Raw genomic sequence first — 72089 nt, 5'->3', positions numbered from 1 at the left:
ACCCGGATGCAGAGAGGAGAGGGAGAGCAGTTTGTGAACAAATGTTTATTGTAGATTGGAAGCAAAGAAAAAGGGGCTCTGAGAACTCGATCCGGGATAGGCAGGGTTCCAAGGAGGACCAGTCTGGCAGGGTAGAAGTCTGGGTTGTCGGTGGGTCGCGGGAGGCGAGCCCTGGCAGACGGCAGACAAAGAGCAAGAATGGGTTAGAGATCAATTTACGAGGTCTTCGGGAAGCAAAAGGTGGAGAAGGTGGCTAGGCTACAAACTCGACGTAGAGTGTTAATAGTCTGGTGACGAGTTGGAGTCCCACAGGGTCTTAAGAGTAGTCAGGCGTAATTAGAATGATAAGATGCAGCTGCTAGACGCCAACATGTCAACCCTGCAAAGCACTCATGACACACACACGCACACGCACACACACACACACACACACACACACACACACACACACACACACTAAAGGACTGGACTCAGGCTGCTGAAGTTTTAAGTTCAATGCATTAAAATGTAATGTTTAAGATCTGTTTGTTTTCCAGCATTTATTTTGGTACAATTTTTATGTAACTGTTATGTGCAACACATGAAAGAATAAATTATGATTGGGATGGGTCAAATAATTCTGTTCTTAGCAGATCGAATAAACGAAAAAATCACTAATCACTTCAATTGCTAACAGCATCCCTATACTGCCTCTAGTGGGGCGTTTTTGCATTTTACCTGGGAATTGCTGATATTCTGTGTACGTATTAAGCAGCGTTGTAGTCTTTAACAATGTATTTCTTTCTTTGACTGATCATTTGCACTTTGTTGCTATGTAAAAGTAAATTTTTTGTATCTATTTAAAATTTCCTTGCCATAAAATGGTGGTTGGTTTATTTTGGTCTAGATTTAATACTAAGAAATTACAATGTTAATGTCTCCAAATAGGGCCCACAATCTCTATAATCCATTGTTTATTTCACATCATCCTCAAATTATGGGGTTAATCCCCTCTCACACCCTCCACACCACACACACAGACTCATATCATCCCCAGGGACCCAGCTCTCAGACAGGAGTCACAAGGTTGAGTTGATCATTATGGAGGTCCTTGACGAAGGCTTTACACAAACTCCCGATCCCTAACATGGCCTCCTACATTCCCCAGTGAGCAAAACATGGAAACAAAACGTGTGTGTGTGTGTGTGTGTGTGTGTTAGAGAGTAATTACCTCAACCAAGTATCACCAGCACGTTATTCCTCTAACTATGGCCCGATGTAACTTTAATAACTGCATCATGCTGTAATCTTGGACTGTCTCTATCACTTCTTGACTTACTGATTTGTGCTGCCTGCATATCAGGGCAGGAACAGCTTTGGAAGATGGAGCTCCAGTGCATTTTCGAGCCATTTTAAATCTTTGCCCCTTTCTTCCTGTGCAAGAACGAAATATATTCCTCCATTCTGCCGAGCGCCTGAATTATTATGGGCATTGGTATCTGTAGCGTATTGCCAAGGGCTTCCAGACCGTATCTGCTTTCATTATTAGTGTCGGCTCAATTATAGCTCACACCCAACTGTTTCTCAACATTTAATAGCGCCAATCGACAGGGATGCTTGATGAGCCAGGTCCCGCACATGAACATTTGCTCGCACACACCGCCCATAATTTAACCCGTGTGCATTCATACCTCCCGCCCATGCTGTTGCATTCCGTCATCTTGCTAATGCACACGGCTGGGAGGAAGCGCGAGGCTCATAATGGAGGCCATGTTCTTAGTGGCGATGAGCAGCTGATGCAGCCTGGCCCATTTTCATCAAATATTAATAGCATGGTAAAATACACGCAGACTGAGCCTGCGTCCACAGCTGAACTGAAGAGGTTGGGGGAAAGAGCAATAGGGAGAAAGTGCAGAGAGTGTGTTTAGAAGTACTGTCTGATGGCCATAATTAGGGCTCCCCAATTAAAAATTCAAAAGCCCCAGTTTATTTGAGCGCATGAATCTTCCACTGGCTTCAGCATTTATTTCCCTTTTACAAAGTATTTTATCTTACAACATCAATTGCGCTGAGCTGTGCTCTCCTTCCTCTGTCTCTTATTTTCACCCACTGCCGCTCAGCCATTAAAAGAAAATAGCACAAATTTAAACTTATCGCATAATGGAGATGCAAACAATGAAGATGCATGCGGGACAAATGCAGTTGGGTTTTGAAACAAATGAAAATAAAACTAAATTATGATGTACAGGAAAGCATTCACAGGAGCAGTTATTTTCCATGCAGATTATGTAGGACAACACAGCCCTTGTTTTTCCTCTCCTCAGCTTCAGTATGAAGCAATTAGTACAACACACAGTGCAACCATTGGCATGGAAGAAAGCAGGAAATTTCTTCCCTGTGCTTTGTCGCATTATTCAAACAATTGCTGCATCATTGGTGCCGACACCATTAAGGAGAAGAGATAAAGAGAATGTGCCGACCCTGACTTCCTTCATTCTTTGCTCACCATAAACACCTTTTACCCGCCCTTTCACTATCATCTACTGTACTTTCACCCATTTCCCCTCTCTTTTCTGTCTCCTTTCTCCTCTGTCTCTTAGACGCACACACAAACCGGTGTGAACACGACACACAACGGAGTCGTCTATTCTTCTTTTGAATAACACCTCTTTTATTAGGCTGGGTCTTTTCTCTCTTGCCTGCTTTAAACAGAAAGGGGAGATGGGATTCTAAAGAGCTGCCAGGGGCTCAGTTTGCACAGCGCTTTGATGTCACCGAGATGCTGTGAGTGCAAACATAACACGCACGAGTCGGGAAGACACGTCCACATGCAGTGTGTAGGCATTAGGACACCAATCGTGCACACATATTCATTCGACCACCACCCAATGTAAAGGTTTCGGCCACAACTGCCCTTCATTATCAGCTTTGGCAATGTAATGTTGTCTGTAATGCTTAATACACAAGTATGCAGAAGCTTTTTAACCTAAATGATGCCATCCATCCATTTTCTATACCGCTGACACCCTGAACTGGTACCCACCCCAAAATGATATTAAAAATGCTAAATTATAATTAATAATGTTATTCATTAATTTTCTAATTCACTGTTTTACAAAACGACGAAACACTAAAACACACCTGACTAATACTGATTTGTGTCAAATGCAATTTTTACTTCCTGAGTAGAAAGAAAATGTTTTAGTGGTTGAAAGTTATGCTTGATTAATTTCTGAAGCCCAATTAGTTGGGTCAGATTTGGGTATCAAAACATGAGTTCAGATTGTGCAAAATAACATTGATCAATCAAATTGAAACATTCCACATTAAATAACTTCATGATGCTGGGTGGCCTCTTCTTGTTTTTTTATGACAGGTGGCCAAATAAACATTAAGCAGTATATGTATTTATAAACAACCCTGTATTCCATTTCGATTTGCTGTGGCTGCAGCATGACACAGAGACATTAGCACGTTAATTTCCATTCCAACTTTTATATTTGCTTTTGCATTAAGAAGCTTAGCAGCTTTGGTCAAAAGGCTGTCAACATGCTGTGGTATTTGAATAAGCTAAACACGGCTCTTTTTATGATTTTTTTTTTAAAGACACACATTCATTCTCCTCTGTTATCTTGATTTAGGTTATGCTGATTATATTTATCTCTTCAAAGATAGGTCAAGAACCCTGGCAAACGGAGAGAATAATCAGAAGTGGGTCCATGTCTTCATTATGTCCAAATGAGGTTGGGTGAGATTGGACAAATATGACACAAGCACATTCCGTGATTCATATTCATGACCCCATTAAATCAGTCTGGACTCATTTGTAGAGTAAATTTGATCAGCTACAGCCAAGCCGAAGGTGCTGATAAGTGTTATTTGTGACCAGCCGAAAAGGGAAGACTGCTCAGAAATATCTGAGGAGAGTCGGAGAGCGTTCAACCAACCTTGACTAACAAGCATATGTTAATTACAGAGGAGATCACAGGCAGGTCACCCAGCACTCTGCCACCAAAAATGAGTAAGATGCAACGCTGGAGGGCATTTCATAGGAACAACACCACCAAACTCCATATGCATCCTCCTCCTCTCTCACTCCCTTCCTCTCTCTCTCTTTCCGGCCTCCTCCTGTTCAGCATTGCCCCTTAGCAGCCCCCTTTTATCAAGTGCTTCTGCTTTTATATTTTCCTGGCATTAAAGATGTCTGCCTTCTCTATAAACCTAGTATCAAATGACACCAAAGGGAGTGGTTTTCAGACATTTTACTGCTATTTTTCTTGCCTTACATTTTTGGTTGCACCTCTTTTCTCATCTGACAAATCGGTTTAGTCTTGTAAAATGGCAAAAAGGACCAATACAACTATTGTAATCAAAGTCAGATATGATTTCAATTCAATGAGGCTCTTCCTTGTGAAGGGGAAAATAATCCTGATGTTTTTAAAATGGTAAATGCTGTAACTGTAAAGTGATACCAAAAAAACAGAAATGACACAAATATTAAATAGTAAACTGACAAAATATTGTGTTAACTTGCCACTTAATCAAGTCATTAATTATTTAGAGGTTTGGAAAAGACTCCTTAGTTACCCTCAAGACATTTTGGCCATTTCTAGGCCAATAACTTTGGCCCTCCTTCCATTCCAGAACGGCTGTACCCAAGTGCTCAAAATATATGAGGGCACGTGTCGTGTGGTAATGTGTGGAAGAACTCGAGGGACCCTGACCTCAACCCGCTCAAACACCTATGGGATGAACTAGAACATGGTGAGATAGTCCTTTTCTTGGGTGCAACATTGGTGGCCTCTGACCTCACAAATGTTCCTTTGAATAAATGAACTAAAATGTTGTGGGAAGTCTTCTGGGAAAAATGGAAACTGTTATACACGCAATCGGAGGGCGTTTTTTAAGCAGCCCACAATTGCAATGAGTATCAGCCCTCTATCATTCACCTTTTTTTTACATCACAGTGGTCATTATGTGATCTGACAAAAATGGAGAACCAAGGCCTCTACCCTCAGGGCTAGCCTCAGATTACATTGATTCTGCTCCGCACCTAATTATCACATATAATCTATTCATTTTCTCAGCACCGAAGAGGGCAGCAGCTGTCACACAACACTCCACTTGGGCACTGGGACGTGCGGGTGACTTCAGGGTTGGGGAGGGTGGGACCTGTGCTCTAACAGTGGGGAAGCTAAGCATTAAAACCTGGAAGCAAGATTGATGATTAATGGCTGAACTCGGCAATGGACAACATGTCGCAAGCACAAATGGTGAAGCCCTGGCCAGAGTTAGTTTGATGCAGGCATCCAAAATGATGATTGAGATTTATGTAAAAAAAAAAAAAAAAAAAAAAAGCTCAGATAAAATCCATACTCGTTTCTTTTCAGTTGCTAAGTAAAGCGGAGCAATAGCAATAACCCAACAAATGTTGAATACTATCTGTTCACATGTCTGACAATCAATACAGAGTGAGTGTTAAGCCACAAGTCAGCGTAAAAAATACCCAGAGAAATGCACCTCTCAAACCACCCAGGGCTAATCAGCAGTTGTTTGTTTAATCTTCTTAATCTGTTGGTGAGCACCACTGGGCGTGCCTAATTAGCAAAATTAATTTGTTAAGACATTAGCGTCATTAGACATGGCCAAGTGAAGCTCCACTGTCTCATGCAAATGGGGCAGACTGTGTTACCTCAATTAGACCATTCTTTGATATGTGCCTCGTTTTTGTTCCTCCTGTGTCCCTTCTCTCTCCTTTCATCTTTCTTTTCTCCTCATTATCAAGCTCACATTCCGCTAATTGTGACATACTGCTTTTGTGTGATGGCAAATATGGTCATGGGGGGGTAACTCTGAAACTGATAATAACCACCAAAAATTAGGGTTAGGGCTTTCAATTAGGGGCTACACTGCGGACTATCCACTACCTTTATGGCTGCTCTCGTCAGTACTCTGTGTCTGTGTGTGTGTGTGTGGTGTGTGTGTTTGTGTGCTGGCTAGGTCACATGTCTCATCGTGTGTTGCTTGGGTAATTAGTTTCATGGATGTTGCACCCCTCTCAAGCCTGTTTAAGGGTTAATGAGGACCCAGCAGCTTCTCAGCATGGGCTGGGGGCGGGTGGGGGGTGTTACTGCATGTGGGTCGGGCTTCGCACGGGCCTAGCTTCAATAAGAACCCACCCATAGGACTTCACTTTGAAGTGTCAGAGGTCCCCCCCTTGTTCCGGGTGGCTCCTCTTTCATTTGTCTGAGTGGCAGCATAAAATATAGATGAGCTGCCAGACAACACAATCCAAGCAACCTTCTCTCCTAAAAGCCCCTCCCTCACACATCAAGCCGCCACCGTCCCTGCCATTATTCATAGATTAACCCACGCCTCCCCCATCACCCGATAATGACCTCTCTTCCTCCTAGTGTACGTTTTCAGGCTGACAGTAAAATTAGACACACTGCGCTTAATTGGCGATTACTTCGCCTCCTAGTAACAATTAATGAGCCCGACACCACCAGAAGGTGTGAGTTCATTCAAGTTATTACATAAGATAATGCAGCCGTGACGTTTACGGTGTATCTGCTAGTTTCGCCCCAAGGAGAGCTTTTGTAATGAGCGCTAATGCAATAGAGGTGTGAGTGATCTGAACTGCAGCCTTGAAGATTTGTAGTTGCACGCTCCATTGTGGCCCCACAGTATTTCATCCTGCTGGGTCCCAGTGGGATGTCCGGTGGTCCATTTAAAGACCATCTCTTGTGAGGAGTTCAGCTGTGCCCGCAAAGTACAAAAGACATATTGCTATGTCGTAAGTTTTAAGTGTGACAGCTGGCAGAAGAAATGACTGGCATTATGCCGAGATTAAAAATCAAGCATTATTTTTGTTGAACCTCCTGAGACCCAGACTTTGTTTTGATGTGCTTTTGTCAATTAGTCTTTGCTTTTCAAATATTTGTTGGGATTTTACCCTTCTACAGGATGTAGTTCTCTGAAAAATAATGGCATCATATGATGACAATAGGTCCTATTGTAAATCCTGTATATTACCGTAAGACAAAATAAATATCCCATTACATGAGTATTGAGCTCATCGTCATTCGAATTGACCATTTGCTCCACTTTCCTGGTCGTGTGAAGTAATTTTGTGTGTGTGTGTGTGTGTGTGTGTGTTGGATCATCATTGGCATGTCTTCTGACAGTTCAGCATGAATGGCGGAAAGCATCACAAACGGCTCGTGATCCTACCACTTCCCTACACATAGTGTTGCAGAGGCACCTCTTCCTTTCCATTTTGTCCTAGTTCACCCTCATTATGTTCAGAATTCCCACCACATTAGTGTTTACGCCCACTTTTCTGCACACATGGACATTATGGCTCACTATTATAATCTCTTGCACCATCTTTACTAATGACTTGCAACTTCTGATGCATCAGGTGGTGCAGTAGTTTCATCCAAACTTCTTGTGAATCAGGTATTAAATAATTACATTCCCAATTACTAGTTTTTCTTTCACAGGTCTGAGGTCAGAACATATTCCCCCACAGCCGCAACACCATCTGAAAAATCCTCAATCTCAGAGTTATTTTCATTTGCAGTAAGCAAAAGTTCCGCTTTTGACAGAGAAGATGTCCCTGTATTGATTAATTAAGAACAGTCACTGATGTAATATCGTCCCAATGTCCTCAAACGAGTACTTCATCTTTTCAGATGGTGAAGTTTCCTATTATTGCTATAATTTGTCATATGCTCACTACATAAAGTTACGGACATTTTTGTGCATAACTGTACTTGTTTCAATTGTGAAATTGGATGAGAATTTCTACCTTGCTGATTTTTCTGCCTGCACAGGCTTTATATGTTTTAGGCTGGGATCCCCGCCATCTTCTTTCCCGTTAACTTAGTATAATGTGGTTTTATTACTATTTGTCTCACTTTTTTTTTAACACTTATCCTGTTCATGGTTCAAGGGAACAGCAAGGTGTCCGATTGGTTAGCACGTCCACCTAACAGCTCAGAGGTCGTATGTTTGAATCTGGGCTCCGGCTTTCCTTTGTGAAGTTTGCATCTTCTGCCTGTTTTCTCCGGGGGCTCTGGTTTCCTCCCACCTTCCAAAAACATGCATGTTAGTGCCAGTGGTGCATGATGAATTTTGGACCTAGGCCTTGATTTGGGATTTATGTAAATGACTTAATCCACCCCTTAAAGGTGCCATATTTTACCAAACCGACTTTTTCTAATATTTGGGATGTAATATTGTCTCTATGGTGCATCATTAAACGTGTGAAATGTGAATTAAAATTGTCCACGCATTCCTGAGTTCCAGACGTTTTTCTGCTGAGAGGCCTGAAATCAGGTCATTCAAATTTTTCTAGTTTATCTACGTCACTAGCGAAGATCTCCGCCTTCCTTTTCAGCTCCCGAGCCAGCGCTGTCAATATAACAAACACTTATGCCCTCACAAGTGGGTCTTCTACACGGAGGCAACCAATCAGAGGAAAGGGGGTGGTCTTAGCTAAATATGGTGTGTGCGTGTGTGTGTGTGTATATATATACTACATGGGTTTTCTCTGGGTACTCCGGTTTCCTCCCACATTCCAAAAACATGCAAGGTAAGTTAATTCATCAATCATTGCCAACTGTGGGTCCATGAAGCCCTTTGAGACTCCTTTGTGATTAAGGGCTATACAAATAAACTTGACTTGACTTGACTAATTGACGATGCTGAATTGCCCATAGGTGTGAATGTGAGTGTCAATGGTTGTTTGTCTATATGTGCCCTGCGATTGGCTGGCGACCAGTTCAGGGTGTACCCCACCTCTCGCCCAAAGTCAGCTGGGATACGCGCCACGGAAAATGGATTTATGGATAATTTCACATGTGACAAACATACACATATTTACAATCACATGATACTTTGACTTTCTGGGAAGCTGCTGACAAGCAAATTACAAATCTTTTAAGTCATAACATTCTCAAGTTCAAAATAAAAATGATGTGATATCAAGTCCCTTTTAGCTATAACCTAATAAGCAAACATCAAGTGCATTAAGTAAATCTTCAAAATGCCGTTGTAGCTGTAGCGTCATATTTCATCTCTTAATCTTAAACTGAATTGAGCCCACGCAGTCCCCTGATGTTAATGTTTGTGCTTGTCTCTATTTCCCAGGCGCCCATCAATCAATAGAAAGTTGGAGAAGAGCATTAATATGGCCTCATGATGACAAAATGCATTAGAGTTGGAAGATGCCACGTTTCATTACACACTACAGGGACCTCTAATTTCATTCCAGTCCACTTTGTGGGAAACGACAAAATGTTATTACGTTCAGCGGGTGTATCAAACATTACATAGCCACTATTTATTTTATCTTTATTTGCTTCAGCCGCACAGGCGCATCTGCAGGTAATTCTTTTAACGTTGGGAGAGTCTCTGTGTGTCATAAATCATCGTTTTCTCTTCCTATCTCCTGGGAATGCTGAAATCAGCCAACTTTAAATGGTTTCTCTTGCACCACCTCAACTTTACTCCACTAACTCAGCTAAACTTTCTCATCACAAATGTTTATTTAGTTTGTTTTGTTTGTTTTATTTTTCAACTGTCAGAGAGATTACTTTGAACTTTTATGGAACACGTTTGCTTCAAAAGTGGAAACAGATGACTGATTGTACAGGCTGTCGACAAGGTCAAGTCTAATTATTGGACGTCTTTTTCATATTATCCTTATTAAAATCAGGCTACAGATATTGCCGTTTTAAAAACCTATTATGTGAAAATGCTTTAGTCTTTGTTTTCCTGTGTCAAACAGCGGTTTAAAGACAGCAAAAGGTTATTTGAAAGTGAGCCATGATGGTCATAGCAGAAATGTTTTGAGTTCTGTCTTATCCAGGAAATACGAAAGAAATCGTTGCTTTATATGACTTTTTTGATAAATACCCAGGAAATGCAGCCATCAATTGTGCTGCAATTAAAAACAAGATAACAATTTTATGCCCTTTGGTGAACTTGAATGAGCATATAAAAGCTGACAGGAGGGTTGAGGAGGAGAATTATAAAGCAGTGGCAGTGGGGAAGTGGAAATTTTAATCTGAAATGTATTATATCTGGGTCTAGAGCCTCCTCAAGGTATATCAGATTGCTTTCCTAATCATTGCGCAGCGCATATGTTTGATCTCCATGATGAACAGATGATTAGTTTTTCATGAAACCATTCAAGCAAAACGCAGTGGCGAGACACTGTTGATTTAGTTGTTTGAGAGGCAGCCGGCCCCCCGTCTGCTACATGCAAGCATGAGCAGGCGCCCACATGGGAGTAGGGATGGGTCATGAGGGGTCAAGTCTATGGGTAATGGTATATCACCTGCCATATATTTAAGGTTTTGCTAATTCTCCTGTCAATTATGACCGCTGCTTTGCCCTGAGGCCTGGAAGCAATGAGGCGACACAGTCAATTTGAAAAGGTCCGCATTTTTAGCAGGGAAATGACACCTTGCACATGTCACACAAGCAAGACGCAGGTATGCCAGGTGATAAACCAAAAAATATGACAATTCCATCTTCTGCCATCAAAGTAAGAAACATGTCTTCAAGTAAGATCAAATATATTTGAGTACAATACAGCGTACTGCATATCTATAATATATGTCACTTGAGCTGACTTGACTGAAATATTTCAGGTCTTTTGATAGTTTGAGTGACTTATTTCCAACAAATTGTCCACACATTTTCTGTGCTCGATATTTAACTTTAACCAACGCATGAGAAGACTTTGTCACTGTAATATCATTCATGAATAACAAGTTGAGACTGCAATGATCTGAACCCATATGACCTGGCAGTCACGCTGTATCTTATGTCAGAAAGAGAAAATATGCTGAGCGGCGCTGCAAATTGCTAAATCAGCTAAGACTGCTTAAACTATTCAGTTGTTCACTATGACAGAAAGCTCGATATGCCGCCATAATGGGACGACAGCTCCTGTGAGCACAGCCATAAAAAGAAGGTGAAACGCTTTGTTTCATCAGAGCGTGAAGAACCACAGGGGGCTCTGCTCTTCAACATTAACTTTGTTCTGCTTGGTTAAAGTGAAGAGGAGGGGGGGGATGGTACTATGTTGATGTGTGAGCTCCATGTGAAACAAATTGCAAAATACATTTACAAGTACTTACTGATCTATACTGTTATATTGCTCCATTTAAGGCTACTTTGTCATCCTCAACCACTACGATTTTGACTAAGAAATATCACAGCAACACCCTAAGCTTCACTTATAAGTGAAGTTAGTGGTAAATGACATTTTTGATTTCAGAATGTTTTTGTTTTTCGTTTCATTTTTGAACATTATCCATTCTCTTTATGTGGTACAGAGACATTAATATGAGCAGTCATACAGCATGGTTTTACCCTGTGTTACCTCTTCCACCATATGAGTGGAGTAGAAAACAAACTTCAGAAAAGACAATTTAATAATAATAATAATAATAGGGACGGCACGGTGGCCGACTGGTTAGCACCTCTGCCTCAAATCCCGGCCCCACCTGTGTGGAGTTTGCATGCTCCCCCTGTGTCTTCGTGGGTTTTCTCCAGATACTCCAATTTCCTCCCACATCCCAAAAACATGCACGGTAGGCTAATTGAAGACCTTAAATTGTACGTAGGTGTGAATGTGAGTGCGAATGCTTGTTTGTTTATATGGGCCCTGCGAATGGCTGGCAACCAGTTCATGTACCTCGCCTCCGGCCTGCAGTTTGCTGGGATAGGCTCCAGCATACCCGTGACCTAGTGAGGATAGGCGGTGTAGATAATGGATGGATGGATAATAATAGGCAAGGAAAATTAGTTTATACATTGCATTTCATACACAAGGTAACCCTGTGCTTTACATGAATACAAGCATTTAAAAACAAAGTACAGAAAAATAAAAGACATCTTAAAAGCATATAAAACAAAGAGACTAAAAACGTAGAGTGCAAGAAATCCGTCCATCTATCCATTTTCTATACCACTTCTCCTCACTAGGGTCGCGGGCGTGCTGGAACCTATCCCAGCTAACTGCGGGCGGGAAGCGGGGTAAACCCTGAACTGGTCTCCAGCCAATTGCAGGGCACATATAAACAAACAACCATTCACACCTATGGGCAATTTAGAGTCTTTAACCTACCATGCATGTTTTTGGGATGTGGGAGGAAATCGGAGTACCCGGAGAAACCCCACGCAGGAAAGGGGAGAACATGCAAACTCCACACAGGCGAGGCCTTGATTTGAACCCCGGTCCTCAGAACTGTGAAGCAGATGTGCTAACCTGTCGGTCAGGGTGCAAGAAATATCATTTAAAAATGGAACTGCTCTAAAATGAGTCCACTTTTTAACCTGGACTCAAAAACTTTGACACTCAGAGCTAACTTCACTTCTGTTGACATTTGCTAAACACTGCTTCACCATGTTTGCTTTATAATAATAATAATAATAATCATCCTCATCATCCTCATCAACATCATTATCACCACCATCACCATCATCATCATTTAAGAATAAAATAGAAAATCAACAAAACAAGTGCAAGGATATCTTAAAAAGGGAAAGCAGAATTGTTAGAGATGAGCCTATTCATCTATTACTGTAAAGAATTGGCATCAAATACATCTTGGTAGTATTTTAAGGTCTGACAAATTTTTCAGGCGAGTTATGAACTGAGCTACGAATCTCTTCAAGCTGGAGATGTGACATAAAGTCACGCAGTGGGTGTGTGAGAATTAAGTGGCAAGCCAAAAATGATGTAAATGCAATGAATTGTGAATGACTTCTTGAAAGACCACCATTAGCTTGCCACTCCAAAAATTGCAAGGTAAGGGTTCAGCTCATTATCTTTTTTTACAGACATAAGAGAACGTGTTGGAAATTTCTGACCAGATCAAAGTTAGGCTCAGACATAGATAGCCTGAACATAGGCGCCAAAGAGGGAGGGGCTTGATGACAGCGCGTGCAAGTTGGATCTATAGTGTGAAATATTGAGGCCAATTTAGTTCTGGATAGATGCAGCCGGTAGGATACTTTAAATTGTAACAATCTGTGTCTGACGCACAGAGATGATGTAAATATTCTGCAAATTGCCCTTTTCCAAGTTTCTTCAGTTAATTCTATATCTAAATCCTCCTCCCACTGACTCTGAAGTGATAGCAGAGAAGGACATTTTATGGACCGAATGGCTGTATAGAGCTGGGACACACCACCTAATATATGAAGCTTAATCATTAAACAGTCATCAATAGGACAAATAGCCAATTTGGAGGGTTACAATGGAAATATGCTGCAAACAAATGCGAGGACCTGAATATAGCTGAAAAATTTAGAATTTGGTAATTGGCGCTCTTTGACTAGGTAATCAAATGAAACAAATGTACCGTCTACAAAGAGATACCCCACGCTTCTTAAATCGTTTTTGGCCCAGATATGAAAAACCTTGTCCATTAAGGAGGGATAAAAGAGAAAATTAGAAGCTAAAAGCATTGACACCAAAGCTTGAGTGTGTCCAAAATGTTTGAGAAATTGGGTCCATAAATGCATGCCTTGGTAAATGACACATTAGACTTCGTTTGGCCGGCATGCTTTAGCACATCTGCCTCACAGTTCTGGGGACTGGGGTTCAAATCCTGGCCCTGCCTGTCTGGAGTTCTCCCCATGCCTGCGTGGGTTTTCTCCGGGCACTCCGGTTTCCTCCCACGTCCCGAAAACATGCGTGGCAGGTTGATTGAAGACTCTAAATTGCCCGTGGGTGTGAATGTGAGTGCGAATGGTTGTTTGTTTCTGTGTGCACTGCGATTGGCTGGCGACCAGTTCAGGGTGTACCCTGCCTCCTGCCCGAAGATAGCTGGGATAGGCTCTAGCAATCCTTGTCCTGAGTGAGGATAAGTGGTAAAGAAAATGGATGGATGGACTTAATTTGTCTGTGATCATCAGGGTGTGTTGAAGGACACTTCCCCACCTCTTCAATAATAACATGTTTACATTACGAATTCAAACTATTTTCTATTAATACACCCATGTAAGTACTGTAGTACAAAAAATGGTAAGCCAAATGGTACACATTTTGCTACAAAATATATTATATCATGAAATGCCGGGAGGTTAGTTTGGCTATGTTTCTCACGTACACTTAGCTGAAGATGTATAGTTCTTCACAATAAGATGTGAAACATAACACTTTTTTGCCCAAAAGCTGAGCACCTGTAGAGTTATCATTTATTGCATAATTCCAATTTCTCAGAGCACAGTCGGTTTTCCTTAAGCTTTCTTGTACTGTTGAAACTTGTGGGGGGGGGGACTGCATCATGTCTCTTGCTCTCTTAACCTACTGACATATAAATATTCTACATACATCTCCAATAGAACACATTTATAAACATACTTCTTTATTGTTTTATTTGCTGTTTTATTGTCATCTTCAAAGAAAACAATATCTGAATGTATATACAGTATAAATAGTTTCGAGTTGTGATGTTTTATCTTTTTATTGACACCAGCTGGTGGTTTTCATTGCAACTCGTGCCAAGATGAGTAAGAAAACTAACAAGCGCCTGTCAGTTCTCAGCCATCAGCCTCTTGACAGGCCACTGTTGTGGACTTTTCCTCTCATCTTTCCTCTCTCTCACCTCGCAGTCATCTGAAAGAGCGTTTCTGAATGTGTGTGCATTGTGTGTATGTGTGCATGTGCATGTGTCAGAAACTCAACATGAACTTGTCTCAGGTGAAGGCCTTGGATCACCCCGGCCTGCTCAGTCCAGACCTGACAGCGTAGCTGAACTAATCAATATCTCCTCGCAGTCAAAGGTGGGTTCTGCCAGGAGGCCGCAGGGGTGCACTAATTGATGGAAACTCACTGCCGGCTAGCTTCATGCCCCGCGGCGTTGGAAGACAGCAAGCTTGGGCCTTCCTCTGCAGTGGAAGGGGAAATAAAGGACAGTGAGGGCCGACGAATATGAGGATTTTAATGTTTGACACTCTGCTTTGTTTACGTTAATGCCACTATAGAGATTTACATATTTGGGACATGCAGTGAGCTGTGTGACACATGTTTGCCTGTATTCGTTTTTGGAATTTGGCATTTTGACATACATTTCCAATAGTATTTTGGTTGACAGGTGTTGTGTGGTAAACAATCCTGTCAATCCAAATAGCTCCAAAACCATCACAATTTGAAAAAAATATATATTGTGAGTCATCATATTGATTTTTATTGCGCTAGACAGATTACAATTCAAGCAAAAACTTTACATCATCATGTCATCCATGGACTGCTTGCAGCCCATCAAGGAGTGCAAGGTATCTGGGGATTGTTCTGATATGCTGTGATACAGTACATTGTCCAATCTCTCCCTTTGATATTTTAGCTTGGTGAAAATTCAAAATTCACAAGACAATTACAGTTTCTTATTTAGCAATACTATGGATTACAAATATTATGGTTTAGCACACAACATATGAATAAAGCTTAATTTGGTTAGGTAGTTTAAACTCAAGAGATGCACTACACACACTCAGAGTGAAATACGATTTTTTTTTCAATATATATATATATATATATATATGTGTGTGTGTGTGTGTGTGTCTGTGTGTGTGTGTGGGTGTGTGTGCGCGTGTGTGTTAATGATTATAGTTTACAGCAAAAGAAAAACCCAGAATTCACCATCTCTAGAAACTAGAATATTAAATAAAAAACAATCAAGAAACAATTATAGTAATTTTTATTGTAGAAATTTGGCAGGAATTTGCCCTCTGCAAAGTATTTTCCCAAGTGTTTAATGAATCTGTATAAGTACTGAAATAAATTGACTTTTCTGTCATATTCTAATTTTACTGTCACAAAAGAGATATTTCAAAGCCAAATTTCAAACTATGAGTTTCCCCCTTCAGTGTGGGCCAGTCAATCAAGCAGCACGTCTACAAAGACATCCCGCTGCGTTTGCTTTGTTCAGTGCATGAGAAGAGGTGAGAGTTGTGGCAGGTCAACCCGTGCCTTCTAACAATGCCATCCGACAGTTCCTGCCTGAGAAGAACATCGCCATCCCTACTCACCTCACCGAGCTCCATGTGATTTTTTTTTCTCATTACCAAGTTCAAGGGGGTCAACAAGGGGAACCGTTTTGAAGATCTGGTCGACATCAAGATGGCCGTGACAACAGAGCTGCAGAATTTCCCTGAAGAATCCTTCCAAGGTTGCATGAAGGTGTGACAGAGAGGGCTTAGAAAGTGCGTTACACTGCAGGTGTACTTTAAAGGGGAACGTTTGTAGTTTGCATTTGAAATATATCTCCCTGGAAGTTGTCTGACACACCTCTTATGTGAAACCCAGCAGAGTATGTCTACAAAAAAAACTGTATCTTACCAGTGAAACAGTAATATTGTTTTTGGACCATACAGAAAATTCATTGCTTTTATATAACAAACAAATATCTTTCTTGATGCTGTACTTGAGTCCATTTCATTTGGGATATTTTTTAAAGTTACAATGCACATGTTTAAGTACATAGGCAATCATATTATAGTTGCCTGTTTTAGTTGTTACAGCTGTCTCTAGATTGTGATAGTGACCTTGTAGCCATGCCAGTCATGTGATATGTGATTCATATGATTGTTCTTATTGTCTTCGGTATGATAATTCAAGGAAGGCTGGCATAAAGCATGTGGCACGTAAAATAAAATTTGATTGGACACAAAGCCAAGTGACTTGCTTCTTGTTAAGAATATATTGTTATCATGGAGTCTAAGTGTGCCATGATAATTGCCATCAATAATTGAGTATGGGGAAATGGCAGAGAGAGCTGCATTCAGGGTTTGCAAAATGTTCCTGAGAGAGGCTCAGATGGACAGTCTGGCCAGCTCGCTAATTCGCCTCTGTTTTAATGTGGCACTGAAGATTAGCTTTACGATTCCACTCGCCTTGGACGGTAGCGCAAACGAACACAGAATATATGCCACTTTTTTAGATGTTTTGAAGTACATTGCATTGTTTGCACAATGCCTTAAAACTGTGAAACTATGGTTACTGATTATATTGTTGAAAAATACAATGAGCATATTCCCAGCTATTTCTCAATCAAGATTATTGTTATGCTGTCCCTTCAACAACAAAAAAACATTGCAACATCTTGTCAAGCAAGAGTTGCATGTTTTTTTCCCTCTGGCTTTTGCTCTTTATACAGTCTGTATTATGCTGACAGTCATCTTTTGAGAAATCTTGACTCTGAGGTAACATTGATGCAGAAATAGCTGGAGGGCTTGAGTTTTTAGAAGAGTGAGCTTGTCTCCAAAATAGGCCACGGATCTGTTGAAATCCAATCAAACAATCAGCGAAAGGTATGCTGTATTCAGTATTGGAGCAGTATTTTTTTAAGAGAAGGTGAGTATGAGACCATAGGGCCATTGGTAGTGTAGTGGTTCACACAGCTGATTTTCCAGCAGTTGCCATGGGACTGATTGCAACATCCTTGGGTCACTGTTTGATGCTGGATGATGTAACAAATGGATGGTCCGACTCGTACCAAAATGAGTTCTTCAGTGGTGTGAGGGGTGCCGCTACAAAGTTTTGGGGGAAATGACTGTGATGTATGCAACTGTGCAGTTTCAAGTCGTCATGATATTATGACAGCATACACTGACCTGAGATCTGTTATTTATTTATTCACTGTACCAAGGCAGAGATAGTTTGTCTTAACCCCAGATGTATTTGGCCACTGGTGTCAAGAATGTCACTCTATAGACAGAGAAAACTCATGTATGTTTGCGTCAATCTTTAATCGGCCCTGTTCCCTTGTCGTGTTGCGCGTGAGGCCCTTCTTCATCCCACAAAGATCCAGGTGTAAATATTTCATCAACCATGTGTCTGTTTCTTGTTCATGAGCCGTCTCAATTCACCATGGCTTATTCTTACCACAGGGGGGCTCGGCCTATTCATTGGACATTAGAAGAGAGCAAGCCGAGTAGTGGCGCTTGGCACAAGGAGGAAGGGGAAGTGATTGCCCTCCTTCATTAAAGGAGGCAGATACTATATAAATCAAACTAATTATTGAGCCACTCAAGTATTGAACCCTTGGTGAGGAAATGAAATGATCAGAGGCAGGTCACAGCTCAACGAAGAGCAAGTTAATGAAAATATTAATTACATGATGATATACCGAGTATCTGGTGCTACCTGCTACCTCCCTCTCAGACCCATCTACCACCGCAGAGAGCATTTGTTTTAATTGAGTAATAATAAGATGGTTAGATCAGGCTGAGTCTCTTGATTTGAGTGGGTAATTGACCAATAAAGGTCTATGACAGCCAATTATAATTACTTAACATCTGCTTAACTAACATGACTCTTACTCTTCTCGTTATAACATTGGAAGCCCTAACTTAAAAGTCAAATCAGTTAATGAAGTGACTTTAATTCACATGACAGATTCAAGAAATAAATTCCCTTGCTGCCTCATAGACACATCCATAGTGTTGCATTACAATGCAAGTTGGTATTAATGTCAATTTTTTACCTCTTTGATCAATACAATCTATTTTCAGTCTTAATTATTCAGTACTTTTATCACCTCACGGTCCCCTCTCTCCCTTCATCGCCTCTTCCATCTTCGTCTTATTGGTCAATATAGGATGACCATATTTGGATGACTTGCTGAGTGGAGGACTCGAACAGATAAAATTGGCAATAGTATGTACAACATGCACAGTTGTCTCGTCAGCTAAGATTTGAGAAGAGGAATTTGTAGAACTTAATTATTTGCTTTTTGTTGTTCTTAAACTCCAACAGAGTACTTTTTTTAGTGTTGGTTGACATGTTCATTTAAATATATCCCAATTACATTATAAACTATAATAGCACTCAACAGAATGCCGACCTCCAGTCGTCTGAATAAAGGTACTACTACTGCTGCTACTACTGCTAATATTATTACAAAATAATTATTATTAATAGTAGTAGTAGTAGTAGTAGTGGTAGTACAAACCCAATTCCAATGAAGTTGGGACGTTGTGTTAAACATAAATAAAAACAGAATACAATGATTTGCAAATCATGTTCAACCGATATTTAATTGAATACACTACAAAGACAAGATATTTAATGTTCAAACTGATAAACTTTATTGTTTTTAGCAAATAATCATTAACTTATAATTTTATGGCTGCAACACGTTCCAAAAAAGCTGGGGCAGGGTCATGTTTACCACTTTGTTACATCACCTTTTCTTTTAACAACATTCAATAAACGTTTGGGAACTGAGGACACTAATTGTTAAAGCTTTGTAGGTGGAATTCTTTTCCATTCTTGCTTGATGTACAGGTTCAGCTGTTCATAATGCGCCACACATTTTCAATGGGAGACAGATCTGGACTGCAGGCAGGCCAGTCTAGTATCCACACTCTTTTACTAAAAAGCCACACTGTTGTAACATGTGCAGAATGTGGTTTGGCATTGTCTCGCTGAAATAAGCAGGGGGGTCCATGAAAAAGATGTTGCTTGGATGGCAGCATATGTTTCTCCAAAACCTGTATGTAACTTTCAGCATTAATGGTGCCTTCACAGATGTGTAAGTTACCCATGCCATTGGCACTAACACAGCCCCATACCACCACAGATGCTGGCTTTTGAACTTTGCGTCCATAACAGTCCGGATGGTTCTTTTCCTCTTTGGCCCGGAAGACACGACGTCCACAATTTCCCCAAAAAATTTGAAATGTGGACTCGTCGGACCACAGAACACTTTTCCACTTTGCATCAGTCCATCTTAGATGAGCTCGGGCCCAGAGAAGCCGGCGGCATTTCTGGGTGTTGTTGATCAATGGCTTTTGTTTTGCATAGTAGAGTTTCAAGTTGCACTTACGGATGTAGCGCCGAACTGTATTTACTGACATTGGTTTTCTGAGCTTTTTTTTTTTTTTTTTTGAGGAAAAAGTGTTCCTGAGCCCATGTGGTGATATCCTTTACACATTGATGTCGATTTTTGATGAGAGCCTCCTAAGTGATCGAAGGTCACGGGCATTCAATGTTGGTTTTCGGCCTTGCCACTTACATTTCTCCAGATTCTCTGAACCTTTTGATGATATTATGGAGCGTAGATGATGAAATCCCTAAATTCCTTGCAATTGTACGTTGAGCAACATTGTCCTTAAACTGTTCGACTATTTTCTCACGCACTTGTTCACAAAGAGGTGAACCTCACCCCATCTTTGCTTGTTTATGACTGAGCAATTCAGGGAGGCTGCTTTTATACCCAATCATGGCACCCACATGTTCCCAATTAACCTGTTCACCTGTGAGCTGTTCCAAACAGGTGTTTGATGACCATTCCTCAACTTTCTCAGTCCTTTTTGTCACCTGTCCTAGCTTTTTTGGAAGGTGTTGCAGCCGTAAAATTCAAAGTTAATGATTATTTGCTAAAAACAATCAAGTGTATCAGTTTGAACATTAAATATCTATGTATTCAATTAAATATAGGTTGAACATGTTTTGCAAATCATTGTATTCTGTTTTCATTTATATTTAACGCAACGTCCCAACATCATTGGAATTGGGTTTGTATATTCCGGCTGGTGTTGGCTGGGACACCACAGGTTGTAGTTTCCTCTGCTTTTTAGGGCCAATTCCGTTAGCCGTTTTTACTTTCCGGAACAAAGAACAAAGCAACAACAATGGCGACCGTGGAACAGTGTCTGCTCAAACAAATGGACCTAGATGACCCGATGATGTGTTCAATTATATTGCAAAATCGATCAAGAAGGCATAGGTGCAGATGAGTAGCTGAGTACGTCATAACAGCATGTGACTAAAATGGAACAATCAAGAGAGATGATCTCCGCGGCATTCTGCACGTGGCGACAATTTGTGCCGTGTGCACGTCAAGTGTCGCATGGGGCCACATGATGCAATGCGAGCGCGGGAGTATAAAGAGGCCTTTAATTTTGCGTGTCGCTGACGTGCTGCAGCGAATCATTGGCCACTAAAAGTACGAGTCCTGTCTTGGTGCTAGCCATTCAGAGGCAGAGGAGGGCAGGTTATCGTTGCAAAAATGCAACAGATACAAACTAAATACATTTTCATTGTTTTCGTAACACCCCACGCGTCGCTCACGATGTAGCGAGCCGCTGGCGAAACGACTTTGGATCTGTAGATTCGCACAACTGGGAAATTTCAGGGAAAATTAACTATTTATTACGTTCGCTAGACCGGGAACAAATATATATATATATATATATATATTAGTATAAAAGAGAGTAACATCTGCAATAAAAATCCGCACTATAGCGGTAACACGAAGCAAGAACCGTCGTATAGCGGAGGATTACTGTATCTGTATTCCGTGATGATACGTTGGAGGGACTCATTGTTCCAGGGCTGGGACTCATTGTTTCCATGACATGTGCATCCCAGGACTCATATCGTCTCAAGTGTAAAATTATCTATGGCAATGCATATTAAACACGGACAGAATTTTTTTCATTTAAACTCAACAAATCAAATGCAAAGAAGCACTCTTCTTTATGATCTGGTTAAAAAAAAAAAAAAAAAAAAAAACTTTCATCAACACAACTGCAACTAAGGTCATGTTGAAGTAGTAAGTTGCCAATGTGAAGGGAAGGTTTGAGAACAATCTGATAGTAATGTTGTTAATTGACCGGGTAAATGTATAAACTATAATATTAAAGACATGCATTAGTGTCTAATTGTAGTTGAAGCATAATTAGTGATTTCAGCTTATGTAGCCTGACAACATGACATGCATGCATTTGCTGCTTCGCTCCATTCAGAGTGACGGGTTAATCAGTAGCATGTCGGCGTCAGCTCCAGCTCTGCCTGTCATAGCTGTCAGTCTTTTGAGGGGCTGATGGAATCCCCTGAGTAATAAACGGGAGAGCTGATATCTCACCGTACAACCTGCATTCTGAGAAGTCAGGACACCGAGGAACATAACAATCAATGTCAGAACACGTGGTATTGATGGAAGATGTCAGAAATGGCTAGAACTTACATGAGATCCCGCAGGCACACAGTGGGTGTCTCTTGGGTGCGAACATTATTAGCAACAGAACAAGATATCGTATAACAACGAAATATTAGAGAGTTGGAGAAGAGATTGTCTTCATGTCTGAGGAACCTCACTGTTTTTCATCATTTAAACTAATTCACGTGTTCTTGCGTCATACACTTTGAAAAGAAAAGTATTGGGACGCCTTGGTAGCACACATACTGGAGGTCAAAATATAACAGATTTATGGAGCTGCTATTTCACTCTTTTGGGGAGATTTTGTACAAGATTTGGAATTGTTTGTGGGAATTAGTGTCCGTTCATCCAGAACAACACGAGGTGCTTGACTCAATGGCCTTGCTCTGTGCACTGAAGCAATATAACAGAAAAGAGCTTTCCTCAAATTGTTCATACAAAGTTGGTAGTATACAATTAGAAATAAGTATTTGATTCCTTGATTTATTAATTGATTAAAAGTTTGTTTATACAATGCATTTCATAATGATGAGGCTCTATTTTTGGGCACTCAATGGAGCAGGTGTTGTCATTTGCTGGCTGACACGCAGTTTAAGAGACAGCTGTGTCATGTGTCGAATATTCCAGTAACGGGATCCAGAGGATGATATTCCAGTCTGAGTAACAAGAAGCCGATAGGATCAGAGAGACGCGATCGATGACCGGTAAGGTGAGCTCTCGCTTTGCATGTGACTCACTGAGACATTTGTTTTCCGATGACTGTTTCGCAGTGTTCCTAAATGTCTGCATAGGAAGCAACAATGTAATATACAGCCGCACGTGCAGATGTGTGTGTGTGTGTGTGTGTGTGTGTGTGTGTGTGTGTGTGTGTGTGTGTGTGTTCCTCTGCAATGCTCCTCAACTATAGTTCAAGAAATGAGTTGAACCAACCTTGCTGGGCATTCTTTCCTCTCTCATGAAATATTTAATGTGCCTCACTAACCTCTCTCCTCTCTCTCTCTCTCTCTCTCTTGCATACATTTATATGAATATCCAGGCTGAGGAATGGAAACGTCAATGTAGAGAAGGTGTTAAAGTGCAAGTGGTGCCCTACACTCCACCCGCGAGTATGCACATACACACACATGTACAGGTTGGACTTCGTGGCTATATCATCTCAAGTGTTATTCCAGTCCCATTTGATGTATTCCACCTAGCTGAGGTAGTGGGATACAAATTTGACACCCGGCCGATTGGCAGCTGGCGGCTGTTTAATCAACAGTGATGAATATTTGATGGCGTGGTAGCCGACAACCAGTGGCCGACACTCTCCTCATTATTGAAGTCCATGTGTACCAAGGAACATATTGAATATCAACGGATAGAGAGCTGCTCTCTGCCAGACATAGAATGCAAGACTGCACTGGTACAAATGTTGTAGCCAATGTGGAGGTATGCATAGAATTCTTGGAATAAACAGTAGGGGGCAATAATATTTGACAGACTAGACAGATACAGACTTGACATTTTGATTAACTTCATGATGAAGATCAAGATCAAGGCAAGAAAAATTACACCCACTGGCAATAAAGTTCCAAAAGAGCAAAAATGTATTTTTTTTTTTTCTAAATTAGATACGCAAAAAAAAATCTACGTAAAATGAGGCTTCAAAATCATGAAAAATCAAGACATTGTCTCTGCTCTCCCCCTTGTTATTGCATTAAATCGAGGTTCCACTGTTAGTCTGAGCCAGTTCATAGCTGGTAAACAGCCTCTATATACATACCTGTAGCAATGGACATTCATTTAGACACATTTTATATTATATCATACCTTGCATTCTGTACATACATGTAAGCATCAATAGACACTTATTTTATAATCCCATGAAGAAATGTTCATGTTATTTATTTCGAATTTATGGCAAAAGGGGAGGACCGTGGTTGTGCCAGCTCACACTGCCATTAGCAATGATGATGACGACGAAGATGATGCGGGGGAGGGGGGGCCGTGGCCAACAAAGGGTCTCGCTAGCACCGCCACTGACTGATGGAAATAATAATGCGTGGTGCCTCTTGCTTCCGGTGGCGTGCCCTTCTATTTGCACCACGAGTAAGTGCGATGACGACATCGAAGTGGGTTCAATACTTGGGTTCAAAGAGCACTTCGCCCAGGGCTCTGACGTCACTTGAGAGGCAGGGGCTTCCAAAGAAATGGCATTTAGGTAGCGTGGGACATTTTGCAAATATATATCCTAATCCACCGCGTGTGTGCCCATAGTGCACATTATGATGGGAGGATTTTACATCTAATGGCACATTAAAACAACTTGATTGGCAACCCAGAGTTGGACTATTTTCATTTCATTTCAATGAAATACTGTAGGTTACTGTAATGACTTTTGGCTGCCAGAAGACTGTACTCAAATTAAACTGCTTGCACTGTGCATCGCTTTTATTGTTTCCAAACTCAAAGTGACAAAACGGAAACGTTTATTGTAAATGACCTCGGTCTTGTTGGCCCATAAACCACACAAACAAAATGCGAAAATAAATTATCACAAAATGACACTAACAAGTGAAATAATGTGACAAATTCCAAATATTTTAATCTGGGGAGAACAAGCCGAAGAGACACTTCGTTAGGAAAACCAATCTAACAAAATACTTTACAAGACAAAAGGGATGCCCATGGCAGTCACTGTCGGAGATGTATTCATTGGACAAAATAATTATGGTTTCCGATGAGCACTGGTGGTCAACATTTGTTATTTTGGTGAAAGTATTTTTATTTCAATGCGGCTCTTAATTGTAACGGATGTCAGATGTACCCAATGTGCACTACATTGAAATATTGCAAGGTCAAACTCATTTTTACAAGCAACTTGTGTGCCCCCCAACTCAAGTTTTGCCTCCGACCGCTAAAATACATTTATATGTGTGCACTCACTCTTCCCCGAACGTGAATCCAACTGACAATATTTTGCTATGCAGGCAAGATGCATATCCTTGAAGCATCAGTGGCTACACGGCAAGAGGTCAGCCCCCCCAACATCAAATATTTTTCTTACTAAATGGCGGATTTATTAGACAAATAAGTTGTTCGTCTGACTTTGAACCCTCTGTGATTGAAATATACCCGTGTGTCAACAGCATCGCTTCTCAAACCGGTCCCGGGCGATGCATGGCTGCCACCGCGGATTACTGAGCAAATATAATGGGAAATGAGTGGAGATCTGTGGGATCTCCCCCCCCCGCCTACCCCTCGACGCCCCCCGGTTTGACATTTCCGTCCAAAGGCCAGCCTCCCTCCGCATTGCTGGATCAACTGGGCCCTCGACGGGCGTTCTTATTATTTTCTTCTCAGACCGCATTGAAGTTGAACAATGTCAGGGAAAGAAAAAAAAAAAAAACAAGGACACGTCGAAACAACGTGTGTGAGCGCTCCCATTTCTTTTCCTTTTTAGCACCGTTCTAATGATGTCATCCATCTTAAAACGCCTAACAGCTGCGATTAGCTCACGTAGGCCCGCTGCCTTCCACTTGCTGCCTCCAAAAAGTCACGTGCTCGTAAATCTGAGCTGCGCTCAAAATCATTATTCAGCGACGTGGTGTCAGAGAAGCTCACGTTTCATCTAGCACGAATCCAATTTCCTCTTATTTACATCCATGCTATAGATTAATTACTGCCCTGACTAACGGCCTGAAGGTGTTCAATTTGGTTATGATGGTTTCGTGGGCACCAATGAGGAGAGGAGGAGCTGCAATAATGAGGATGATAGCGCTGTTATTATTATTATTACTATTATTATATATAATTTGATGCTTAATTATCTGTTACATATACAACTCTGGAGGGGGGGGGGAAATGAAGAGACCACTGCGAAATTACCAGTTTCTTTTATTTCGCTAGTAAAAGGAACATTTTTGTTTTTATTTTGAAAACTAATGACAAGATAACGTCTAAATTTCAAATGAAAATACTGTCATGTAGAGCATTCATTTGCAGAAAATGGTCAGAATATGCCCCCCAAAAAGATCCAGTATGTGTGCTTTTTTTTTTTTGTCTCCTAATTTTTTTCCCAACGCTGTTGTCATTTACTGGAAAAAAAATCTTTAAAAAAAAACGCTGCCTTATGCTAATGTAAAAACATATATATAAATAAATAAGTTCTCTGAGCTTCATCTTTATCCAGATGGGCACCAAAATTCTGCGCTTTATCTCTTAGCTCTTGCTTTAAATTGGTTTACTAGCTGCTATTCGCTCATGACTATAAATGGGGATGAAAACATGACCTCCTTGGCAGACGTAATTCTAATAACATTAGATCATGGGTGATCAGGTGGCGTCATGTAAGTCATGTCACCTAAACGTTCCAGTAGGAATGCAGGCCTGTCACGGGCCCATGCAGTAACGACACCTTGGCCATTTATTAATGGTGCGTTAAGGGTTATGATATCGGTGAAGTTACTGATGAAATATGCCTCTGATTAATAGAGGCCTCTGTCGTAACAGGCTGACATATGGTAGGCGAGCCAGCTGGGGACGGAACCTCAGGCATCCCCTACGGCCATTAACATATTAGAGGCTATTGTGCGGGCAGACCGTCCGACTTCATCCAGAGCCCCTGTGCAGAGAGACAGCAGCCCAGAGCTGTTTGATATAGGTTTTCAATAATGCATCACTCCTCAGTCCGCCAGCGGAGCTGTTCATGGTGCTGAAATTATTGCCGTGTAGTGCAGCGTTCCAAACAACATGCAAATGACGGATGGATTTGCAGAATGTATGGGGGAGAATGAAAACTAATTCAGTGGAACGTGATCCGCACTTGGCTCTCATTTGAAACGTTATTTATAAGCCTATGTGTGCTTTATACAACTAATTGTAAAACATAATAATAAATGGAAAACAAAAAGGCAAAAATAAAAGCTCGTATTTACTCACGTTTTCGTATAGGCAAAGGTTGATTTCTCTACCGCTCAGGGATTTCGTTCCTGCCACCACTGAATGAATGCAAATACTCCATCTCCATCGCCACATTGCCTTATGAAATTGCATTATAGGATTTTCACCCAAAAAGTGAGTCAAATGAAATACATAAACTCAATACAGTAAGAGGCAGAGAGAGGAAACAAAAAATATTTTGGAGGCTGGCAATCATTTGTTCCCTTTAAAATGTTCTCTCTAGTACACACTTGAGTTGTTCAGTCTGCATTCAAATGAATTTGTCTCCATCTTCAAAATGATTTTGAATTCAAGAACTGGAGTAATATATTGACTTATTTGCCCCTGTAAGACAACCAGCTCTGTCCATCTTTAATCGCAATGCATATGCTACTTGTTCTTCGCTCCGTGCAATATCTTGGTTGGCTTTCATCATCATAACTGGTTGACTTTGTGAACATGTACTACTTATTTTATTAAGAATAATAAGTTAGAAGCCTAACGAAGGTATTGACAATCGTTATTAAAGGCCTAGTGCCTGATGTTCGACTGATTTGAATTGTGAAAATTGAAAGCAGAAATTAAAGAAAATATCTCCAGCATTTGATATCATAACACTTGACATTAAACCCCACAAGGGACATAAATGTGTGGCCATTCACAATCAAAAAGGCAACCTTTAATTTTCGATTTATTAGAAGATTGCTGGAACACACCTCCCTGTTGAATTTGGCGTACAGGATGAAAAATACAATTGAAAGTAAGAATAAAAGAAAGGGACAACAAATGCGTGTGGACAAGTTGTGAGGAGAGCGGAGTTCAAGACACATTTCCATGACGCACACGTCGCCGCAGCTTTGTAAACATACTTGTGCACAAAGTAAAAAACAGTACTTACAACGTTTTCCTTCACATTTAACACGACAAACAACGTGGTGATCTTCATGTGAAAACAGGCAGTTAACAGTGACTTACACCATCACAAGGCAAGTTCTATCGCAGTAGAAAGCTCTACTGTCACCAAAGAATATTAATCATTCCTCTTCCAATGCATAGAGTGCTTGCACTGCAAACTAAAACAGAAAACACAGTTCAGGTTTCTTTTCATCAGCAGACAAGGCTTTTAGTGCTCTCTGTTCGATCTTGTTTGTACCTTTATTTGTAACGTCAAAGGTGTCCACGGAGCCCACCATTTTAATTCTAACACAACTCGAATCTGGTGATAAAGTGATGCTTGTATTTACAAAAACCATGTGGACATTTCTTATAAATAGAGGGTCTTTTGTGCAAATTTCAATAAATATTGTCTACAGACGTGAGCTCTAAAATGCTGCCTGTGAATTAGGGTCCCATGCAGGCCCACATTTTCGTTTAGCCAGAAGATTTTGCAACGTTTTAATTCATAGCAGCCCAATAAACAAATACATAAATAAATAAATAAATAAATAATTTATGAATAAATAAAGAGTCATGTGGATTATTCCCTAACAACAACGACAGAAGCCAAACCAAAGACAGTATACGACAATCAATGAGGTAATTTGTGAATGGCTATTAGTTGAAATGATAGGCCTGTTAGGAGAATTTAACTGGCTATATAGTATCATTTTTCCCTTTCTCATGTGTTAAAGGCAACGTTGACGTCGCTCAACTTTGTCCTTGTTACAGGAACGGCGCAAGGTGGGTGTAATCTGATATTTGCATACTTGACATTCACCGATAACGTGAAAAAATAATGAATATATATGAAGCCTCTTATTGAATGACTGAAGCCCATTGCGCACCGGCATATAAACTCGCCGGAGACAAAAGACTGAAAATGGTGTTCTTTTAGTGTCCATTGGTCCCCAAATTCAGAAACAACTTCCCCCCCCCCCCCCCCCCCCATTGCCCCTAGCATCAGTGGGCGGCGGAAAATTTCAACCTTTTCTGCTTTTGTCTCTGGTTGCAAAACCACACTCGCACCACGTTCTTTTTCAAATCCAATTTCTCCGCTATGGCTGCTATTTTCTCCGAGGAGGGCCGCGGCTGCACGGCGAAGTACGCCTCCAAGGACCTTTTCTCCGGGGCAGCTATCGAGGTCCTCTTGCGTTTCTTTTCCCCTCCGTTGAAAATGTCCGGCTTGCTCATTTTCTCCCTTTGGGCCCCCTCGGCCTCCTCCAGCCACGCCTGGAGGATGGGTTTGAGCGCGATCATGTTGTTGTGGGACAGAGTCAACGACTCGAATCGACAAATTGTACTTTGGCTCAGTGATCCCACGCCGGGGATTTTCAGATTAGCGAGCGCGCCGCCCACGTCCGCCTGGGTCACCCCCAGTTTGATCCTCCGCTGCTTGAAGCGCTCCGCGAAGGCCTCCAGCTCCCTGGGGTCCGTGTCCGAGTCATTGATGCACGGCAGCCCGCTGCCCGTGAGCCCGTGGCCGACTTGACTCCCCCCGTGATGACCCGGTAAGAGGCCGTGGTGGCTGAGAGGCGAGTTCATGCTCATGGCCGCCTGGTGCGAGAGGTGGCTCAAGCCGTGCATGTGGGAGTGTGCGTGTGCGTGTGCGTGTGCGGGTGCGGAGGAGCTGGAGATGAGCCCTCCGCCGCCGCCTCCGCCGCCGCCGCCGCCGCCGCCGCCACCGGGCCCGTCGTGAGCGCTGGACATCAGGGCGAGAGACGGCGAGCCGATGTGGTCCATTAGGTCCGGGGGTTCCATGTTCTGGTGGTGATGATGGTGATGATGGTGGTGGTGGTGGGCCAGCGGCACCGTGGACGTGGAGGAGCACGGCACGGTGCTCATGGTGTGGTAGGTGGCGTCGGGCTTGAACGGGTGCGTCTTGCCCTGAGACACGGCGATGTCCACTGCCGCCAGAGCTTCGGCCCGGGCCAGGAGCGTCTCGTCCAAACTGGCGAATATGTTGCTTTGCAGCTGCGGGGGCAAACAAAAAAAAAAAAAAAAAAAAGAGAGAGAGAGAATAGAATTATCAGGCGTTCATTTGGTAAGAGCATGCAGAGACTGGGCAGGAAAAGGGTAAACATTAATAAATGCATCGCTCAGTTGGGACTTTTGGCGACGATCCACAAGCTGAGGGGGAAGCTTCCTTTACACACAGCAAGTCATAAAAAGTCATGAAAACAGAAGTCGGTTTTAGCGTGCTTTCGAAAAGATCAGAGATTGCATGAAGAAGGAAAAAAAAAAGGATTAAAAAACCCATTAAGCGCGCGCAAATGCGCCTTGGAATTACGCACAGTCGCCGTTCAGCACCGCGTGCAGCCAAAGCCCAAATACTTGGAGCCCGTGCAAGTTTGAAGGACAATTTTTACCTGTGGAGTTTGTAGGCAGGCTCTCCGTATCGCCTCCGAGCTGGAATGCAGGGTGGTGTACTTATGCTCCGGTAGCGAGGGATGCATGGCGAAGTGCGCCTGTTTGCTGTTCATAGACATCATCTTGGCGAGCTTCTCCAATTCCAATGCACGCAGAGAAGAGGGCTGAAACGGCCAAAAGAGCCCGAAAATGCAGCCCCTGACACCGCCAGCGATCCTTTTGTCTATCCGCTTGTGATGCCGCCGAGTGCGCAGTGTTGTGTGCGCCGAGTGGAGCCTTGAGCTCGGAGATCACAGAGATGCCTGCAGTCTCTCGCGCGCACTTATCTGTCTACTGTTTCCCACTGCTGGGATGAGAGAGCCTCTTACACCTGAGCGCCTCAGATCTCGTCAAGCCCAGCCCGGCTGCTCTCGCGAGACGTAAAAGTGCCAGAGCGGTGAACGGGCTGACAGATAAAAACCGCTCTCGGGGCAGAGGCACAAACGTCAGGAGACGAGACGTCTGTGCTTTTTCAGGACTTATGCCACTCCATCTAGCCACGAAACCGGCCCCGCTGGCTCCTTGTGAAGCATAGTTGGAGTTTATTTCGGAGGCCGACCGATTGCAGCCACGTTTTCATCCTCGAGGAATTTGCTCCCTATGGGAAATCCTAGTAGTCCAATAATAGCGCAAATATTAATACAAATTGAGATCAAAGACAGGTCCACTTAAGGATAGTTCAGTGTAAATTGTCATTGTGTCCAAAAGTCAAGTGTCCAGTCTGTGTTTCAATTGGGCAAAGGACAATCCATGAACGATACCATACATATTTTATTTTTCAAGCTAATTACTAAAAAAAAAAAAAAAAGACCCCGCCGACCAAACAAAAACTGCATTGTGCATCACATCATTGACTTCATATTAACTACACCTGCATATCTGAATGAGAACGATGCTGTCTTAACAATGACAATACTGATCTTAAATCTGAGGTAATCATGCAGCTGATTTCATATACAGTACTTATGTGCTATCTGACGTGCTTAAGCTTAATTGTACAGCAGTCATTTTCGCTAAGACAACCAGGCTAGTGATCAGCTCTTAAATTAAACCCTGATGAGCTATTTTTTTTGTCATCACATTTGTCCAAACAAATGTACATTAATGTACCAGGCATTAAAAAGGACCAAGAAACTTTTAAAACAAGGGTGGCCCAATATCCCCCCCCCCTCTCCCAATGACTGTATAGTTCATAGCATTCTCACTACAGTAAACTACAAACAAAAATACACTCAAATTTGATCAAATTTTGTGGCTGGCAAGCTGATACAATTGACAAAAACAATTTAACTTCTTGAAACATCTTTATGCAGTATATACAAACTATATTGTTTACAATGTCAGAAGAGAAACCACCTTAATCCTCAAAGCTCATCTCCAGTTGAGCACTAAACAAATTGATTTAATACTCCAGTGTAACCCTGTACAGTCTTTACCTAAATTAATGAATCTCAATGAATTCACTTCATTTAATCAAACCACAACGGTTGTCCAATTAAAATTTCATGTGAGCGATTAGCAGTATGTGAAATACACGATAACGTTCAATTTGCATAGTAAAGTGCTTTCTGCTACAATTGAATTCCTGTGTGTTTGTGAGTGCGTGCATGTCAAAGGTGTGGTACAATAATGCACATCAAGCTCTGAACAGACAAAGAGGCCACTTTGTTTGCTATAAATGACAGAAAATAAGTTACAAGGGGGATTATTGTAATGCATATAATCAGGAGGAAGTGCCACAGAATGAAATTAACACTTTCTTAGTCCAAAGTTGGTCAATAGTCACTACATCTACAGAACAAAATTTCAGCATTTCCCAAGCTGAGGTGTTAAGAAAATAATATTTTTTTTTTTTTTTTTTTGGTCATTTGAATTTATTATTTTTTTCAGTAGGTTGTCATCCTGTGTAATTAACAGCTTCTAGGACAAAAACAGTCAGAGAGCAAAACATGTGAACAGTAGACAGGCAGTGCTACGCAAAACAGCTGAAATTTGTCTTACAACTTTAACAGACTTTATTTTTAACCCAAGTCTTTAAAAATCTATTGAACGTCTACTTTTCCCACATACATACAAGGGCCTTCACACACACAAAGCACTGTGATTTTCCTGTTTTTGGAATGTCACAGACAGCCAAGATGCAACTTTTAATTAGTACAATGAGCGGAACATGTTTCAGTGCAGAGGACACGAAAACGTGTTTGAGAAGTTCACATGAGCTTTGAAAGTTTGGTAGGACTGCTAGCGTTAAAGGGGCTGTGGGACTTTCTCTTTGTTGGCTGGCCGGTGTTGAGTGTGTGTCTGTCTCTTGATGTGTTCACAGGTTTTCCACAAGGGGGGGAGGCGACATGATCCTGGCGTCGACCCGCTGGACTGACAGAGCCAGAGGGACCGGCCTTAGTCTCTTCCAGAGCATCAAAGAGCAAATCAAAAGAGAGTTCTTCGACGTGAGCAGTCTCTCCGTGATGCACACAGCCAGGCACGCCGCTCTCCTCCACATCTGACACCTGCAGGGATGGAGGACATCCTTCTCCAGCACAGCCTCCGTAAGCCTCGGTGTTACTCTCCGAGCCGCATTGTGCTACGACGCCAGAGCACGTTTGCGGTTCAGTGACAAGAGTGCCGTCTAAGTCGGCGGGAAGGGAGGACTCCAGGGAGAGCTGAGACCCACGGCTACTGGAGCTCTCTACATCCAGCATCATGGAGTCCAACTCAGAGATTTTGTTGAGATAAGCCACATCCATGGAGGCCTCACTGCACTTCTGGAAACTATCGGGCTCGTCAGCAACAAAATTGGCAGCTGTGGAATCGGTAGCCAAGCTTTCTTTACTTGGACTAGGAGATGATTGGTCATTGGCTTTTGAGAGCTTCCAAGTTCCCCAAAAAACAGGCTTTAGTGGCTCCACGTCATCAGGATTTGTAGGCAAACATTTGGGAAACACGTCCCCGCTGCTCAACTGGTTTTCTGTGGTGGTCTTCCCAGGACTGGGAGTGTCATCAAAATCAAGCCTCCTGAAATGAGTCACAGGTTTCTTCTCGCGTACACGTGGGCTCCTCAGCGTCAGGGAGCGGAAGGCAGAGGAGGGGGTGGAGGGAAAGAAGTCTGAGGAGGTGCCATCTAAGTCCTCGCCGTTTTTGGGGAGTTCACAAGGATTTTTGGGAGAGTCCTTGTGATCTGCACACGATAAGAACATCAAACACTGAGTCTTAGAAAATGTCTGAGCGTCTGCCTCAGGATTGCTGCAGATGGAGCCCCTCTCGTTATCACTCAAGCTTCTCATCATCATGTGGATCCTTTGCTGCTGGCTGAGAGATTCCAGCCCGGGCGTGCTGCTTTTGCTTGACTCCTGCATTTCTGCACATCGGTTTTCAGACGTCCTGAGCCGATTCTCCAAGTCGTCAATGTACTGGTCACTGCGCTCCAGAGCCCTCTTCAAGTGGTCTACGTCTCTCTGGTACTGCTGGATTTTTGCTTCCAAGGCGGCAACCGTGTAACGACCAAACCTGAGGATAGAGCATGTCTTTGAGTTTATACTGTACAACACAGATACTTTTTTGCAGGATGACATTTAAAATCATCAACTTAACCATATTTTTGCACTCCGAACGAAGGAATTAATTCAAGCCACCAAATTGACTATAAGCACAAAATGGAGACATCATTTTGCTTCTGTATAAGACGTATAACACCGAGTCAAATTTGGTAAGATACATTTGCAAGAACCTTAAATACATCAAAAACGCTTGTGAAATAATTCCTTTCAAATCTTATGGTTGTACTCATCAAATTATACTGAAATCTCTCACAATAAATCCACAAAGTCAAAACCATCAGTGTCTACGTTTGGGGATTTACAATGTGATGTATTCTTCTTGGCCTTACTTTGTTAAACTGCTAAAATGTAATGTTCTCAATGTGATTGAACCATGTTTGGGCAGGTTGGTAAACGCTTGACCATTCCCAAAAACTTATGGGCTATGGGTCGCCACAGCGTGTCATCCTTTTCCATGTAAGCCTATGTCCTCCATCCTCCTCTCTAACACCAACTGCCCTCATGACATCCATCAACCTTCTCTTTAGTCTTCTTCTCGCGCTCTTGCCTGCCAGCGCCATCCTTATCACCCTTCTACCAATATATTCACTCTCTCTCCTCTGAATGTGTCCAAACCATCAAGGTCTGCTCTCTCTAACTTTGTCTCCAAAACATCGAACCTTGGCTGACCCTCTGATGAGCTCATTTCTAATTTTATCCAACCTGGTCACTCCTAGAGCGAACCTCAACATCTTTATTTCCGCCACCTCCAGCTCTGCTTCCTGTTGTCTCTTCAGTGGCACTGTCTCTTATCTGTACATCATGGCTGTCCTCACCACTGTTTTATAAAAATTGCCCTTCATCCTAGCAGAGACTCTTCTGTCAATTAACACACCTGACACCTTCCTCTACCCGTTCCAACCTCCTTGGACCCGTTTCTTCACTTCTTTACCACACTCACCATTGCTCTGGACTGTTGACCCCAAGTATTTAAAGTCCTCCACCCTCGCTATCTCTTCTCCCTGTAGCCTCACTCTTCCCCCATCACCCCTCTCATTCTCATTCTAACATACTTCTCTGCCACTCCAGACTTCCGCATGCAGTACCACAGTTATTCTCTTGTTACTCTCTTGATTTTGAGCTCTCACTAGATCCACAAAGACACAATGTAGCTCCTTCTGACCTTCTCTGTACTTTTCCATCAACACACTCAAGGCAAATAATGCATCTGTGGTACTCTTTCTAGGCATGAAACCATACTGTTGCTCGTAAATACTAACTTCTTTCCTGAGTCTAGCCTCCACTACTCTTTCCCATAACTTCATTGTGTGGCTCATCAACTTTTTTCCTCTATAGTTCCCACAGCTCTGCACATCACCCTTGTTCTTAAAAATAGGCACCAGCACACTTTTCCTCCATTCCTCAGGCATCTTCTCACCCGCTAGAATTCTGTTGAACAAGCTGGTCAAAAACTCCACAGCCACCTCTCCCAGATGCTTCCATACCTCCACAGGAATGTCACCAGGACCAACTGGCTTTCCATTTTTCATCCTCTTCAATGCCTTTCTAACTCCCCCCCTACTAATAATTGCCACTTCCTGGTCCACCACACTTGCCTCTTCCTTCTCTCTCATTTTCCTCATTCATCAACTCCTCAAAGTATTGTTTCCATCTGTCCGGCACACCAATCGCACCAGTCAACACGTTTCCATCTCTATCCTTAATCACCCTAACCTGCTGCACATCCTTCCCATCTCTATCCCTCTGTCTGGCCAACCTGTATAGATCTTTTTCTTCTCCTTTAGTGTCCAAGCTGGCATACATGTCATCATATGCCTCTTGTTTGGCCTTTGCCACATCAACCTTAGCTCTATGCATCATCTCAATGTATTCCTTTCACCTCCCCTCTGTCCTCTCAGTGTCGCACTTCTTCTAAGCCAACCTCTTTCCTTGTATGATTTCAAGTCTCTTTCTCTCCTTTCCTGCCAGAAGATACACCAAGTACTCTCCTGCTTGTCTCATTCATCACCTTGGCTGTAGTGGTCCAGTCTTCTGCAAGCTCCTCCTGTCCACCGAGAGCCTGTCTCAGCTCTTGGAATGATGTAATCTACCTGCGTGCTTCTACCTCCGCTCTTGTAGGTCACCCTAGGTTCCTGCCTCTTCTGGAAGAAAGTGTTCACTACGGCCATTTCCATCCTATTTGCAAAGTCTACCACCATCTGTCCCTCCAAGTTCCTTTCCTGGATGCCGTATTCACCCGTTTCCTTCACCAACATGTCCATTACAATCTGCACCAATCACGACTCTCTCTCTCTATGTCTGGGATGTCCAGAATTTCTCTTTCACCTCTCGGTCACATCCTACCTGTAGGGCACAGCTGTTAATCACATTATACATAACACCCTCAACTTCAAGCTTCAGCCTCATCACTCGATCTGATACTCTTTTCTCCTCCAAGACATTCTTAGCTAACTCTTCCTTTAAAATAAACCCTACCCCACTTCTCTTCACATCTACACCATGGTAAACTAATTTAAAGCCTGCCCCTAAACTTCTAGCCTTAATGCCTTTCCACCTGGTCTCCTGGACACACAATAGATCAACCTTTCTCCTAATCATCATGTCAACCAACTCCCGAGATTTTCCTGTCATAGTCCCAACATTCAAAGTGCCCACATTCAATTCTAGGCTCTCTGCTTTCCACTTCTCTTTCTGCCTAAGAGCCCGCCTTCCACCCACAGTAGCTGAATTTCCACCGGCGGTGGGGTCAGATTTTGTTAACCCGGGCAAGGACCGATCTGGTATGGAATTCTTTAGATGAACGCTCATATTTATTTGGCAAGGTTTTAAGCCGGATGCCATTCCTGACGCAACCCTCTGCATTTATCCGGGCTTGGGACCGGACTATAGTTTGGACTGGCTTGTGCCCACCATAGGGCTTCATTGACCATTCCCAAAAACAATGACAAAAAATATGCACTGTATATACAGCACACCATCTGTCTCCAATATTCACTGCACCATAGGATGGACCGTTACCATGACAACTTACCAGACCAGTACTTACTAAAACAGGAAGAAAATAAATACAATTTGACAAAAGTTTCTGAACTAGGTATACTGTATGTGTGGCAAAGCAGTTTTGTAGGAATCTTTGATGGCTACTTGCCATCTAAAGTATCCAGAGCATGCTTGGAGAATGTGTTAATTAGTTCTCACTCTTCAAAATGCAGCTTTCCATTTGTTGGCAGTAGTTTTACGTTTTCCCATTTTTAAAAGAGCAAAACCTATTTTGGATAGGGTTAGTTGGTTAACTCAATTCATGAGTTCAAACCTTACAAAGAGAAACATTTCGACCATGTACTTATTCAAAAGTACAAATACTCAAGATTGATTGTAAAACTGAAGCAGACTCAATATATTTTTTCTCTCTCTGTGTAGCAATAGTTCAGATATTGGGTACGGTACCAAGCCAGAGATTTAAACCATGCAGACCAAACTAGGGACAAACTATGGAGTTGCTCCCACCGGCTTTTGGTTAGACTTTCTACAAGATTTGAGGGTGTATTTTTTGGTGATTTACAATATATCCATTTATCAAGAAACACATTTGAAGTCAGAGGCCACTGATGTTAGAAGACAGGGCCTGCCTACGTTCCAATTCATCCTAAGTGTTTGTTGGGGTCGACGTTAGGGCTCACAAGTTAATTCATACCAAACTCATACAACCAGGCAATTCTACCGCAAACGCTCCTCGCTTCACTTTCTCATCCACGTCTACATATGAAAATTATAAATATAGTTCGGTATTATTGTAAAACGATATGTATACTGTGGTACGGTTTGTCAATGCCCAGCTGAATCTCTCGTATAAACGGAAATTTATATTTTGGTTGTGAAAGCTCACATGATACGACATGGCATTTTTGATTGGCCTTTAAAACTCTCAGCAAAACTACTGGCCAACGGTCTGCCACTCATGAAAACTAGTTGCCGAACCCCACACGACAGTTCAGTCTGTTTCGGCCGCTTTCCTTAGTGTGTGGCGGGTTGTTTACACAGGATGATAAATTAAGGGGTTGGGGCTTGGACAAGAGGTGGGTCTCTGTACTTTAATTCATAAAATCTGTGCCCCAGCAGAAAAAAAAATACCCCCAAAATATCTGTAATATTCAATATATTACGGGCTTAGTTTGGAGAAAATTAAGTTGGAACTTTGAAGACATTTTTCTGGTGTTACTCAATTAACTTAACTAACCCCAGCCTCAAAAGCTTAAATATGATAAACTGTCATTGATTTAATTTAGTACTGCCGCTTTGAAATATTATTTTAATCTATTACTCATTCTATAACTAGATAACACAGCAGACCCCTGCATACTCGTTGGTTCAGCACCTGCAGATTTACCTATTCGCAGCTTTTTTTTTTTTTTTTAATTCCTTGAAATGTTTTCCCATTTTTATTATTTGTGTGTGTGTGTGTGAGGGGGGTATCAATCCAAACCACACATTGGGTTTATCCCCGCTTATTGTTGTTGTTGTTTTTTTTAAAAATTTAAAATAAATAAATAAATAAATCACTGCAATTCTAATGGCTGTCATTTATACGTGAATTTTCACTGTTTGCGGGCCGGCCTTCTCCCTGTTCCCCGCGAATAGCGGGGGTCCACGGTAAATATTGTATCACAAATTATGACTCTCGTGCCATAACAGTAATTGCCCTATAATATAAATACTTACTTCTGTGGGGATCTACTAACCACCTCAGCTTTCAGTCTCATATTTTCTTGTACCATGTCAACATTTTGAGATCGCAGTGCTTTATTAGCCTGAGGATGACAAGAATAATGTTAGGTCTAGTCTTTGGGTCTCTCTTCATAAAATAGATGAGAGGTGAGGAAAAAAAAGGGAGTTATACTATGAAGACTATAAAAGCACAATACTAAAGATTGCATGCCTCCTTAAGCTTGTCCAAGTCCTGCTTGACTTTATCACAAACATCTTTGGCTGTTTGTAGCCTGTTTGCCCATTCCTCCAGGATGTATGGATCCACTCTTTTGTCATCTGCTTGCACAGAGTTATTACTGCAGGGATCCAAATTTGTCCTCAGTTGCAACTCCAGACTTTGATTTTTGGTTTTCAGCTCTTCATTTTCTCTGATGAGACCTTCAATTTCTTCCTATCAAAGACAAATTGCATAAAATTTACATTCTCACACAAGTACATCATTATTTACCGAAAACCCAATTTAGAACACTGTCAATCAAATAAAAAATCAACAAGGAAAATGCAATTTTTGCACGGAAATTACAGAAATTTGGCCAATTTGATTCCCAAGTCTAGCAAATGTGCTAGACTTAACAACAACCAACTGCTCAGGTATGACTGACCCTTACACTGTGTTTATTCTTTTCTTATATTTAATCTCGCAGTAGTACAAATGAAGGGTTGTCGGTGTTTAAAAAAATAAAATAAATACCTCATACTCGCGCAGAAGGAGCTCTCCCCTAGTTTTCCTGAGACATTTTCTCACAGAGGGGCTCTCAGTGTGATCACTCTCATTTGTACCCCCTGGAACAGAACACACAAGGACAACAACACAGATTAATGGGTAAATTTGCACATTAGTCAGATAATTATTTAAAAACTAGAGAGTATTTTACCATTAAGGAAAAGGTTAACTTCTAAAAAAAAACTGGAGTGTAATTTAGTTATGCATTTTATTAACACCTTGCAATTGATATAGTTCTCCCATATTTCATAATTAGGAAAACCATTAACAGATTAGTTTAGAGAATTTCACATACAAAGCAAAAATTGATTGAGCTACTAAAAGCCATTTAAACAGAATTGATTTGATTTGAGATATTAACTTGAGTTTATTATTGTAGCCCTAGTTTCAATTGGCCGGAAGTGCAGAAGAGCAAACTAAGGTGTTTTGCTATATAGTAGATACCTTATAAACAGGGGTGGAAAAAGTACTCAAACTCTGTACAGGTACTTTAAAGTACAGATACTATAATAAATATAAGTATAGAAAATGAAAAGACTAAAGTTGAAGTACTGATTCATTCAACTCCTGTACTTAAGTATTGTGCAATGACAACGATTTTAATTCTAATTCTACAAGGACAAAAGTACAGACTGAAATGTGAAGTAAAAATGTTAATTACTCTGTATACAATACCATTTTGATAACTGAACTTTTATGTCAAAACTGCCTATGTTAAAAGATGGTCAATTTAATATTTTTTCCACAAATCAATACAATTGGTAATTTCCCACGTGGGTCTGCCATTATTAAAAAATTATTGACTAATCTAAAGTGTCAAAAATGACTTGCTCTCTTTGGTGATGCAATGTTAACGGCTCAACAAACATGCTGTTTTTTGTTTGTTTGTTTGTTTCCTGAAAAGTCATAGTTTGGGAGATTCAAGGATGTTACTATGACAACTACATGCTACGTTGTGAATTGAGTAACATGGAGAGGGGAAAAAACGAAACATCTAATGATAACGACTGAAAAAGAAACTTTTTTTAAAAGATTAGACAGAGAATTCTTGTGATTTTTAAGCTGCCACAAGACAACACAATGGCCACAAATCGATCTTGTAGTCGACAACATTAGACGAGTCTCGTAATAATAAGCACGAGCACAGTAAAACAGTTGTATTGGATCTCAATAGGTCTACTGCTGAGTGTCCATTGCCTGTCATGTGAGCTGCAACTCCGTACTTACCTATAATTTCTCTGCAAGGGTTCTCGGTCGTAATGGGAACTCTGCACGAGGGACACTGGCTTGCTTTTTTTAACCACATTTCCATGCAGCACGAACAGAACACGTGGTGGTTGCCACATATGACCGGCTGTCTGACCTACAATCCAACACAAGAGAGTGTCTCTTTGAAGTGGCTTGCATTATGATGATTCAAGATTGCGTTGGTGGAAGTTGTAGCCGACGTTTCCGAGCACTAGCACAAACGCTCCCGGCTTGTTTTCATGGTGAATACGTTTCACTCCGGGGACATTCAACATAAGCTGTTGGAGTAACTCATTGAAGGAGAGCGATGCTTACCTTTCCGAGGCATATCTGGCATGATATCGGCAGAGTCAAACATAGTGTTGAAGTTTGAAAGTTGAGAGCCATGTTTCCAAACGAAGGGGACGGTTGACGGTGAGTGACGGAGGTTCAAATGAGCCAACAGGAAGCGAGGAGACGCGCGCCAAATCGTACGCGGAAATACAAAATCGGGCTACGGAAAGTCGGAGAGGCCGAAAGGCTGTGTGGCGCGTTCAAACGCTTCTAAATTGTTGCTTGTTTGACCATTATAACGTACGTAATTATAGACGAAGATTGATGTAGGTTCCCTGGTCTTTTCTGAAGTGATCTTTGGCTCTGACTGCAAGGTACCACAATGACACAGCAATAACGGTTTTTATCAGATAAGAAGCTAATAAAATAGCTCGGACTGTTAAATTGTTGTTGCTTAACGTTGCTTTCCGATGAATAAATGACTGAGAAAACGAGCATATTTATCCAACCTGGTCACTCCTAGAGCGAACCTCAACATCTTCATTTCCACCACCTCCACCTCTGCTTCCTGTTGTCTCTTCAGTGCGACTGTCTCTAATCCATACATCATGGCTGGCCTCACCACTGTCTTATAAATTTTGCCCTTCATCCTAGCAGAGACTCTTCTGTCACATAACACACCTGACACCTTCCTCCACCCGTTCCAACCTGCTTGGACCCGTTTCTTCACTTCCATACCACAGTCACCGTTGCTCTGGACTGTTGAAAGTCTTTAAAGTAAGCCACCCTTGCTATCTCTTCTCCCTGTAGCCTCACTCTTCCCCTCTACCACCTCTCTCATTCATGCACATATATTCTGACTTACTTCAGCTAATCTTCATTCCTCTCCTTTCCAGTGCATGGCTCCACCTTTCTAACTGTTCCTCCACCTGCTCCCTGCTTTCACTGCAGATCAGAATGCCATCTGCGAAGATCATGGTCCACGGGGATTCCAGTCTAACCTCATCTTTCAGCCTATCCATCACCACTGCAAACAGGAAGGGGCTCAGGGCTGATCCCATAAACTCCTCTGTCACACCTAAAGCACACCTCACCTCTGTTCTGCTGCCCTCATTCATCTTCTCTATTATTCTAACATAGTTCTCTGCCACTCCAGACATCTGCATTCAGTACCACAGTTCCTCTCTGGGTACTCTGTCAAAGGTGTTCTCTAGATTAAGAAGAATAATCATCTTTTATTGTCATGAACATGCATGCATGCACACGAAATTTGTTCTCTGCATTTAACCCATCACAGTGAACACATACACATGTTAGTGGAACACACTGGAGCAGGGGGCAGCTGAAGCGCCCGGGGAATAACTTCCTTCGAGCCGGATCTACAGAGACACAATGTAGCTCCTTCTGACCTTCTCTGTACTTCTGCATCAACACCATCAAGGCAAACAATGCATCTGTGGTACTCTTTCTAGGCATGAAACCATAATGGGACAAGCATAATACTGCACATCAACTGAGGACATGGCTCATGTAATTTCTATATATTTATATATTCTATATTTGCAACTTCCAAGGTCATAGCTCCTCTGGTTACCTGTTAGATCCTCCCACCATTGAGGAGCCAGGATATGGACGCAGGAGTTAGGCGGGATGAAATGGGAAGATTTGGGGGGAAATCGTTCCTCGATGATAAAATTTCATGGACTAAAGATGACAAAACGTCATTGACACGTGTCACAAATTAACCGTCTGCATTCGTGATTTTAGCCCACTTTTCCTTGCAGAATTGTTTTTTATTCAGCAGCAGTGGAGGTTTTTCGAGCATGAACAACATATTTAAGGTAATGTAACAGCATTTCAATCGGATTCAAGTCTGGACATGTACTAGGCCACTCCAAAACCTTTGTTTTGTTTTTATTAAGCCATTCAGAAGTTGACTTGCAGTTGTGTTTTGGATCATTGTCCTGGTGCAGAACCCAAGTGCGCTTCATCTTGAGATCACAAACTGATGGCCAAAAACTCCCCTTCAGGGTTTTTTGTTGCAGAATTCATGGTTCCATCTATTACAGCAAGTCATTCAGGACCTGAAGTAGCAAAGCAGCCACAGATCATCACACTACCACCACCATGTTTGACTGTTGATATGATGTGCTTTTTCTGAAATGCTGTGTAACATATACGCCAGATGTAACGAAACACTCATTCCGTAAAGTTCAACTTTCATCTTGTCAGTCGATAGAATATTAAAAGTCTTGGGAATTATTCACATCTTTTTTTGTTTTTGTTTTTTCCGCAAAAGTAAGATGAGCATTTATGTTCTTTTTGGTCAGTAGTGATCTTCGCCTTGGTATTCTGCAATTGATGCAATTTTTGCCCAGTATCTTCCTGTTGTTGGGTCATGAATGCTGACCTTAACTGAGGCAAGGGATGTCTGCAGTTCTTTAGATGTTGTCCCGGGGTCTTCTGTGACCCCCTGGATGAGTCGTCGCTGTGCTCTGGGTGTAATTTTTGTCGGCCGGCCACTCCTTGGAAGGTTCACCAATGTTCCATGTTTTCTCCATTTGTGGATAATGGCTCTCACCGTGGTTCGCTGGAGTCCTAAAGCTTTAGAAATGGCCTTGTAACCCTTTCCAGACTGATGGATGTCAATTACATTATTTCTCATCCGTCTTTGAATTTCTTTGGATCGTAACATTTTCTCAGACAGGTTCTATTTAAGTGATTTATTGATTGAACAGGTGTAGCGGTAATCAGGTTCAGGTGTGGTCAGTGAAAATGAACTCAGCTTTCCTAAAAATGTTTTTCGCGGTAGCTACAGTTAATTCATGATTTAAGAAGGGGGCAATTACTTTTTTACACAAGGCAAGGTAGCTTTGAACTTTTGTTTGACGATCTCAAACATTAGAGTGGGCAAACTGTAAAAAACTAAGAATTTGAGAAGGGGGCAAATATTTTTCCACAACACTGTACAGTATACAGTATGTATTTTCAATAAGGTGCAGGGTGTCTGTATGCATTGCAATCTTAAATGAACTGGTGGTGTTTTTCTGTCTACAGTTCAAGACTGGAGTTGTGAGTAGCCACAAGTAGAATGTTAATTGGGAATCCTTATAAGGAAACCATAAAAAATTATAGTACGTTTTCCCAAGGACAGTGGATTCAATGTAAAAGTGACTCATTTTGTTCTGTCCTTTGCACTTTTGTCAATGTGTACTTCACCTTAACTTCCGTTTATTCATGTGTCACAGACATACAGTCTAATTTCATATCATTTCATAAAATTTGGGAAAATATATATCTGCATCCCAGCAGCCTACTGCTCTTCCCTACTGGGTTTCTTAAAATAGGATGTTATTTGCATAATACAACGTACCTTTGAAAATAAAGGTTAAAATTGAAACGATATCAACACAAGGGTTTCCACTGGTATAATATTCATGTACAGTGCTAGACATGCCTTCCATTCAGGTTAAATTTAACTTGTAAACAAATAAAGATGTTGCTCAAGTAAACTTCCATGTACTTCTTATAAGTTATGTGGAAACTTAGGGAAAGGAGGGACTTTATGCACTAAAAATCTAGAGAAAGCGAAATTCATATTGGTTACGATGCTTTCTATTATAGCTAAAAAGAACAATCCCAGCAGTGGGATGGTACATGATTTATTTAAGTTTTCACAATTCCTACATTTCATTTTCTGCATGGTTTATTAATAAACAAAAATGTGTTATTGTCTAATTTTTTCAGTAATTCAAAATGTTATGACTCTCATCACTAAAGGATTCACTACCACACTTTCCCCACAAGAGCTATCATTCATATCTAAACCAACATGTCCTGTACTTCATTTATCTCAAAGCAGGACATCTCTCCAATACAATTAGAATTGACTGGTTCCAAAGTAGTCTGTTATACCGATTCCAGTTTGTTAGCATAAGAGTACTAGTGTTGGCGCAATGATTAAGTGTGCCCATTGGGTACATTCAGAATTTAATCCAATAAATAGATATGAGTACTTTTAAGAAGAAAAGATTCAGGCATTCTAATATTTTACGGCACATTTTTGGATTTTACAAAAGAAAAATGTTTGTTTCATTATCATAGAAGTTTTCTATTTACATGTATAGTTATCTCTAACAACATAGCACCTGGAACAAACAGAGAAGGCCTGTTTAAAACCACGTAACCAACGTGGTTTGTTTCACGAGTTTGTTAATGGGATGCACGGTGTTTCCTAATTTAGTGTGTAAGTGCGGTGTGTGTGTGTGCGTATGTGTGTGTGCATGTCTTTCTGGCTCCCTGTTTGTGGGTGCAAGTGTGTGTGTTGCCACTTTTGACCCATCTCAGACTTTATCTCTGAACAGCAAATGGTATAATTCTTGCTTGACTGTTATTACAGCCTTGTATTTATGTGTATAGTCATTCATTCATTCATTCATTCACCTTCCGTTCCGCTTATCCTCACTAGGCTCGTGGGCGTGCTGGAGCCTTATGTGTATATTATGATGTGTTATTTACGTGTTGTGTGATATTATTGAAAACAACAAACAAATTGTCTACAAATGATCCATAACTGCTTATGTGCATTTTATGAAGCCAACCAAAACGTGCCAGTCTATGACAATGTTGTAGACAAGCCAATACCTAACTGAAATGAAAGAAATTTTCAATAAACCCTATTGTCCTTCTGAGATTGCATTGCTCTGCAACAGGCTGGTCATTAATTGGTGACAGTCAATTAATCACTGCTGCTACAGATGGCTGCATCTATTGATCTTGTCCAGCACTTATTTTTCATCCCTAAATGACAGCAATTGCCAGATTTGTCCAGCATGTGTAATGGACAGCGAAGAACCAATGACCCTAGTGTCAGTCTCACCACTGGTGAGCACGCCCTCCCCTTCCCCTTCCCTCCAGTGCTGCCAAATAGCATCTTTACCATTTAGCTTGGAAAGGTTTAGACTGCCCTAAGAGCACAGCAGCGAAACAGTGAGCGCTGGTGCTCAGATGACCTTTTCTGTTTAAGGCTTAATCTCTGACAAATGCTTGCTTTAATTAGTTTGATACCCCCTGCCTGGACTGCCACCCCACCCTGCTCCCCTTGCTCTCTCTACATTTCTCTGTCTCCCACTCGAAATCTCACATCAGTTTGATTTAGGAATGGTTTAGCTACACTGTAGCCAGAGGTGGAACAAAATATGGAAATTCTAGGACACATATGGCTTATTACACTATAGGGCAAATATAATGCTGGAAATGTATGAATATAAAGCTCACGTTTATAGGTGTTTTGGGAATCGCAGGACAGTTGTTGAGGTAAATGATTGTTTCAGAAGAGTCATGTCTGAAATATGACAGTTTATTCTAGTGGAGATGCCATCTTGCGGAGTGGGATGTCTTTTAAACAACACAATGGAGAAACATGGTAAATGAAAGCGTACATTGGTGTGAAAAGCTCAACCAGCAAATAATAGGAGATTTTACATAGCATTCTATTGATTGGGTAGCTACAATCAGAACACTACCTTCCAAAAAGTTCAACTCACGTCTCGTCAGTCCATTGAATATTCGCCCCAAAGAATCATTTGGGAATCATTCAGATTTTTTATTTTTGCAAAAGTAACACGAGCCTTTTTGTTCTTTTTGGTCACCATTGGTTTTCACCTCGGAACTCTGCCATAGATGTCATTTTTGCCCAGTCTCTTCCATAATGTTGAGTCAGAAACACTATCTGAGGGAAGGGAGGCCTGCAGTTCTTGAGATGTTGTCTTGGTTTCCTTTGTTATCTCCTGGATGAGTCATTGCTTTAATCTTGGGGTAATTTTTGAAAGCCGGCCACTCCTGGGAAGGTTTACCACTGTTCCACATTTTCTCCATTTGTGGATAATGGCTCTGCAATGGTACGCTGGAGACCTAAAGGTTTAGAAATTGCTTTGAAATAGGGCTGCACAGGCACGGTGGCCGACTGGTTAGAGCGTCAGCCTCACAGTTCTGAGGACCCGGGTTCAATCCCCGGCCCCGCCTGTGTGGAGTTTGCATGTTCTCCCCGTGCCTGCGTGGGTTTTCTCCGGGTACTCCGGTTTCCTCCCACATCCCAAAAACATGCATGAATTGGAGACTCTAAATTGCCCGTAGGCATGACTGTGAGTGCGAATGGTTGTTTGTTCCTATGTGCCCTGCGATTGGCTGGCAACCAGTTCAGGGTGTACCCCGCCTCCTGCCCGATGACAGCTGGGATAGGCTCCAGCACGCCCGCGACCCTAGTGAGGAGAAGCGGCTCAGAAAATGGATGGATGGATAGGGCTGCACAATAATGTAAAAAATTTACATTGCAATTTTTTTTTTACAACTGAGATATATATTCCGATGTGAAATACTACAGGATCAGTGTTGGGAAAGTTCATTTTCTACGCGAAGTAGTTCAAAGTTCAGTTCACCGTTCCAAAAATGAAGTAGTCCAAAAACAAACTAGTTCATAGTTCTTTTTTTTCCAATATTTTGCTGACATGTTGCTGGAGTCTCATTTCCCCATTTTTTCCAGCGAATGTCCACACTAGTAGCCAGCTGCAGCTTTCACCCTCCAATCTTATCTCTTGTTGCTTGAATGGTCTTTTTTAAATGAGGAATTAAAACAAAAAAGGAGAGAAATGGAGTCAGGGTTGTTTTAAAAGAAGAGTTGGCTAAGAATGTCTTCGAGGTGAAAAGAGTATCAGATCGAGTGATGAGGCTGAAACTTGAAATTGAGGGTGTTATTAACAATGTGATTAGCGGCTATGTCCCACAGGTAGGATGTGACCTAGAGGTGAAAGAGAAATTCTGGAAGGAGCTAGACGAAGTAGTTCCGAGCATCCCAGACAGAGAGAGAGTCGTGATTGGTGGAGATTGTAATAGAGATGTTGGTGAAGAAAACAGGGGTGATGAAGAGGTAATGGGTAAGTACGGCATCCAGGAAAGGAACTTGGGGGATAGATGGTTGTAGACTTTGCAAAAAGGATCGAAAAGGCTGTACTGAACAGTTTTTTTACCAGAAGAGGCAGGAACATAGGATGACCTACAAGAGCGGAGGTAGAAGCACGCAGGTGAATTAGGGTCTTGTGTAGACGATGTAATCTGAAGGAGGTTACCGACTGTAAGGTAGTGGTAGGGGTGAGTGTGGCTAGACAGCATAGGATGGTGGTGTGTAAGATGACTCTGGTTGTGGGGAGGAATATTAGGAAGACAAAGGCAGAGCAGAGAACCATGTGGTGGAAGCTGGGACAGGACGAGTGTTGTGCAGCTTTTCGGGAAGAGGTGAGACAGGCTCTCGGTGGACAGGAGGAGCTTCCAGAAGACTGGACCACTGCAGCCAAGGTGATCAGAGAGGGAGGGAGGAGAGTACTTGGTGTATCTTCTGGCAGGAAAGGAGAGAAGGGGACTTGGTGGTGCAACCTCACAGTACAGGAATCATAAAAGGAAAAAGGTTAGCTAAGAAGAAGTGGAACACCGAGAGGACCGAGGAGAGGCGAAAGGAATATATTGAGATGCGACATAGGACAAAGGTAGAGGTGGCAAAGGCCAAACAAGAGGCATATGATAACATGTATGCCAGGTTGGACACTAAAGAAGGAGAAAATGATCTATACAGGCTGGCCAGACAGAGGGATAGAGATGGGAAGGATGTGCAGCAGGTTAGGGTGATTAAGGATAGAGATGGAAATATGTTGACTGGTGCCAGTAGTGTGCTAGATAGATGGAAAGAATACTTAGAGGAGTTGATGAATGAGGAAAATGAGAGAGAAGGAAGAGTAGAGGAGCCAAGTCTGGTGGACCAGGAAGTGACAATGACTAGTAAGGGGGAAGTTAGATAGGCATTAAAGAGGATGAAAAATGGAAAGGCAGGTGGTCCTGATGACATTCCTGTGGAGGTATGGAACCATCTAGGAGAGGTGGGTGTGGAGTTTTTGACCAGCTTGTTCAATAGAATTCTAGTGCGTGAGAAGATGCCTGAGGAATGGAGGAAAAGTGTGCTGGTGCCCATTTTTAAGAACAAGGGTGATGTGCAGAGCTGTAGGAACTATAGAGGAATAAAGTTGATGAGCCACACAATGAAGTTATGGGAAAGAGTAGTGGAGGCTAGACTCAGGACAGAAGGGGAGTATTTGCGAGCACCAGTATGGTTTCATGCCTAGAAAGAGTACCACAGATGCATTATTTGCCTTGAGGATGTTGATGGAAAAGAACGTCAGAGAACAGAGAACGTCAGAAGGAGCTACATTGTGTTTTTGTAGATCTCGAGAAAACCTATGACAGAGTACCCAGAGAGGAACTGTGGTACTGCATGCAGAAGTCTGGACTGGCAGAGAAGTATGTTAGAATAATACAGGACATGTACGGGGGCAGGAGAACTGTGGTGAGGTGTGCTGTAGGTTTGACAGACAAATTTAAGGTGGAGGTGGGACTGCATCAGGGATCAGCCCTGAGCCCCTTCTTGTTTGCAGTGGCGATGGATAGGCTGACAGATGAGGTTAGACTGGAATCCCCGTGGACTATGATGTTTGCAGATGACATTGTGATCTGCAGTGAAAGCAGGGAGCAGGTGGAGGAACAGTTAGAAAGATGGAGGCATGCACTGGAAAGCAGAGCAATGAAGATTAGCCGAAGTAATGCAAACTATATGTGCATGAATGAGAGGGGTGGAGGGGTAAGAGTGAGGCTACAGATAGCGAGGGTGGAGGACTTTAAATACTTGGGGTCAACAGTCCAGGGCAATGGTGAGTGTGGTCAGGAAGTGAAGAAACGGGTCCAAGCAGGTTGGAACGGGTGGAGGAAGGTGTCAGGTGTGTTATGTGACAGAAGAGTCTCTGCTAGGGTGAAGGGAAAAGTTTATAAAACAATGGTGAGGCCAGCCATGATGTACGGATTAGAGACAGTGGCACTGAAGAGATAACAGGAAGCAGAGTTGGAGGTGGTGGAAATGAAGATGTTGAGGTTCACTCTCAGAGGGACCAGGTTGAATAAAATTAGAAATGAGCTCATCAGAGGCACAGCCAAGGTTCGATGTTTTGGAGACAAAGTTAGAGAGAGCAGACCTTGATGGTAAGAGAGCTAGAGGAAGACCCAAGAGAAGGTTGATGGATGTCGTGAGGGAAGACAAGAGGGCAGTTGGTGTGCGAGAGGAGGATGCAGGAGATAGGCTTACATGCAAAAGGATGACACACTGTGGTGACCCCTAAAGGAACAAGCCGAGAGGAAAAGAAGATACTACAAAACAAAATAAGTGTGTGTAAATGTGATCAGCCAGTGTTTTAACTAAAGCATTCTGATACAAATAATGATTTTCCTAATAATCCATCCATCCATCCATCCATTTTCTGAGCCGCTTCTCCTCACTATGGTCGTGGGCGAGCTGGAGCCTATCCCAGCTATCATCGGGCAGGAAGCGGGGTACACCCTGAACTGGTTGCCAGCCAATCGCAGGGCACATGCAAACAAACAACCATTCACACTCACATTCACACCTATGGGAAATTTAGAGTCATCAATTAACCTCCTAAGCATGTTTTTGGGATGTGGGAGGAAACCGGAGTGCCCGGAGAAAACCCACGCAGGCACGGGGAGAAAATGCAAACTCCACACAGGCGGGGCCGGGGATTGAACCCCAGTCCTCAGAACTGTGAGGCAGACACTCTAACCAGTCGCTCACCGTGCTGCCTCATAATAATCCATTTTGACAATTACATACTGTATTACAAAAGAACACTCACTCTATTTGCATAATGTCCCTGAATGCACTTCACATACTCACGCAGCTACCGCTTGCCTCCCTAGTTTCATTCTGAAGAGCGAAATAGGAAATGCAGCAGGTCCAAACAGGTCCCTTTGCTGGTCATTTGTATCATTACAGTTGATTCACTGTATATTACAGTACACCAACGTCGCAGCAGACCCTGCAATGTGACTTGCTTGTGAACAACTGCACCTTTCTGGGATGCTCCTTTTATACCCAATCATGACAGTCACCTGTTTCCAATTAACGTCTTTACCCGTGGAATGTTCCAAACAGGTGTTTTTTGAGCATTCCTCAATTTAGTCTTTTGGTGCCCCTGTCCAGGCTTTTTTTGACCATGTTTTGCACGCATCAAATTCAAAATGAGAGACTTTGTACTTAAAAAAATAAAATAAATAAATAATATGTATATAAATATCCTTGTGGTGTATTCAACTGAATATATGTTGAAAAGGATTTAAAAATCATTGTACTCAGTGTTTTTATTTACGTTTGACACAACGTAGCAAGTTCATTGGTGTTTGTAAATGAATCTTTCCAAATTCACCATATTAAAACTTTGTCAATCCTGAGCTTCATCCAAAGACTGAATCCTATCACAAATCCCACTGAAGCTGCAAACACAAGTAAAATAGATGCATGGCCACAACCCCCTGTTTTATTGGAAAGGGCCCTAATTATTAGGGTGTAAGTCAGGCTGTGACTGGAGGGCCGTCTCTTTGATGCAGGCCTAGTTTATATTTATCCCCTCCTTTGCAGCTATAGCAGCAGTGCCACCGTCACCACCAGCAGTGTGGCAGTTTTATTACATTGCCTCCAGGCAGGTTCTCTCTCTCTCTCTCTCTCTCTCTCTCTCTTCTCTCTCTCTCTCTCTCTCTCTCTCTCTCTCTCTTTCTTTCTCTCTCTCTCTCATGCACGTACGTGCACGCACACACACACACACACAAACAAACACACACAAACGCAGCCTGCAGGTCCAGCAGCCAGTCGAGTCCCCTCCACAGCCAAGATACCCCACATCCCCATGCAGGCCCACTTGGTCCCTTGGGACAGTAGAGGCGGGGTGAGGGTACTATGGTAATGCTATAGCCTGCTGCTCCCTTCTCTCTGGTCTTCCACAGCTGGGAAGGACTATCATTACATGTATTGTAGCAATCCGTTTAAGAAGGACACGTCACAAGGATGAGTACTGCATGCATAGATCACATAAAAAATGATGAAAATGTGCATGAGGGGCACCAGGGATAAAATGCAAAACTTGTTATGAACCCCTTATATCAAGTCTACTGTTGAAATCGCCTGCTGTAAATCTGTATTTTTCCCTCTTTACTTTTGTATTTTATTTAATATTTCCCATATTGCACTGGTCATATCTCAAGACAAGGGCCCGTGGCACATGAGCGAAAAATAGGACATAAAGTATTTGAATTACTAATGCGCCATCGAGCTTTACCCGTCAATATTGTAATCAATTCAAAATCCATTAGAAAAGTGGCAGAACTCAAACAGCCTTGTGTTGCACCTATCACCAAATGAGCCTGATTTCATGCAAAACGTCTTCATCCTATTACATTTAGCCACAATTGAAATCCAGGCAACAGTTATCTATTATCTAGTTATAAACTGATGATTACACTTGGGTGTCCAGTGAGAAATATCACAACATACAGTCGGCATTTCCTCCGAAAGGAATTATTTAGCGTATATGAATGTTATTCGTTTTTAATACCACCTTGTACCTCAAGAGGTAATAGTGAGAGTCACTAGTGCATAGGTCCTGTGTCTGTTTTGGAATGTGTCCAAATGTATGCAGGTGTTTTGAATATAAATGTATTTCTGTCTTTCAAATTCTCAGCCTGGCAAAAGATTTCCAAAACTCATTCATGTCTCACCTTAATGCAATTTTTATGTAAACTGCATTAAGGTATACAGTATATAGAAAGATTTGTTTTCAGAAATAAATGTTTAGGTGGAGATAATGTCTGATTCTTCGCAAGTCATTACACATATTAGTCGATTTCTTGTTGAACTTTTGATATACCGTGATTGATTTGGAGTGTATAAATGAAGCAATAACTTTATGGGATTGGCTGCAAAAGACACCTTTAGTTTGCAGGGTTGCAGTAAATGGATGATTCAGAATCAGAAGGCATCTCGTTTTGCCCTATTTTTGTTCTATACAGCAGATGCAGAAGATTCAGCACAATCCTCCAATTCAATCATGGTATTTTTAGGAAACGGGGGTATCCATTACATCGTTTCTATTTTCAGTGCAGGTTTGAACAGCAAAAGGTTTGATTAATTACGCGCGCACAGTCCATAACTGAGTTTAAGGGCTACTGAATATTCTGAAAATGAACCATTAAAAATGCATATAACCTCATTACTCCTGCTGCCAAATAACTGGAAACTATATATGACACAGAGAAAAAATGTGCTTGACTTTTTTTTTGTTTTGTTTTCTGACCTGACAGAGGGTAAATAAGTGATTAGGGGGTAGTGGTCTCCTTCATTTCACTAAACTCCCTGAAACCCGAGTCTTTATTGGATCTGAAGGGCATTATAAGGCAGGCTTCCTCCATCCCTGTGCAAAGGTGAGTCTATTGTGCAACTAACTAGCTAACAGTGAATATTCCATAATGTTGGTGAAAACATCATGGTATGTATTTTCTGTCTCATTTTTCATATTTGATCAAATATATCTGCTAAAAGTGGGTGGGTGAAACAACACTCAACCAAGACATTGTCAGCGCAAATGCTTTGTAACCCCCCCCCCCCCACACACACACACACAACTCAATGCATACACAGTCACAAACACCAGGAGGCCTTATTAATTATTTGTAGCCACTTGCCTTCATATTGTGCAGCCAGTGGCTTGGTCAAAGATTATAATTACCACTTCCCTGTTTGTATCATTTTCCAGCTCTTGTGCTTTTAGTGCAGTATTACCTCTCTTGTCGCTCTCTCTCCCTTGCTTCCTCCCTCTCTCCCGTATACACAAGACCAAAAGTGCAGGCACATCATTTATTGATAAGACAAAAAGAATGTAATGAAATTATCAATGTGCTTGAATTAATTATGAACATGATTAAGAAAGCTAAAATCTCAGGAGCTGGTCTCTCATTACCCATTCACTCTTAGGGATTGCTTTCATTCAGTAAAGGAGAGGCGAAAAAGCCTGGTAGCAGAGACCAGTCTGGCTCAGTCTGTCTCCCCGTGTGCCTGTCCTATGGTCTCTACTGCTGGGCTCCACTGGCCAAACCTCCGACATGCCCGGACCCCGCTCCCACTCATGTGGCTCCCGCTGGAACGTGGCCGAGCATTGCAAGCGTCCTCGTGGCCCTCAGACCTCTGCCCGGAAATACGAGGACGTGCTCAACTCAGCTCACGCTCTGTTTGACATCTTCATCGTCCAGCACTGAAAACCTTTGACCCACCTAAAAAGTTTCATACAAGGTAGGTGACCTTTCTCAGACTTCAGACTGTTGTAAATGTTTCTCTGTTGAGATCTTATTGTAGTTGTCAGCTCCAGTAAAAAAAAAGATATATATATAATCTTAACATTTGTCTAAATTTGTAAAACAAAAAAGAAAGTGTGACTGTTTTGGACAATCAGATTATCTGTGTTATATTTCTTGATCCAAATGTATATAATATGCAGCACAAACTTTCAAAATAAAATAGTATCTTGACATTTATTGTTTTTCCCAGCTTAGATAAAAACTCTACTCCATCTTGTGTGTTGTTGAGTCACTTGTAATTGAGATTTGGCATTCATAATACCATAATTCCTGTCATAGACAAAACACTCTGCTATTACATGTCAATTTTGGGGGGTTTGTTTGATGACTGCTGAAAGAAAATGTTACTTTTGAACAATCTGTGTAACTCAGTGTTTTAGAATGCACTAGTACTTAGTGTGACTAGTGTGACACTAGCAAAGCACATGGCACCAAATTCAGTGACAACCCATTTATATTCCGTGGGAGGACTACAGATGCTCTGCAGAGCTGCATGTTTTTGGTTCAGCCTGCCTTTCTTCTGCTCAGTCATATGGGATGATATATGGGGCAAGATTCCCTAAAGTATTGGGAGTTTTGAGGAAAGTCTCTCTCCTATCCACAACATCTCTTTTATACATATTTCTAGCTTTCCTGTGTGCGCATACACTCAAATGCCAAGTATCCATGTGCACACTCACACAAGCCTTTGCATTGTTCTGTATCTCCCTTTAGAAACAGAGCACACACTTGCACAGGCATGTGCTCCCTGGACACACATTTACATTTACACCCGCAAAATTAATTTGAAACAATGAAAATAATAATTATAATAACCAGTTTTGACACTGTCACTTGTTTTAATGTAACAATTTGCAGTTCAACAAAAATATGGTCTCTGAGTTTTCTTATTTAGCTGGAGCCAGTGAGTGTCAAAGGTTGAATGTTTACATTACGCACAGCATTTTGCTTCAAGATATTGAGACTGGGCGGCACAGTGGACGACTGGTTACAGCGTCTGCCTCACAGTTGTTAGGATCGGTGTTCAATCCCTGGCCGCGCCTGTGTGGAGTTTGCACGTTCTCCCCTGTGCCTGCGTGGGTTTTCTCCGGGCGTTCCGGTTTCCTCCCACATCCCAAAAACATGCGTGGTAGGTTAATTGACACCTCTAAATTACCCGTAGGTGTGAATGTGAGTGCGAATGGTTGTTTGTTGTATGTGTCCTGCGATTGGCTGGCAACCAGTTCAGGGTGTACCCCGCCTCCTGCCCCATGATAGCTGGGATAGGCTCCAGCACGCCCGTGACCCTTGTGAGGAGAAGCGGCTCAGAAAATGGATGGATGGATGGATGGATGGATATTGAGACTGCAGGAGACATTAGATGATTAACATTATATTTCACCATGAAGTCAAAGATGTTTGAAAAGGTGATGTATAATCAGTAAAAAATAAAAATAAAAATGTTTGCCTTCTTCAAAATATGATCACAATTTTAGCTTCAATCTCAACCAAAATGTTCAGGACACAGAAAACAAAGGAGAGATGAGAAAGAGATCTCAGGAGTTAATGGCAATCCTCCTGTCCAAGGGATTGATCCAAGTATTGGATCGCACATAAAGCTGCAGTTACTGGATATTACCCTGCTGCTATCGGCCTGCAGTGATGGCCTGGATAAGAAGTGCTTACCAAAGAGGATGCTCCTCCAGGGCAGATACGGTTTCCCAGCCCTCTGGGAACAACAACCACATGCCGGCTGCTTGCTCAGGAACTTTCTACCTCATCGAGTAAATCCAGCGGCCTTATCAAGTTACTGGCCAACTGAACTGCTCCAGAAAGTCCTCCAATTTCGAGCTGCATGGGAGCAATTAAATGGCACCTGCTTTTCCTCGATAAGAGTGGTGATTACTTGGTTTGTTTGGCATGTGTTTTATCTTGGAAAGAGAGCTTAGTTCAGATTCAGCATCTGTGGTGTAGTAGAAATTTTTTAAGGATTCCATAAAGAGAGAAAATGACAAATATTTGCTTGCTTACTCAGTTTACCAGATTCTTTTAATTGTTTAAAGCTGTCAAAATGCTCATACTCCCCTTGTTTTTAGTCTTAACTGACCCCAGATCTGTGCCAGGGTGGACATGCAGCTTTACCCATGCGCATCTGCTGTATGCCTCTCTTTGGTATTACCCATGAAGCACCTGTCTCATGCCACTCGCCAACAACCACAGCCCAGATGGCAGCTAAGCAGGCTAATTATGTCAACACAAAACTCTGATGGCCCACACCGAGCACTGTGGGGCCACTTTGGCACGCTGTGTTTCCCTCTCCAGTTATGTTGAAGAGGACGTCTGCCACGGAGCTATAAAGATGTCAAGTGGGTAATCATGGTCGTAGATGAGGCCCAGCATAGTGCTTGGTGCCCCCTGGCAAGATGCTGCATTGTCTTTGCCCAATGTTCACTGATGCAGCTTCATGCTCAAGTATGTTGTCAAAAGACTACCGTACACTGATAAGGAACTGTGAAAAATATTCAGGCCACAATTAGATTCCTTTTTATAGTGATGCCTGAATGATCATAAACAACTGGAATTCCACTTATTAGGGTACAAACCCCCATCGAGCTTTCATCACACAGTTTTGTATTTGTTTTTGTTTGGTATCTGTTTGTTATATAACAGCAGGCTACTTCCTGGTTCGTGGAGCATGGGTTGGACTGTTTAAAATGGTCTGATAGTGACATGAATTGTTAAACACACACACACACACACATTTCTGCATCTGCACCTATACCACATTCTCTTTTTTTGTCTCATGCTCCAACCTACTACAAGATTTTGTTTTCTGTAGTTTTTGCTTAAAAGCCCAAAACATTGACCACTGGCAAGGTGATTGTATTGGAGGCCAGTTGATGTCACTCTAATGGTTTTAAGGTGATGAATTAAATACTAAAAATTTACATTCACTCACCAGTCACAACATTTGGCACACCTTGACAATCTAATGTGTTTCAGTCTCCACAAATCATCAAACATAATCATCAGAGAAGTATAGATTTAACAATGTGGTATGTTTATTGTTTGAAGTGCTATAAACAAAAGGTTTCTAGTATTTTCTTTTTTTTAAATTCACTATATGGGTGGGGGAAATATTCAAAACTGCTCTAATTAGATGCTGTACAGTCTTCTGTCTTTCCCAAGGGATATTTTTTATTTATGTACCTAATTTTGTGGCCAGTGAGTGTATATGTTAAGCCGGCTGTCCACTTGTCACTGCATTGTGCATTAGTCCCTGAAAGTGACAGTTACAGTCTCTAAACTAGACCAGCAGCTCACTGGTGACTTTAACAAATATATGCCTTGCAGTCCAATACATGATACATCATAAGCATCCATAAAAGTTTGCTTTTTTTTCATGGCGCATTTTGTGTGAGTTTGAAGAAGTGTTGCCATTAAGGTCCATCCATTCATCTCCCGCTAATTTAAATACAGAATTACATTGTGCCTGATAAAGGATGATACACAGAGCAAGGTGTTCCCAAGACCTTCAGTGATACCCTACTGACTCAAGCATTAAACATTCCCTCTACAGAAAGACAAACCCTAAATACTGCATCTTTAGCTACAGTATTGCCTTTTCTGTTCATGATAAATGTACCGCTAATAACGAACATACAAAATCTTGGTCAAGATCTTGGTCTCCAAATCATCAAAGAACATGTGATGAACTTTACTGTAAACTACAAATGCATAAACATATACAAGAGCTGCTGGAAAATGTATGGCTACTAAGACGTTAGTGGTTTCAAATGCAATGGGAAAATACCGTGCAACCTCATTTCAACGGACCCCGATTTAACGGATATCGGAAGTATCGAACCGTCTAGACAGTACGTGTCCAAAAATAGTTACCAGTTGTCACTTAAACCGGCGTTGACAAAGTCTGTTAGTTCCAGAAATGGCCACTGTTGTTTACTGGCGCTGTGGAACAATATAGGCAAGACGTGCAAACATTTTCAAGCTTTTTTATATTTATTTACAATAACTTTGTTCTGTGCTGGGCGTTTTAGGCCATGAAAAAAAGTACAAAACAATAATTTTGCACTGTACAGTAGTATAGGTGCATAGTGGCCAAAGTGCTTCAATATAACAGACAATCGGCTGCAACAGACAACCCCCGCTCCTATTAGTCTGTTAAATTGAGGTTCCACTGGTTTTGGTTCCAACCAAAATAAAAAAACATACTGTTAAATTAACACCTATCTGACAGTGTCATCTGAAGTGAACATTAATGTCTTTTTAAAGACAGAATTTCTGATTCCGCTTCTGTATTTGTTCTCATTAGAGTGGACACTTAACCTAATGTTACAGAAGTGGAGTGTTATGCACTGTACTGGTTTTGGCAGCACCAGGCAAACCAAACTATTAAAATTATTAGTGAATTCACAGACAATGGATAAGACTGCCTAAATGTCCTACAAACAAATACTTCATCCCATCCCATTCTATATATAGGTACTGTGTTTACAGTATTTGGTTTGAGTTGGATATAGTGTTTTTTGATTCAAAAACGCAGACAACATAGCTGGAATAAAGCAATAAAGACTCTAATTTGTCCCAGTACAATTCTACCGCATCTCTTCACCCTCCTCCTCCTCACCCCAAAGTATGTCCCATCTGCTTTGGGGAGCTCTCGCCAGCATGCAGTTGCAGGATAAGCAGACCATTTCCCTGTCAATACTTTGCTATTAGCCCCTGCAGATCCATATATCACTGCGCCGGAGGCTATAAGAGGGTGTAGGGTGTTCTTCTTATCTGAATCGTTGCGTCTGAGGTTCTCCTCTCTGCCCTGAACTTTGATTCAGTCAGCTGAGAGGTTAACGAGTGATGGAGGGAAATAACGAGATGTGAGAGGGATCAGATAGGATGTGTCTGAATGTATGTCTTCAGGAACAGCAGAGATGATTCGGAAAGGAGACTGAAGCCACTGAGGAGTCATTGCCTCTGTCTGGGTTACTGTCCTGACCCTTTCAGAGGTGAGTGGGACTGCCTGAGTCTGTTCACTGTCATAAAAGTGATATGATCTTAAGGTTAGAACCAGTCATTTCAGGCTTTCGCCATTGGACTCGTTGTAAACTGCACCAAACAGGGCACTGGCGGGGAAAATGTTGCTAACTACAGGACCCTTGACCATTTTGAATCCCACTCAGATCAATGGTATTGTCTGAAGAAGTTTGTTTGGAAACAAACAAAACATCGGTTGAAAACCAACCAGTTACAGTTCCAACATGGATCTTACACTATCTTTAGAACCTTTGGCCTCTTCTACCACAGCCCACATGGATCAGATTGTAATGGATGCTATCCTTGCTTAGAAGACTTAGTCGGAGATTAATAAAGTACACGCAGGACAGCACAGGATAGAAAAAAACAGACTGACCTCATAAACCTTACCCAAGATGTAATTCTGTCGTATACTTGCTCATGACATTGAACTAGAGGAGCAATTTAATATTTGATCTCAGCTACCTTGGTGATCTTGATTTGACAATAATACTTAAGAGTGTGAAGTTAATCTTCAAAAATTGCTCCTGGGAGAGCACAGACACAAAACCTGTCACCTCCTCGATGACCGACCCCCACCCATTTTGGATTATATTTTAATCTATAGCATTCTGATTGAGAACAATAATCCCTTAAAATTTAAAGAAATTATAGCAGCGTATGGTGATTTGACCTTTGCCGCCTGCTACCTCAGTCATCTTGTGACAAATATCATTCCAAATCAGTAAAACAATCGGCCAGTAACAGTGGATGCATCCGCTCTTGTTCTGTAAACTCAGTGACAAAAGGTGACATGTCTCACTTAAGAGTATGTTTTGGCTGTTTTGGAAGGAGATGTGCATGTTCTGAACACTTTGCTGGATCAGCGACTTACATTTCCTGTCATTGGTGAGTTTATGACCTGCAGTAATTTGGACTCAATCCAAAAAGAAAGTAATTAATGAGCAAGCTGTGTCTGTGTCCTTAGCAGCCTCTTCCCTGTAGTCTTCGGTTTGCGCTGTTTGTGTTTTATTGTGTGTTTGAAAGGGACATATATTCTTCTTCATTGAAGGCATTTGTGATTCCGAAGAACATGCATAGAAACAGGAAAGCAAACCCCAACTAAAGAAGTGTCCTACTTAGCAATTACATTCTATTACATTTCAAAAAGATCCCCCATCCCCTGCTTGTTTCTACACACACCTTCCATGAAAATATCTAGCATATGGTTGTATGCTTCTAGCTCATATCCCAAGGCCAGTTTCCCAGCTGGTACTCTGGGAGAACACAGAAAAGGGGGAGAGAAACAGAGCAGGGAGAGGAAAACAAGACAGGAAGGAGATTAGATGAAGGAGGTGGTCTTGTGCCTACTATCCCTCACAGGTCTATGGCAGCTGTGTTGTAGGTTCAGGCTGTTAAGCACCTGATAATTAGTTTGCCCGTGAGGCATGAGTCATTATGTATCAGGAGTGACTAACAAGGCTCTGCCAGGGACAGAAGCTTTTCTCTGCGGTTTAACACTTGAAAGTGATGCGGCGTCGACCCCGTTGTTTTACATACACTCCGGAACACAACCCAAACTAGCTCGTCCATCAAGCATGACGGATACTATTTTAAGGTTTTCTGAGCTGTACATTAAATTAAAGTGTCGATACTCTCCATAGAACTTTGAAGGGCAGATGCTGAATGCCTCTTTAACTGCTACACCCCGGGAATTTTATTTTTAATCCACATATTAGGACTGAGTTTGGCACAATTCACCACTAAAGTTGGAAGACAATAGCTAGCATCATTGTTGTGCTTGGCTCCCTTATTTAACCCAGAATCCCTTCACAGTGACACTAGTGTAGTTTTTATATACACATTAAGCCACACCAAGCTTTATGATTTAGAATGGTATGTACATTTTGACACCCCCTGAAAACATTGTGAAAAATCTAATTTCCACCTAGCCCTACAGTTTAGTTCAGTTTGCCACGGTTCAGATTGGTAAACCCTGACTGATCGAACTTGCTTTTCTACATCGGAGTGTTGTCGGCGGGATGACAATTGCTGCATCATTTCAAGTATTACCATTTCAGTTCACCTATTTCAGTAAATGTGACACAGCAGTGCATTTTGATGACTCTGTCCATGGTGATACAAGCTACACAGATTCCACTCGCAAGTGTAATCCGCTGTATATATTTTGAATTTAGCTTTTCTACCCAGTTCATTCTTACATTGCATTGTCAACAAAGAAATGACAATTCCCAGTCATCCAATTAAAAGAAAGCACTGAGTTTATCTCACCCAATGCGTTACTGCAATTGCTAAGTAAACAGAAGGGTGCTGTAAAGTGAAAGATTGGAAATGCAGAAAATGAGTATCACGCCCAAATTACCGAACCGTACTGTTCGGTGTAAACAAGACTCCGGGTACTAAAATAACTTTGTAGGATAAGGAGTCTCCTCGTGGCGTTCAGGGGGCTAAGCGCTGCAACGGCTGTGGCGTGCAATTCACATCCTCGAGCCACTCAGTGGGCCTCTGGTGCTGCATATTCAATCAGGCTTTTATTAGACTTTCTTCTTTACTTTTGACACCTGTCTCTGCATGGGAATAGTGTCTCATGCAGTCTTCACTCCCGAGAAGACCAAGCATGAAATATTTTAACTTTCTCACACCATTCATTTAAAGGTTTGATGGCGCTTACTTTGTTGTGGTTACAACCATTGTAATCTAAAAGAGAGATAATATGGGTTATGGGTATGATTGTTGGTAACTGAATAATTTCCAGGTTTCCAACTATTGTAAACTTTATTAGAATATTATTTTTTTATGAAGCATCAGAGATTTCTTTTATAACTATCATCCGAAGGTATTACATATTCCCATTTTTCTTACATGCATGTATTACTTTAATTTCTGCATGCTCATCGGGTATAAAATTAGGTACACTTACACAATCCAAGGAGATGTGATACAAGAGCTATATTAAATATTTTGCCTTTTTGATAAAAATTATCTCGTTTTTATTAAAGTGGAGGGTTACAGAACAATGTCGGCAGTTTATCAATAGTATTTAAAAATACAGTCATTACTGGCAACTGTGAATTAAAAAGATTTGACAAACTTGGATCAAATTAGATGCGCAGAATTAATCATCATAATCATTAATCATACGGCTACTTCTACACGTCTGCTATTATGATTGCTGGACCACATTGCCTTTTGACTGCCCATAACCTGCAAAGCAATCTTGTCTTAAAAGGGGTAAGGCAACACTCCTGCACCAGTGCTTCAACATCCATCATGTTTCTCACTAACCAGATCATAGCTTCAATCATGGGTAAGATTACATATTTCTCTATTAATCTCCAATATTAAGCAGATGCATTTGTTATAGCAAACTGCCCGGCGAGGCCATCCCTTCACTTGGTGTCTCCAAATCTAATTAGCGAGCTTAAAGACATGTTACTGAGGGTCACAGGAGATATAGATTGGTCTGCATCTTCCCTCTCTCTGGCTAGATTGTTGCAAGAATGAACAGTTTGATGTTTTGCACGTCACCGTGTAGATTGAAAGCACAACATAATGTAGTAGGCACAATTTGGAATATGTACTGTGTATCAATATATTTTACATATTAACATCTGCTGAACATGTGCCCAAGTCTCAAAAGTTTCAAATCAAATAAAATCAAATAAAATCAAAGGGAAGCATGTGAACATTTCATTAAGAATCAAACAGGACACATTTGGTGCTGCGTCTGCGCAGACTGGCTTTCCAGATGGAAGCTTAAATAAAAGAGTAAGTCAGTGTATAAGATCTGTGGTGATGGACGGATCTGGCCTTTCTCACACAGCTGCCACACTGAGTGCTGTTGAAATCCTTAACATGAGAAGAAGTTGCAATAACACTTTGTTGATGTCATGTCGCAGTAAAAGTTGCCACGATTTCAGTCGAGGAGATTCTCTAATGGATAGAGTTTATCCATCAGACTTTATGTAGTGGAAAGCTGCCAAAATTTTTGATATGATTGCCTCATGCCACTGTATTGTTGCTGTCACCTCTTTGTCTCTGATAGAATCTGTAGTTTCGGTGAGCGTTTACATGACAGCAACCTAGTAAAGAAGGTGTTTCTTTGCATTTTTTTAAAACCTTTTTCTTACGGGCAGCAAGCAAAATCTTCCCCTTCATGGGGATCTGCAAAAATGCTGAAATGTGGATGTTGTGCAAGTAGCTGGCTACTACATGAATGTGGCCGAACTCTACTGACTCCATTGGCTTCAGTAATGGCGCAATAATATTTGAAGCACTGCGAGCACAAAAGAAATACAGTATCAGTGCCACGGTCCACGATTGTTTTTTTCTTGAGTTTTAGAGATTCGAAGTAACAAAAGAAACCCGAAGGTTTTTGTTTGTGCTGAACCAAGCTACGCTATCTGCTAACTTAAGTGTCAAACAAAAATATGCGCAATTGTCCCGAAAATGTAAGTGAACTGTTTATTTGATTTTGAGCTAAAAATACATACATATATATTTAAAAGGACAAAATATTGATGAACTAATATTGATATAGAAAAATGTACACACTATGTACACAGCAGCACAGTAGAATAGTGGTTATCACATTCTGAGGTCCGGGGGTTTGAATCTCTGCTCTGGCCAACTCATGTGGAAATTTTTACCCGATGCTTGCGTGGGTTTTCTTCGGGTATGCTGACTTCCTCCCACATATAAAGAACATATAAGGTTAATTGAAGACTCAAAATGTCCACAGGTGTGAATGTGAGTGGGAATGGTTTTGTTTATGTGTGCCCTGCAAAATTTTGGCTGGCGACCAGGCCAGTGTGTACCTTGTACCCTACCCAAAATTAGCTGGGATTGGCTTCAGTTTACCCGTAACCAGAGGTGGGCAGAGCAGCCAAATACTGTACTCAAGTAAGAGCACTGTTACTTTAGAATAATATCACTCAAGTAATAGTAAAAAGTAGTCCCCCAAATCATTTTTTGAGTAAGAGTGAAAACGTACACTGTGACAAAAACTATCCATCCATCCATCCATTTTCTGAGCCGCTTCTCCTCACTAGGGTCGCGGGCGTGCTGGAGCCTATCCCAGCTGTCATCGGGCTGGAGGCGGGGTACACCCTGAACTGGTTGCCAGCCAATCGCAGGGCACATAGGAACAAACAACCATTCGCACTCACAGTCATGCCTACGGGCAATTTAGAGTCTCCAATTCATGCATGTTTTTGGGATGTGGGAGGAAACCGGAGTACCCGGAGAAAACCCACGCAGGCACGGGGAGAACATGCAAACTCCACACAGGCGGGGACGGGGATTGAACCCCGCACCTCAGAACTGTGAGGCTGACGCTCTAACCAGTCGGCCACCGTGCCGCCGTGACAAAAACTACTCAAGTACTAAGTAACTAATGAGTAATTTCTGATTTGTTTTTTTCAATCAGAGCATGAACATCAAATAAAATACAAATAACTAAACAAAATATGAATGTGCAAATTCAGATATTGCTGAACAATATCACTTAATCTAAAACATAATAAATACAATCTTTATAAAATAAAATATTTGAAAAATAACAAATTAAGGCAAATTCAGCTCCAAGAAATGGTCTTATACTATATTGTTTCTACTTGTTAAACAGCACAATACTGCAGGCTCACCAGGCAGATTACAAAAACAGGAACAAGGCTGCAGTGGATATGAAAAGTATACACACCCCTGTTTTAATGCCAGGTTTTTGTGTTGTAAAATAATTCTGACCAAAATAATCCATTACTATTAATGTGACCTAGAATTTGTACGCAAGAGATTTTTTATTTTTTTGGTATCTTTTTGAGAGGGGTGGTGAAAATAAACAACTGAAATCAACTTGATTGACTTTAATGTTTAACTTGCTGCCTTCTTGACCAGGTCACCATTGCAAAATAGGTGTTCTGTTTTAACTGCTCTTTTACCTGGTTAAAGGGAGCTTGAATAAAATAAATAAAAATCTGGTTGCACAAGGATGTACTCCCTCTTATAACTGGCATGTGGCAAGTAACAGATCGCATTCAAAATCATGTTCAACGGGAGTCCACACACACTTGCCACCATTTCAGTTTTTAAGTGAAAAAACAAAACAAATCACATTCATATGGCCTTAGAGAAACATTATTTGCTTTATCCACTGAAATGACTGAATGAAGAAGCTGAGAGCACAGAACATACCAGAGAAGATGCATGTTTTACAGTTACTTGTGACCATAAAATAGTGCTATTGTTGCCCCATGCACAGCCAAAACAACAGCAAAAGCATCTGCAACTCAAGTTGTTTTCTCAAGTTGGAAATGGGCTGAAATATCCAAGATTGGGCAGTGACAAAACTACGCTGCATGTTAAAGCTGTTTTTCATAGTCTGTAATCTAAACACGAGGCACACACGGCTGTCACGACTCTCGTTGATTGACCCGCGAAGCCCAATAGAAGACTTTGTGACTTTCCTGTGTCATTTGATAGGTGAACTTCAGTCAAACATCGCTGTGGTAATCATGGTGGTTGGAACAACGGCGCCCAATGCGGAAGTAAAAAACGGAAGCCTAAAAAGAGGTCGCGCATGCAATTATTGATAAATGAAAGGCGCGCAAGGCATGTAGATTATTATAACAGATTAAAAGTACTGTTTCTTCTTAATATAAATACTCAAGTAAAAGTAAAAAGTATTCTTCATTAAAACTACTCTGACAAGTACAATTTAGCCAAAATGTTAATTGAATAAATGTAATGGAGTAAAAGTAGCGCGTTCCTACCCATCTCTGCCTGTGACTCTAACGAGGACACAATCATAGAAAATGGATGGGTGGAGTGATATCTTGTACACTTGTATGTGTATGAATTCAGGATCAAAGCTATTGATATCACAATAGAGTTGATAGAGAGGACTGCAGGTCATTTTATACTGATGGTTGTTTGACCCAGGAAGACGGCAGCGGCACATTTGGATGACATCATCGCAGTGATGATGATGATGGTGGTGGAGATGTATGACGTCTTTATTTAGCCCTTCTTACTTTAACGGACAGTTGAGGAGAAGAGCAATAACATTGAGAGAAACTATCTGGTTTCTCTATGTGACTTGGCCCAGACAAGGAGGAGCAGGAGGAGGAGAAGGATCTTCTTACAGTGAGGAGCAGCGAGCGTTGGGACAGATCTGTTTACGCAGGAAAGATCATCGATTGGGGGTAAAGGTGGTGATGCGGTTGAAGGTGCACGTGGAGAGGAGCAAGTAGTCACAGCGGCTATTGATCATGTGTCATGCTCCTGCCATAATCTCCCGTTCTATGTCTGTGCTTTTATTGCACTGCAATGCCATAGTGGATTGTTTCTTGTAAAAACAGCGGGGAAAGAACAATGTGTGCTCAATGAGGGAGCGCAACAGTCAATCTTTTTTTAGTCCACTTTGGCCTCGGCAAAGGTGATGTCACGGAACTATGCTGGCATGTCAATAACATCTACATTCACATGCATCCAAACATTTCCAGAGATCTATTAAAAAAGGTCTGAAAAGCTGGAAGCGCTTTGGCTGTAAAGGTCCCGTCATCGCTGTAATCAATAATTGATGTGCCCATTTAGGGTGCCATGTGAAACATCATTTCACAAATTTTTGACCCAAACAGACAAACAACAACAGCCTCTGCTCAATAATGTGATTCTCCTCTTATTTGCTCATAGGAAAGGAGAATTGCATTGTAGTTTTATCAAATGTGTTTTCATCATCTTTAATGAAGTTATATTCTTTCATCTAAAGAACATGTGCTACAGTAAAAGTGCAATTACTATGTACTAATCAGTGGAGGAAAAAAATGCACTGGAGATCAGTGTATTTAGTATTAGACAGACCACATTAATTATTCAACTGCGGTGCTGCAGACTAGAGAAAAACCATTGGGCGGCACCTTTTGCATGTTACTATAATATACAAATGCAGCTCCATGGCACTTAGATGTTCTCATTTAAAGCAAACAAAACGCCGGACAAAAATGTTCAAAAATTGAGCATTATTATCTTTAAAAAGGCAGGTTTGAATTATATAGGTGTAGCTAATGCCGTGAGAGTGTGATGCTTGTGTGAGTAAAAGAGCAGACTGCAATCCTACTAGAGGAGAAAAGAAGTGGTGGTGGGGGCATAGGCAGAGGTGATGGGAAAACGGTTGCTCAGGATTGTTTGCGGTGTCATTTTTAGTTGTTCAATGTTGGTCCTCTGCTTCCTAGATGGCCATTTCTCTGTTATCCACTCTGAGGTTATGGTTTTTAGATTGAGGGCAAAGCCTGCAGCCGTCTGTTTGTTTGGAGGGAATGCGTTGTCGATAGAAAGGCAGCAGAGCTGGAATTATTTGCAGAGTTAATAGTGGTTTGATGATGTCATTCTCAGTGACCTGAAGATAAATTGACCCCTGTTGTGTGAGTATTTCTTAAATGCCACCTGCACAATTATGGTTGTGTGTCCCTGAGCTGCTGCTCCACGTTGTGTTTGTTTTGTCTATGACACACGCAGACACATATGCCGACACACCAAATGTGTAGCTAAAGTTTAAATTGCTGACCCATACTTCCACGTGCTCTAAAAACGTGTTCATTGAATGTCAGTAGGAATTAGATTCCCGACTGTGATGATGAAATTATTTATTCATTATGAGAGCATCATGAGAGTTATTTGCCGTGAACCTCCCCACTGATCAGCCCAGCACAGACAAGTGGTGCCAAAATAAAACATTTGCATGAGCTCCCGAGATACAGTATGGTTTAACAACAATCCAACTTTGTTGGTATTTACAAATTAAGAGTACAAGTATGAGTTCTTTTTCATTTCTTTGTTACTCTTCTTCTTTTTTTTGTGGGGGGGGGGGGGGGGGGGGGGGGGGGGGGGGATAAGCAAAAGTAAAAATGCACCAAATAAGAGAAAAAAGGAAAAAGAGCTACAGTACATAATTCATGCTCATGTCTTGTGTACCAGGTGTTGTGTGTGTGTGGATGTGTGTTTGTGTGAGTGCATGTGTGTTAAGAGTCTAACCTTGCACCAGATTTGTTGATTTATGTAGCCATTCAATCAAACTTATATTATCAGTTATTAATTGACTAAAAAAATACACTACGATATTACAACCCTCAATTTAATGGTCAGCATGACATATGAGGACTTTGAATTTATTCATACAATGCAGTCATTTGTAGTGCTTTATGCCTTTATGCTAATATTTTGTCCATCATCATATGATCATCTGTATACGCTGTACTTTTTTAAGTAGGTCGTGCCTGGTTAGATTTGTTTTTGCCCAACCATGTGGCATAATTGAAAGAAGGTGCCAGAAACATTCCTCAGAAATACTGATCAATACTATCATGAGAACACATCTACTGTAAATGTGGAAAACAAACAATAAACTCTTCCAATTTCTTCGGTGATACCTTTAGTAACAACTATTCATCTACATATTATTTATTGCAAAAGTTCTTTAGTGATGTTAAAATACAGCCTGGAAAATTAGACAAAGGTTCTGAGGGGTTATGGGTACCCGTTGTGTATTGCTTTTAATATGACATCAGAGTTCTGTTTCATATTTACGAAGGTAAATGTTTTGAAGACGTTTTTTAAAAAAAATTAATTCCAGCTCAGTGATGTTGAGAGCAAACTGTGGACTATCTCTGCAGCTCTTGATCATGAATTATACAAAGAGAGAGGACTTTCCGTGCGTGTGAAATGGCATTGTTCACAATTTGTGTCACATCATTGAAAGTTTAACAAGGCACAACAAAAGCATTTCAATATTTTAGAATGTGGGGACCCACTGAGTGAAGAGATGTGACTGCACTTCTGTTCTCACTCACCCGCCCCCACCACCCCGCCCCCTCTGTGTCCCTTGTCTTATGTCACATCCTCTGAGGTGCCTTCTCTCTTCTCTTTGGCTTCATAAACCTCGTAAAGCACTGCCTCAAAAAGCGCATTCTCAACTCACCATAATCATGTAGCCCTGTTTCTTACCCAATGAAGCCAACAAGGGTTAACGCAAACTCATCCCAACTCCCTATTTATCTCACTCTTTCTGCCTTATAATGATGGATACATTAGTGACAAGATTTTTAAGTGTGTCTCTCCACCAACAAGCCACAACATCATGACCACGTGCACAATCAATGAGGTCCGTACATACAGTATGTTATACTGTACAGTATATTGTTGTGCGCTTGTAGATTGCAGTGGTGCACGGTCTCATATTGAGTGCTGTATCTAATATTTTGACTCTCATGGAGTAAATGTGGTAACCAAAATATTATAAACATCTTTCAAAATGATGGAGTGTAGCTCTACACTAATCCAAACAACTTCAATAATTAACACATTGTTACTCAGTCATTATGTTCGTGAAGGCAGAATGTTCGGTACAGCTTTTGTATTGGATGTCATTAGATGTGTATCTTCCCCATATTATTGTGGTCGAGTGGCGAGTGTATGAGTGTTAGTGTAGCGTGAAGCAAACAGTAAACAGGTACATTTGAGGTTTGTGTCTCAGAAGTCCAGTAAAAAGCCAGCAATGATTAACTCAGGCTCCACTGAACAGATGTGCTGCAAGAAGAGTGCCTACATTTTATATCTGGTTTAGAAAAGAAAAAAAGTGTTGCTTATCCTGTGTTTACATTTTAAATCTCATTTTGTTCAGATTGTTTACACCAAGGACCCTTCGTCTGCTCTGAACCCCTTTGTGCTCATCTCCTAAATCAACCTCAGCATTTCACTGCAGTCCACGTGTGCAGGGGCTTGTCTGATTAGGCATCCGCTAATCAGATGTGACCAGGCAGGCTTTTAAGTCACACACCATCATGCAAAAGGACTGCTTAAATGTTGATGGGTGCATGAGACATTAACTGTGGAGCCTACTGATGGGACGTGCACTTCCTTGGAGTGGTCAACCAGCAGAGGACATCTGGCCACATTTGTCTGCCAAAACATGCTGGGTGGTGTTCAAGTTTTTTGGGAATATTGAAGTTTTGTTTTGAACATTTTCTGCAAATGGCACTGTGTTTGCTTTGATCAAATTGAGAGTTATTTGTGCACAAAATGTTTTTGGTGACACTGAAGTCAAGTGAAGTTGGTGACATATGTTGCCCAGCAGGTAAACGGAACAGTCTGCACTCATCCAATTGTCAATGAGCAAAAAGAGTGACTTTAAAAGTGACAAATTAGTTTTGCTCAAAATCCAGATCACATACAAATATGAAATAAAACATGCTAAAATATGTGGGCCAGCATGGGGAGCTTTGGCCTAGCAAATCTGCCTCAAAGTCAGGATTGCTGGGTTAAAGTTTTGGCTCAGACTTTTCTGTGTGGAGTGTGATTTTTGTTCTCCCGATCCTCCCGCATTCCAAAAACAGTCATGCTAGGTTAAATGCCCGACTTCCTTCACCTGCCTTGCAGCCAAACTCCTGAAGGCCCACAGCCTGGATAATATTTTCTCTAAAGAGATTAGTAGGAAATCATATGAAGAGTTAAGAAACATTACATTTGATCTGCACTACTTTCCTGCAATTCAAATGTTGCCAGAGTGATGCTGTACAAAAAAAGGACAAGTTTTGCCACAGCTCTATGCAAACGTGCTGCACCTGTAGTAAAATATTGTATGGCTTACTGCATTATGATTCCACATTTATGCAAGTAACAGTCGAGTACATTTTTCAAAAGACCAAACGAACATTAAAAATTTTAGGAGAGCATTAAATTATTTCATTATTCATTATTATTATCCCCCCCCCCCAAAAAAAAACCTTCTCAGAGGAGGACATTGTTGTATTTCTTTATGTACAAAATCCTACTCACAGTCTCCATTTAGATATAGGCCATAATATTTGTTATTGCAGACCCCCAATATAAAATATTAAATATTCTCCCTTATGCTAATAGAAATAATGTTGGCTGTAAGGTAAGTTCACCATTCTGACAACCTGACTTTACAAGCAAATATGCTTTGCACAACTATAAAAAAGTGAGGGATCAAACAAGACATGTTCACAATTTCCTAGAAAAACTCACAAGATGGATAAGCAGCTAAAGCCAAGTGACAAGTGACAATAAAGCAGACATGAATGTAGACATTTACATTTTGTCATAAGAAGAGCTGCAAGGCACTGTTCTGATGTTTAGCCCGAGGCTGTGGCAGACAGAACGTGATGTTATGCTATCGTAATGTTTGATCAGCGTCATTGCGCGAGCACAGACATCACAGAGGGTGTCACGTGTCCCACTGTTGTTCGCGCCAGTTTCGATGTACACTTATGTCACTTTGATGATGTAAACCACACAATATAAAGTCCAGTCAAGGGCAATCCAGGCCACAGCAACAAAGCTGAACTCTCCAAAGCTGTGCTTATTGGCATCACAGCACAATTACTTGTCCTGCACAGAACGGACGTTTAATCAATCTACGGATCCTCCCGCCTATTGTCAATAATGAAAAGTACATCTATAATCAATTAGACGATGCTCAGTGTTAAGGGTTGTCACAGTGACAACTAGCAATACAATTATTACTCTTTCATTGACCTTCGTTTGGGAACATTCAGGCATTAAAACAATTGACTTGCGCTTTATCAAAAAAATAATAATAATCTGCCTCAACAAAAACAATAACGCTCACTTTTGAGTGAGACGAGAGGTTTTAACGTAACAATGTGTATTATGACTCACTGTGGCGGCCCTTGATGGGACAAGTCTCAACAGGTTTATTGCAGAGAGGTAGAAAGAGAGAATAGGTGATCTCGTCACATTGTGCATGTATGGAGCTAATGCTGTGGCTGTTAAGTGCATGAGGTGTGACTAAATCAATGCATTTTCACCTTTGCAAACAGTCAATTGCTTATGTACAGGTTATTTAAATGCCAGGTAAATGTGGCATCTGTGATTTGTCTCTAGCAGGAGCACTACGTGAGTCTCACTCTCATTGGCATGTTATTGATAAACCAATTATCT

At 41.5% G+C, this 72089-nt stretch overlaps 2 protein-coding genes across 2 annotated transcripts; both read right to left on the bottom strand.

Annotated features, from left to right (window-relative positions):
* Positions 1–28776: 28776 nt before the first annotated feature.
* Positions 28777–30548, bottom strand: pou4f1 (POU class 4 homeobox 1). Its single transcript, XM_061749240.1, has 2 exons — positions 30185–30548; positions 28777–29789 (listed from the first exon to the last, which is right to left on the bottom strand). The coding sequence occupies exons 1-2, from the start codon at positions 30305–30307 to the stop codon at positions 28779–28781; spliced, it is 1134 nt and encodes a 377-aa protein (XP_061605224.1). The 5' UTR covers positions 30308–30548; the 3' UTR covers positions 28777–28778.
* A 902-nt stretch (positions 30549–31450) lies between these two features.
* On the bottom strand, positions 31451–41078 carry obi1 (ORC ubiquitin ligase 1). Its single transcript, XM_061762672.1, has 6 exons — positions 40833–41078; positions 40497–40632; positions 39237–39328; positions 38715–38936; positions 38498–38586; positions 31451–33728 (listed from the first exon to the last, which is right to left on the bottom strand). Exons 1-6 carry the CDS (start codon positions 40902–40904, stop codon positions 32435–32437), a joined length of 1905 nt encoding a protein of 634 aa, XP_061618656.1. The 5' UTR covers positions 40905–41078; the 3' UTR covers positions 31451–32434.
* Positions 41079–72089: the final 31011 nt, after the last annotated feature.

Source organism: Phyllopteryx taeniolatus, chromosome 2 (genome assembly GCF_024500385.1).
Source record: "Phyllopteryx taeniolatus isolate TA_2022b chromosome 2, UOR_Ptae_1.2, whole genome shotgun sequence".
Taxonomy (NCBI): domain Eukaryota; kingdom Metazoa; phylum Chordata; class Actinopteri; order Syngnathiformes; family Syngnathidae; genus Phyllopteryx; species Phyllopteryx taeniolatus.
The sequence above is the reverse complement of the archived record's forward strand: the minus strand, read 5'-3'. Positions and strand labels throughout refer to the sequence as shown.

Coding starts and splice junctions, on each gene's coding strand:
- pou4f1 (XM_061749240.1), bottom strand. CDS start 30,307: ATGATGTCTATGAACAGCAAACAGGCGCACTTCGCCATGCATCCCTCG. Junction 29,790..30,184: donor CCTGCCTACAAACTCCACAG/GTAAAAATTGTC, acceptor TTGCCCCCGCAG/CTGCAAAGCAACATATTCGC.
- obi1 (XM_061762672.1), bottom strand. CDS start 40,904: ATGGCTCTCAACTTTCAAACTTCAACACTATGTTTGACTCTGCCGATA. Junction 39,329..40,496: donor CCCTTGCAGAGAAATTATAG/GTAAGTACGGAG, acceptor GTTCTGTTCCAG/GGGGTACAAATGAGAGTGAT. Junction 38,937..39,236: donor TCCTTCTGCGCGAGTATGAG/GTATTTATTTTA, acceptor TGTCTTTGATAG/GAAGAAATTGAAGGTCTCAT.